At 35.1% G+C, this 72,089-nt stretch overlaps 2 protein-coding genes and 2 long non-coding RNA genes across 8 annotated transcripts; all 4 read left to right on the top strand.

Moving 5' to 3' along the window:
• The first annotated feature begins 12,614 nt into the window (after positions 1–12,614).
• Positions 12,615–13,349, top strand: LOC128290336 (uncharacterized). Its single transcript, XR_008280083.1, has 2 exons — positions 12,615–12,716; positions 13,181–13,349. It is a non-coding gene; the product is annotated as an uncharacterized LOC128290336 (long non-coding RNA).
• A 14,307-nt stretch (positions 13,350–27,656) lies between these two features.
• Positions 27,657–30,058, top strand: LOC128290320 (uncharacterized). 2 transcript variants are annotated; one of them, XR_008280062.1, is made up of 3 exons: positions 27,657–27,758; positions 28,222–28,305; positions 29,712–30,058. It is a non-coding gene; the product is annotated as an uncharacterized LOC128290320 (long non-coding RNA). The 2 variants fall into 2 exon arrangements; XR_008280063.1 differs by having other exon boundaries at positions 29,703–30,058.
• A 16,243-nt stretch (positions 30,059–46,301) lies between these two features.
• Positions 46,302–50,009, top strand: LOC108476733 (D-aminoacyl-tRNA deacylase). The gene is made up of 9 exons (XM_017779022.2): positions 46,302–46,578; positions 46,660–46,840; positions 46,917–47,059; positions 47,143–47,206; positions 47,890–47,942; positions 48,207–48,262; positions 48,501–48,575; positions 48,756–48,944; positions 49,648–50,009. Exons 1-9 carry the CDS (start codon positions 46,465–46,467, stop codon positions 49,733–49,735), a joined length of 963 nt encoding a protein of 320 aa, XP_017634511.1. The 5' UTR covers positions 46,302–46,464; the 3' UTR covers positions 49,736–50,009.
• A 1,859-nt stretch (positions 50,010–51,868) lies between these two features.
• LOC108476949 (uncharacterized) lies at positions 51,869–56,312 on the top strand. Of its 4 annotated transcripts, none has more exons than XM_053025687.1 (6): positions 51,869–52,253; positions 52,735–52,791; positions 53,745–53,819; positions 54,049–54,977; positions 55,354–55,856; positions 55,938–56,312. In XM_053025687.1, exons 3-6 carry the CDS (start codon positions 53,810–53,812, stop codon positions 56,044–56,046), a joined length of 1,551 nt encoding a protein of 516 aa, XP_052881647.1. In that variant the 5' UTR covers positions 51,869–52,253; positions 52,735–52,791; positions 53,745–53,809; the 3' UTR covers positions 56,047–56,312. The 4 variants fall into 4 exon arrangements, with proteins under 4 accessions (XP_052881647.1, XP_017634823.1, XP_017634825.1 ...); XM_017779334.2 differs by having other exon boundaries at positions 53,740–53,819; XM_017779336.2 differs by lacking the exon at positions 53,745–53,819.
• The last annotated feature ends 15,777 nt before the right edge of the window (positions 56,313–72,089 follow it).

Here is a 72,089-nt window from a genome sequence, read left to right as displayed (position 1 = left end):
CAAAATCATCAAAAACTCCAATACAAAACATGTTAATCTAAAACATATCTTTTATTTTTCATTATCAAACAACAAAAATCACAAACTCTCATCAATGGCATAACTCAAAATATTCATCAAAATCAAAAATTAAAGCATGGGTCTTGAAGATTACTAAGCAACGATCTCAAAAACGTAAAAATTATCAAAAACTGAGTCAAAACCATACATTAATCAAAAGAAACAATAGCCGAACCCCAAGCTTGTATTTTTTCTTTCTTTTGTTCTTTTATTTCGGAAAAAAGATGATAAAATGGCTTTATTTTCATGCCATTTGTTTTATTTATTTAACATTAATAATATATTTACCTAACCATCCATTAAAATATTTATAATTACCAAAATGTCAAACCATAAATTCCATTAAACTTTTAATGGTCAAATTACAACATAAAAACCTTCCCTTTAATAAGCCTTAACAATTAAGCACTTCTAATAAATAGCCAGTCACTTTTATATTTTACGCGATTGAGTCCTTTTATTTAATCGGCACTCAAACGACAAAATTAAATCACGAAAATTTCACACACACAAATTCACACATAATAAACACAAAAAATAATTTTTAAATATTTTTCTAACTCAGATTCGTTGTAACACCCCAAACCCGGTGCAGACGTTATGGCCGGATCCGACATGCCACATCGAAGCGTTCAAAACATTTTATATTGTTGATCCAGAAAAACCTACTTAGTGTTTTAAAAGATAATTTCATTATAGGTTAAAGTGAATGGAAGCTGTGCACCAGATAGGAAACCGGAAAAGAGGAGGTGAGTCTATCGGACTACTTAAGTACCAAGCTCCCTTCGGATCAAATCCTAGACATGCACACCGCCATTGCCACACCTTAACGTCATGTATATTTCTAGGAAACTGATTTGATTAAGTCATTTTTAGGAAAAGTGATTAATTTTGGAAAATACTTTCATTTCGGAAGCTTTGCTTGTTGTCGTGCTATTTTGAAATCAATTATTGTTTTTTTTTAAAACGCGCCCTAAAGCTATCCAATTTCAACAGTTAAAATAAGTAATACCTATCTTAGTAATACATATTAAAACCATCAAAAACAATTAAGCGGCCTTATTACATTTAAAAACCCAAACCTCAATGTAAATAATAGGATGTCCAGTTCACGAAGAAAACCAAACTTTCGAGCGGGTGGCCACTCAATTCCCTCACGACTCCAAGCCCACTATGGTTGGGGATTTCTGCGTGGATGAAAATAAAAGGGTGAGTTTGGGGAAACTCGGTGTGTAAGGAAAACCCATTCAAAGCCCAAGTCAGCTCAAGCCTATTGGGCCTAAGCCCATTCAGTAATAAATGGTCTGGACGAGCCCTTTTCAGATTATAATAACCTGGGCCTTAGCCCTTATTCAGATAATAAAGATGGCCCATAGGCCAATTTCAAAATACATGCAACATCAATAACATATGCAAGCCCATTTGGGGACCCACCAACCACTACACTCTACCCGTACCAGCCCTACACTCCATGTGGGAATAGCTCAACCCACCCACCCAACACTCACGATTTTGACCTTTTTGCTCGATTATCGATAGAATTGAGGCAAAGCCTCCAAGACGTGGACAAGCCACTTTCAAGACTTCCTCGTCAATATCCCAATCGCATGCATCGATAATAACAACATGGCATGCAATAAATAACAACAATCAAACATGCATGTAGGTCAATTTAACCCTAGGGGTATTTGGTAATTTATCTACTAGGGTAAAGCTGTAAATTTTTCACTTTTAAAGGTATTTCAGTAATTTATCTATTTTAGGGTTTTTCATGCATATTCCTACTTTTTACGTACTAACAGAATCACTACCGAGGGTTCTTAACGAATTGGGCCCGTTGGCCCATCATTCCAATTTTGGCCCATTAAGCCCAAAAATATCGAGGCACGTAAATCATGCACTTTGGTCAAACATTGCAGCTTACCAAAAACATTAATCGATTTACCTCACGAGCATTCGCACACTCACAAATCTACAAAATATCGGTTTTCGGCATTTCAGCTTTTCGACTTTTGCCGATCCAGACTAAGAAAGAGGGTGTTAATTACACACCTGTTTGCGACGATATGTTGGTGAGATCCACACACGAACCGCCTACAATTGGATTACTAACACGTTAATCTAACTATTCAAACACAAACTACGTATTAACCCCTTACAATATTTGGCCAACCACACCTACAGATCATAGTAAGCTTATAAGAAATCAATAAGCAACTCATTAACAAATTTTTGTCAATGTTTACCACATAATCATAATCTCACTGCAAGCTGTCTTCCTGAACAATAGTCACTAAATCAATTATAACTGGAGCTACTAAACTCCAAATCAAGTTCCGTTAATTTTACCTGAAAATAGACTCATATATCTTCTATCCATAAAATTTTCAGAATTTTTGGTTTAGCCAATCAATACCAGATTTTTCTTACAGTTTCCCATGTTTCACTGTTTGACTAATCTGACCACTCTTCATTACGTATCAAATTTCTCATTGTACAGAATTCAAAATATGTTCTAGTTTATTCCATTTGAAACTAGACTCATTAAGCTTTAATTACATAATTTATTCAGCTTCTAACTCATCTCCCACAATTTATGGTGATTTTCCAAAGTCATGTTACTGCTGCTGTCCCAAGCAGATTTATTACCAAATCACTCTTTCACACCTAACTTGCATTCTTGTTATTTAAACATGTATATCACCAATCAATCATCACATATCTATGATTTTACTTAAGTATAATCTCCATTTCATCATTTTAAAGCACAACATGTTAGCCGATTTTTCCCTTTAGCATCTAAGGGACATGCATGTTCATTTGTTTGGCTCAACTTCACCTATCTTCCATTTTTCATCAAAAGAACATGAAACAACAACCATTTCCTTCATTTTAATTCATGACCAAATGCTCACAGCACAACTAAAAACCAAAATATGCTTCAAGAGTTAAGGTAGAATCAAGAAGAACTCATGAACCTCAAAATAAAAGCAAACTACCATGAACTTACCTTCAATTTTCTTCCCCAAGTGACCGAACATTCAAGAGCTTTCTCCTCTCCTTTCTCTTCTCTAACTTTAGGCTATGATGAACAAAGGTGGACAAAACTTTGTTCTTTTCACCCCCTTTTTTTTAATAAAATTTCATATTTCATCCATTTAATTCTTTAATACAAAAGACATGAAATTCCCATCTTGGAACATTTACCTAAACCATTATCATGGAACAGTTACCTAACCCATTATCATGGAATATTTACCTAATCCATTATCATGGATCATTTACCTAACCCATTATCAATTTGTACCGTGAATTATGGATATCAAGTGCTCATATTGTCCACAACAACATGATGGCTGGCCACTTCATGTAAAATGGGAGGTTTGTCATGCAAATCCTCCTATTTTGCACTCCTATTTATTTGGCCACTTCAATTTAGCCTATAGCATTTTCAAACATTTTCACATAAGTTCTATTTCATAATTTCACCCCCTTTTTCTTATGGAACAAAAATTAACTAAAATTGCCGGGTTCTATCTTAAGCTTGGGCCTTCTAGAGGCCCACTAACATAATTAAACCTATGCCAACATTCACAGAATTCCCGAAAATTGGGGCGTTACATTCGTGGTCCCGAAATTACCGTTCTGAATAGGGTCTAAATCGAGCTGTTGCAATACCTTGTACGAAATGTTGTCTTCGGTACATCACTTTTTTTCACCTTTAACTGGTAGTAACCCGATCTCAAATCAATCTTTGAAAACATAAAAGCTCCTTTTAACTGATCAAACAGATCATCAACATGAGGTAACGGATATTTATTCTAAATTATCACCTTATTCCATTGCCGATAATCAATACACAATCGCATCAAACCATCTTTCTTTTTAACAAAAAACACTAGAGCTCTCCAAAGCAAAGTACTTGGACGAATAAATCCTCGATCCAATAAGTCTTGCAACTGCACTTTCAATTCTTTTAATTCATTAGGTGACATACGATATAAGGGTATTGATATTGGAGATGTACCAGGATACACTTCAATTCCAAATTCAACCTCCCGATCTGGTGGTAATCCCTGTAATTCTTCAAGAAAAACATCAGGAAATTCACAAACAGTTCGGATCTTACTACATTGACTTTCAACAAAATCTAAATTAATAAAATATGCCTGAAAAGCTGCGCAACCCTGATGAAGAAGTTTATTAGCCTGAATTGCTGAAATAATATGAGTCGACCCACTGGTTCGAATAACATTTACGTCAATCTTATTCTCATTTTCACTTTGAACAATAAACTTCTTTTTACAACAATCTAAAATCACCCATATATTTCTTTTGAAATTCTCTTTAAAAGAAGTCCCAGTTTACCTGTTCTGTCGGTACATGTAGAGTTACCGATTCCCACCAAACATAGGCTTTCCCCTTGAAGTAAAGAAACATCACCCAATAAAATATCTCAGGGAGTACATTCAAGTTGTTGCAAAATTATATTTGTAGCTTCAATCTAATTCTGAGCTATAAACAGACCAACCCCTTTTTAAGTCCAGAAATCCAGTAGCACCATACTTACGTAATTGTTTAATTGGGGCTCGTTGAATAGTAGGAGCAGATGTTGTTGCAGTTGCAGTTTCAACTATAACCCTAAGTAATTGAGAATCATCTCTTTCTCTAGTTTTACCCCGTTCAACATTAGGTTGTTGATTACCTACTAGGTTTACACTCGGTGTTACTGACTCGGTTTCATCTACATCATATGATTCATCGTCTCCAATATACATTTCTTGATCAGTATCATCTATGTATTTATCCGACATTTTCACTATAAAACAGAAACAAATAAATATATCAGCATCCAAATCTCAACTCAAATTCAACTCAATTATGGCATGTACCTCTAGACTCAATTCCAAGCTCGATTGAGCCTGAGAATTGGCTAAACTTGAATAGCTCTGAACTAAATGTAACACGCCCTAACCTTTATCCGTCGCCAGAACAAGATTACGGAGCATTACCGGACATTTCAGAACAAACACAAACATTATGCAATTCAATAAGCTTACATTACATAAATTAATCATATAGTCCTTTTTTATGAGTCCTCGAGACCCAAAATATGTGTTAAAATCAAATCAGGACTCAATCGAAAAATCAAAGAATTTTTTTTATAAAATTTCAAATTTTTTCCTAAGTATAGGGCTTACACGCTTAGGTGGTCAAGGGACACGCCCGTGTGACCCTATGTCATGCCCGTGCAAATCTTGAACAACAAGAAATTCATTTACCAATTTTTCGACCAATCCAAAACACATACATATACATCTAAAACATGTTAAATTAATCATTCTAAGTACTTAATTCATATGTTCTCATAAGTAATTCACATATACTAATCAAATTAATTCAATTAGAACTCAATCAAACCAATTTCAATTTCATATAAATTTACTACTAAAACTTGTCATTTAATAATTTTAACATATATATATTTTTCCAACCATTACCATATTATAACATCATTTACAAATATTTCCAAAATGACAAATACAACAACCTAGGTACATGCCATATACCAAAAGAAAAATACTTCACCATAATGAGTTCGGGATCGGCCTTGGATGCTAATTCGACAATTTGACTTTTACCTAACCTGCGCACGGAAACAACCCATATGCTGAGTATAAAACTCAGTGGTATTTGTATAATCTGAATGCTTATTAAACAAGAATTTATGATATTAACATATATTTAAGCACACATAACCAAAGATCATTTAATCAAATAATCAATTTCATAAACCATCATTTCATAAGACTTTCAATTTCTCATTAATTGCTATTCAAATAGCTTTTCTCAATTGAATACATATATCACCTCACTATATCAATATCTATTTCATGAACCCATTGGTTCATACATTTCAATTTCATAACTCAATTCAATATTTCAATCCATTTCATGTTCAAATCATCCAATATCATTCATTTTGTTAATTCCTTTATTTATCCCTATTAACAAGACTCAGACTTTAACGGATACACGGATGCAACCAAAACACACCAGTATGGCACCCAGTGCCTCATCGGATAATTTGAAGTATTAGATTGACACTCAATGTCTCATTGGTCGTGCCGAAGTAAGTTGGTACCCAGTACCTCATCGAATTTATCCGAAGTAATAATATAACACCCAGTGTCTCATCGACTCGTGGTCGGAGTAATCCCTGAATACTTCCAATACTATGGCATGCCAACTATATCCGACTCAGTCTGACACAGTTAATAGGGTTTCACATCACTTTTCAATTTCCAATCGATACACATTTCAAATAATCACATATATTCACAATTCAATTCATTTTTCAAATATAAAAATAAATATCAAATGTTCAAATTCCACAATAATCACATATTCACATTAATTTCATCACATTCCAAATCAATCCATTTCATTAGTATAACACAATACAAATAATTCTCATCTTATTCACTTACCATAATATTTAATCAAAATTCAACAACTAATAACTAAATTCGGATTATAGAAATACAAACCGTAATTTTTCCCAGGTCACTCTTCGTTAACTTTCTCTTTTCCTTTTCTTAGCCTAGGTCCCCGGCCCAACGTTTGCTACGAAATTAAAATAATTGAAAACCATCAATACAACACAATTTAACATTGAATGTTTCAATTTATACATAACTTTTACCTAAATTTCAATTTAATCCTTAAATCAAAACTAATTTTTTTCTTACAAAACTAATTCCATATCTCATTCAATTCCCACATAAACTAATTTCAACTCTCTAATTTCATCATAAAACTCTAATTTTAAAATTCTTTCAATTTAGTCCCTAGTACTCAAAACTTATAATTAAATTTACAATTCAATCTCTTTTCTACTTCTAACTTGAAATTCTATCAATTTAACCCCTAACACTTACATTTGTTCAACATAAACAACATCTAAAATTTTACTAACTTTCAAAATTTCAACATAAATCAAGTAGTATTTTGTTCTAGGATTCCAAGAACATCAAAATCATAAGAAAATGGACTAAATTGACTTACCAAATTAAGCTTGAAACCTTAAACCCTAATTTCTCCTCCTTTTTCTTTATTTCTTGCATTCCTCTGTTTCGTTTCTTGCTATTCTCTTTCTTTAGTCTCTTTTTCTTTTCTTTTATTCTTTTTATTTTATTATTAACTATTATAATATAATATAATATAATTTATTATTTATTTATTCTTAAATACTAAGTAAATGTATATGTATACTACAAATGTATGTATGTATTTATTACACTTGTACATTTTATTACCATACAATTGTCATGTTTTGGTTTAATTGCTAGTTTAGTCCTTTGACTTTTCTCTATTCTTTAATTCAAGTTTTACCCTATATTCAATCTAATCTTTATACCTAATTAACCTTAATTCAAGCTAATTCACCTAGCCAAAACCTAATTAACCACACAATTAACTTCATAAATATTTTTAATAAGTATTTACAAATTCGTTTTTCAAAAACAAATACCCAAAAATACACTTTCTGATAACCGTAAATTTTGGGTCGTTACACCATGTAACCTCACAATCTCTGATATATACAATTCCGCTAACTTCTCAAGTGTAAAGTCTGTTCTGACTGGGATAAAATGTACCAACTTAGTCAATCTGTTAACAATCACCCAGATCAAATCTTTCTTTCCCGGAGTCACAGGTAAACCGGATACAAAGTCCACCATGACTTGCTCCCACTTCAATTCATGTATCATGACAGATTGTAATAATCCCATTGGTACTTGATGTTCTACTTTCACATGTTAACAAATCAAACATTTTGCTACAAATTCACAAATTTCTGGTTTCATACCCGGCCACTAATACATCTGTTTCAAATCACAATACATCTTCGTACTACACGAATGAGTGGAATACATGCTAATATGAGCTTCAGAAAGAATATCACTTTTCAAATCCGGACTATTCGGAACACAAATTCTATTGTGATAATGTAACATACCATTATCATCAATGCTATACTCCAAACTCAAATTGTCCTAAACCATCTATTGTTTCAGCACCAATTTTGTATCCTCATCTTGCAATTCCCTAATCCGTTGAAGAAATAGAGGTTTTGTTCTCAATTCTGCAAATACTGAACCATATTCATTAAGAAATAAATGAGTGTTCAATGCTCGGAGTGCAAACAATGACGACTTTCGACTGAGTGCATCCACAACCACATTAGCCTTTCTCGAATAGTAGTCAACCACCAGATCTTTCAGTAATTCTAGCCACCGTCTTTGTCTCAAATTTAGCTATTTCTGAGACATCAAATACTTCAAACTTTCATGATCCGTTTACACATAATATTCCTCACCATATAAATAGTGTTTCCAAATCTTCAAAGCGAATACAATTGTAGCCAACTCAAGATCATGTGTAGGATAATTCTTCTCATACGGCTTTAACTATCGAGAAGAATAGGCCACTACTTTTCCTGACTACATCAGTATACAACCCAATCTATTTAAAGCAGCATCACTATAAACAACATACAGTATACCCGATTTTGGTTAAGTTAAGATCGGAGCTTCTGTCAACATTTTCTTCAACTGATCAAAGCTCTGCTGACACTCATCAGACCAAACAAATTCAACATTTTTCTGTAATAATCAGGTTAATGGTGAAGCAATCATTGAAAATTTTTTGACAAAATGTCGATAGTAACCTGCTAGGCTTAGAAAACTTTGCACTTCTGTAACATTCCTCAGAGTTTTCCAATTTACTACAGTAAAAACTTGACTCAGATCAAATTGAATCCCATTAGCTGATACAATGTGACCCAAAAATCCAACCTCACGGAGCTAGAATTCACATTTACTAAACTTTGCGTACAATTGATTTTCTCTCAAATTCTGTAACACAATCCTTAAATGTTGCGCATCCTCGGATTCTTTCATAGAATAGATTAGTATATCATCGATAAACACAACTACAAATCTATCCAAATAAGATTGAAAAATCTGATTCATTAAATCCATGAAAGTAGCAGGGGCATTAGTCAAGCCAAACGGCATTACCAGAAACTCATAGTGACCATATCGAGTTCTCAAATTAGCCTTTGGCACATCACACTCTTTAACCTTCAACAGATAATACCCAGATCTAAAGTCTATCTTCGAACACATTGCGGTACCTTTCAGTTGATCAAATAGATCGTCGATATGTGGCAAAGGGTATTTAATTTTAATTGTGACCTTGTTCAACTGTCTGTAATCTATACATAGTCTCAAAGAATTGTCTTTCTTTTTCACAAATAATATAGGTACACCCCAGGGAGACATGCTCGGTCTGATAAACCCTCAGTCTAGTAACTCTTGCAACTATGCCTTTAATTCGTTTAATTCAGCTGGTGCCATACGATATAGTGTTACTAATATCGGAGTCATTCCAGGAACCACATCATTCATAAACTCAAATTCAGGATTAGGTGGTAAACCCAGCAATTCCTTAAGAAATACATCAATAAACTCATTAACAATCGGTAACTATTCTAGCTTCTATTCAAAATCCCGAGTATTAAGATGTAGGCTAGAAATGCCTCATTACCTTTTCGCATCAATCTCTAAGCTGAAAAAGTTGAAATGATTCTAACAATATCTTTCAGATTCTTAGACTCAACTAAAATTACCTCTCCTGTTTGACATTTCAAATCAATATGTTTCTGTCTACAATTTACTACGGCATCATGCATTGATAACCAATCCATTCCTAGAATAACATCAAATTCCTGAAAGGGTAACAACATCAAATCAGCAGGGAATTCACAGCCTTTCACTTTCAGTGGACAATTACGACACATTAAATTAACCATTACACTTTGGCCTAATGGATTAGTAACTTGAATGTCATAATCGGTAGATTCAATAGGCAATTTCTTTTCTGTCACTAATGCAGTGCAAATATAAAAATGCGTAGACCCTGGGTCAATCAATACATATACAGTAACATTAAAGAGATAGAATGTACCTGCAATCAAATCTGGGGCTGTAGCTTCCTCTCTAGCTCGAATATCATAACTACGTACAAGTGTTCTAGTTTTTGACTGAGCAACAGTATCTTTCATACCCAAACGAGCAATTCCAGTAGTACTATTTTGTCCCGAGCGTCTACTTCTTTGAGAAATGGCAACTTGCTTTTCTTTTTTGTCCTTATGCTCTTTTTAAAGTTGGGGACAATTTCAGATGAAATGATCAGTTGTTCCGTACTTATAACAAGCCCCTACTTTATTCCTACACTCACCAATATGATATTCCCGCAATATTTACATTTAGGCTTAGGAGCATTTGGAACACTAGCCACACTAGCAGCGGGTCTAGTAGATAACCCATAATCAGGTTAAATCACCTTGTTTTTATTTAATTCGTTCAGGCATTGAGGTAGCTCAACTAAAATCATCTCTAGACTTTTTTTCCGGCAATGCTGAAAATTATTTGGAGGAACTTCTTTTATAAGACTTTTTATTCCGTTTATCTCGCTGCATTTTTCTATTATATACCTCTTCCATCTTCTAAGCACGATCTGACAGAACAACAAATTCTCATATTTCAGTGTCATCAATCACTATTCTAATCTTGTCATTCAACCCTTCCTCAAATCGAATACATATCTCTTCTTTAGTTGGTACAATTTTCCAGGCATATTTATTGAGGTATACAAATTCTCTCTCACACTCGGCTACCAATTTGTTTCCTTGTCACAAGTCAAGAAATTCCCTCTTTTTCTTGTCTAGATACCTCTTTCCTACATATTTCTTTTTAAATTCACTCTAAAAGAATTCCCAAGAGATTTTTTTCCTTTGGCACTACAGCCACTATTGTTAACCACCAATTATAAGCTTCCTCTTTCAGTAAGGAAACAACACATCTCAGATAATCATTGGGAGAACAAGTCATTTCTTTAGAAACTCTTATTATATTCTGAAGCCAATATTTAGCTTTGACTGTATCATCATTTAACCTACCCCAAAATTCTTTGCCTCTACACTTTCTAAGTTTCTCTATTGGAGTACGTTTACTGAATTCAGTCACTGGAGGAGGTGGAGGTGTAACCGGTGGCTCGACAGGTGGTACAGTAGGGGGAGGAGGTTGTTGAGCCATATTTCTTTCTTGCATGAATTCACTAAACCATTGGTTCATATATCCAAAGAACATGTTTTTAAGTTCTTGTTCTTAAGCCAAAGGGATCGGGACATTACTACTCGTCCCGTGTTCAGAAGTTAGTGCTCTACTATTGACTTCATCATTATTAGCACATTTAGATCTATCTGAGATCTTTATGATCTATAAGAAAATAAAGGTTAGATCGGATCATACACATCACACTATCACAGATTTATATGGCATATATTTGTAAACATTTTACACACTATGTTCATTCCAAGAATCGACTAAACCAAAGCTCTAATACCACTAAATGTAACAACCCTAACACTTATCCATCACCGAAACAGGGTTACGAAGCATTATCAGACTTTTCAGATCAAATGCGAACATTTCATAAATTTAATATACATATCAAAAACCAATCATAAATCACTCATACTACCCCTTGTATGAGCCCTCGAAGCCCGAAATACACATTAGAAATAAATCAGGACTAAACTAGAAATTCAGAGAACTTTTTGTAAAATTTTAAAATTTTCCTTAGGTGTAGGGGATGCATGCCCATGTGGCCAGGCCATGTGAGCAAGAGACATGCTCGTGTCTCAGGCAGTGTGGGCATCTGAAATAGAGGCACACGGTTGTGTCCCAGCCCCTGTCCAATTTAGCCCTAACCCCTATCCAACTTAGGGTGCTTACTGGCTTGGGTCACACAGCCAAGCCACACACCTATGTGCTAGGTTGTGTGCAAAAACATGGTATTCCATTTCTTAATTTTAAAGATGTAGAGGAGACATGGCAGAAACATACACCCTTGTGTTAGGTCGTGTGTCACAAACGGCTAAGATAAATACCCGTGTCTCTGCCCGTATGGACGAAAATAGGCCATTTTAAGGCCACTTTTCTAACCCATTTTGATATCAACCTATACACAGCATTTTAATACATCAATAAATCCCAAACCAGCAATCAACATAAGCCAAAATCATGTTTTAAGCATGACATAATATCACAAATTGTAATAGCCCGATTTTGGGTCTAGTCGGAACAGTGGTTTCGGGACCACAAACCTGACGAAAAAAAAATTATTTTTATTATATTTTTATAGTCTATAAATTTATGAAAATATTTTGTAAAAATTTCATTCGAAAATTTTGACGTTTGAGCACTCAATTTAGTCAAAAGGACTAAATTGTAAAAAGTGCAAAAGTTGAGTTCTTTATATATGAGGTGCATAATTGTTATGAGTTTTAAATTGAAAGTCCTTATGTGACAATTATTCCTTTAATAAGTTAGTGAATGGATATTTGTTTGGTATTTTTGAAATTTGGTTGAAATAAAAGGGTAATTTTGTAAATTAATTAAAATATATTAGACAAATGATAAAGCTATCATTTTTTTCATTCTTTCTTCTTCAACCGTGGGAAAGAACTGAAAATGGCAGCCATGGATGAGCTCCATTCAGCCAAGCTTCTATGGCTTATATAGGTACGGTTTTTGTCCCGTTTTTAATGATTTTCGTATTTTTGAGATCCCCAAAGCTTAAATTTTCTATTTCTACAAATTGATTGAAGAGAAATTAGAGTTTAAAAATTTACCCATTCATGATATGGTTGTGTTTTGATAATTTATAGTGGATAATGAATGTTTGATGTGTTAAATATGAGTTTTATTCAATGAATTTCGGTAAAAATGTCAAAAAGGGGTTAAATTGTGAAAGTTACAAATTGGTCATAAGTGTGTGAATTAGTGAAAATTTAGAGTTTCCATAGAAGAGAAAAATGTTCAGCATGTCTTAAACCTTATAGAAATTGAATAAAATTAATTTACGAGCATTGGGGCAAAAGTGCAAATATGCAAAAGTTTAGGGTCAAAATGAAAATTTGTAAAAATATGATTTTAGACCCATATGAATATTGTGACTGATTGGTAGGCTAAATGTGATGTTATAGATGATGAAAATTGAGACTTGGACCTAGAACGGAAAGAAATCGATTTATGGACGAGTATGTCCTTTTCACCTTTGTGGTATCGAGGTAAGTTCATGTGTAAATAATGTAGCATAATTGTTATTTTTAAGTTATTGATGTTAAATATATGATATGCTGATTTTTATCATGAAATATATGCTTTGTGGTTATTTTGAATAAAATGCAAGATATGCGTATTATCATTAAATATAAAGTGCTACCGAGTATTGGTTTCGATATTTTACGGAAGATGGCAAGGATATGTGTTCGAGGAAAATCCCGTTTGAACCTTAGGAATAGATTAGGATACAAGTGACATGTCACTAGGATGGTTGAGCATCCGAACTCGTCGAGTTGAGTCCGAGTTCACTTATGGATGCGAATGTTCGAACTCGTTGAGTTGAGTCCGAGTTCGTGAGATGTAACTAGGCATCCGAGCTCGTTGAGTTGAGTCCGAGTTCACTTATGGATGCGAACGCCCGAGCTCGTTGAGTTGAGTCCGAGTTCACTTATGGGCGGGTTACATGGTAGCTTGGCTACATATGTGGCACTTATGTGCAAACTTTCCATGTATCCGAATTATATTCCAATGTGTTCAACGGGTAAAATTCTACTCAAATGGAGGAATACTCGAGATGAAAGGGACGTATTGGTAAATGTTGTAAAATGAATACTTTGAACAGGTATGTACTTAACCCTCGGGTTGAAAACTCGACATAACAACAATATGGTAAGATGGTAAATGAAAATGTGATATGAATGTCTCGGTGATGATTATACAAACGATGTTGTATTAATTTTGTGAACAATGATCATGGATGAGTAATTTAGCCTTGACAGATTTGAGTTCCTGCAGTAGTGTAACTCTAAAAATACACTAAAAATAGTGGAAAATGAGTTAGAGGCAGAATAAAATATGGGATTAAAGCTTAATGAGTCTATTTTCACATGAAAGAAACAGAGGAAGAAAAAGAATTCCATATTGTGTGATATTTGAATTCTTGTGAAATAGGGTCTGAATGAATTCGAGATCCCCTGTTCTGACTTTAGAAATTCACCAAAAATTGTACAAAAATTATTAAGAGTCATACCTTATATGAATGGATTCCTTATTGAGTCTATTTTTAGGGGAAATAAACGACATGGTCGTTGGAATTTTGTACAGGAGAAATTCTGTTTGTAGTGCACAGGGGTCAGAGTGGTCATACCCTGAAACAGGGATACTTTAACTAATAAACTGTACTATTTGGCTTAACCAAAAATTCTGGAAATTTTATGAAAGAAAGGAAAATAAGTCTAGTTTCAGGGAAAATTAACAGAACTTAATTCGGAGTTTCGTAGCTCCAGATATAAATAATTTAGTGACCGTTGCTCAGAAAGACAGCTTGTAGTGAACTTGAACATATGTTGTAAACATTGATAAAACAAGTTAATGAGTTGCTAATTGTTTTCATATGAACTTACTAAGCGAAAGCTTACCCCCCCTTCTTTCCCATGTTTTCTAGAGTTTCCAGGTTAGCTCGGGTTGGAGGTCGTCGGAGATATTATCACCCTATCGAGTTAACGTTATCGGATAAGTAAACTCAAGTGATTCGAGTCTATGGCATGTATAGGGTTTTAATGTGAGTATGTAATATTATGATTTAGCCAAAGGCATTGGCTTGTTATTAAGGTAGTATTAGTCATGTAAATTGGCCTATGTCGGCTAATGACATTATGGGCCCATATGATTATTCTTATGCATGTTTGTTATTATCTCTTGTGATGTGGCTTACAACATGTATGCCTAGAGATTGAATTGAGATTCATTGATGAGCTAGTAACTAATGCAGGATTAAGTGATTGGTAAATAGTTAATAATGCTTCATGAATGGTTTGTGATGTAATGATAGTTATGTCTAGTATGTGGTAATGATATGGGCAAATTCTATAATATTTATTACATAAGAAAATAACTCGAGCATAACATGTTTGTAGATGTTTAAGAGCTCATTTATGCCACGTTGTATGTTATTGGATAAGTATGTATCTATGCATGTGGTGTGAGAGTGACAAAAGGCTTGATAATTAGACTATTTCTGGCCACACGGCCTGAGCACATGGGCGTGTGAAGCCTTAACGCAAGAGATTTTTCTAAGTTTTTCATGAGTTCTCGATTGGGTTCCGAACCGCCCCGAATGCATGTATTGGGCCTCGTAAGCTCGCATAAGGGACAAATTGCATGTGAAAAGAAAAGTTTTTAATTATTTGAGATTTCATGGCCCTGTTTAGTATGGAAGTGTTAGTAAAAGTCAGGTAGCACCTCGAACCCCGTCCCAGCGTCGGATGCGGGCGAGGGGTGTTACATTTAGTGGTATCAGAGCATGGTTTAGTCGGTTATCGGACTAACCTAGCGTAAGAGAGTCTAGTTATACATGCCATAGTATTACTCGTGATAGTGTGATATCTCTACCCTAACAAAACTGTTGATTAAGACAGAATGAGTTCCAACCGAGCAAATCTTGATAGAGATAAGAGTAAAGTTGAGATTATTGAATAATGCTTATGATATGCTGAAAATTTGGAAAGGTATGAAAAGAAATCCATGATTTTTTTTATATGAACTAGTTTTCATTATGTGATACTCTTGAGATAAAGAATGTGAAATAGTGGAGTAAAACACAGTTAAGTTGTGAAAAGCGCTTTTATGCATGTTAGTATTCATACGATGTTAAATGTCCAACTTGATTTGGCCAAGTGTTTAGGAAAAGAAAGAAATTTGCTTGAAATGACAGAATGCATGTATGAATACTTTTATTGCATAATTAATAATCAGTATATACATGAGGTTGACATTTATGTCTAGATTGATGAAGTCAATATGCAATAATGTTATGCTTTATAATCTCAGTTACAGAATCATAAATGTCACAATAGCATGAAAGTTGTAATGAAAGATCAAATTGGGTGGAACGCAGGGAATGAGTACGATCATTCACTAATGAATTGACGGAAAAGACCATGGTTGGACCATGGCAATACATGAGATTTGTGTGCCAGTGTAAGACCATGTATGGGACATGGCATCGGCATTGAGACGAGGGCTAGTGTAAGTCATGTCAGGACATGCATCACCCTGATATGAGAGCCCTTTGTAAGACATGTCCGGGACATGCATCGGCCTCGAGATGTTAGCGATGTCGACATGTGCAGGACATGCATCGGCTACGAGATGTGCTAGTGTAAGACATGTGCAGGACATGCATCAAGACGGTTACATGTGTCGATGTAAGACACATGCAGGACACGGCATCAACACAGATGGATGAGAGCTAGTACAAGACCATAGTTGAACTATGGCATCAAGTAGCGATGTACTCAAAACCATAAGACGTTCTCCAATTTGATAAATATTGGCAAGTGATTAAGACTAAATATGGGAATTTGATAAAACATTAAGGGTAATTTGAGAAAAAGAAATGAAAGTTTGAGTTATGATAAATTCACTTATGTTTAGCTAATATTCACATGAAATAAAGTTACATGTATTACTGAGATATGTGAAAATGTGTTTATAACAAGTTGGAAATTTGAAATGTTTGAATCAATATGCGTAAAGCTATACTGTTGTTGAATATGTATTTGCTTGAAAGTCAAAAGTTTAGAGGCTTTACAATCTTCGCCCCCTTACCAGAATAGATTTATACGATTGGATTCTCGAGAAATATGTTGCATAAGCTTGCAAAAGTGAAACTGAAGAGTACAAAAATGAAATAGTATGAGATTAGTGAAGACAGAATTAGTTAGAGAAATAATGTCGGACTTGCACAGATGTCTGAGTATGACGAATTCAATTAAACAAAAGTGATGGCTATCTTTCTCTTCTGAGTATTCTATGTTTTCCTCTATTCGGGAATACGTATGGTGATCCCTTCGAGTGGGAATTCTATTGTGTGAGGATCTTTGGAGACTGTGATATTAGATGAAAAGTTCTATTGGTCCGATTAGTTATGATCTACATTTCCCCATCTCTTTAGATTTCTATTCGATATATTGGAATGAAGTTGTGGTAAAAATCTATGTAAGATTATTCGATGTTCTATTGATTATGGTTTATATATGCGAGAATTATATTATCTCTATTATGAGAAATTCTAAAGCATACTGACATGTAGTTTCCTACGGTTTTCTCGAGGGATTTTTGGATCATCTTTATTATTTTCTTCGGATTATATTATCGATTTCGGTATAATCTTTATATCTTGGAATTTCTTATATTGGCTTTTCTATCGTTCTTGTTTGAGAATTATCAAGCTTGGTTTATCTTTACGAGTAATCTTTGACTTGCGATATTAGAATCTGTTATGATTAAGCTTCGGCTCGATCATAGAAGTGTGGGGATTTCGGTTGTAGATTTCTTTAAAATTTCGGGGTAAAGAATGGTTATTCGCAAAAGTAAATCTGAGTTATGTGCATTTAAGTTTATTCTCGGTTCGAGAATACCGTTACGTGTTCCTTGGTAAGTAGTCGACGATCGAAATGATGGGGTTTTATTCTTGAAAGTATGTTATGGAAACATATTAGTTGGATTTCTCTTGTTCGAGAGATGTTATAAGTATAGTTATCCCGATTAATAAAAGACCACATCTATGAAGTTGGAATCATTTGATTCATGTTAGTAAAGTTTCTAAACAGTTGATGATCGAGTATAGAAATGTGGCTATAAGTGGTAAATTAAACAAGTACAACATGATTCGACTTTTAATTTGGAATTGCAGGAGGATTTGATTTCGGTTTCTATTACTATTAATTGAGTAAGATTTGATCTTGAGAAACTCGGGTATCAGAGAATTGAGTCTGAGTTCACAAAGAGATCTTGTTTATTCGTTCAAAGGATGTCGAATTGTCAGTAGGGTAAAGCCGAATATCAAATGTATTCGAGATTATTATTGTCGATGATGACGATGGGAAGAAAATGAGAAAGGATGTTATGAATTTCAGATCGGGATGTCTCTCATTTCCGGAAAAAGGAGAGATGCAAGTTGAATTGTGAAAGATTGATGATGGAAGTCTGCATGATTATTTTAGTATGTACAGATATATTATTCAACAGATATGACTGAGTTGTATGTTTCTAAGTTTATAGTTCCAAGAATGTCAGTCTCCAGTGTTTCAAATTGAGCTCCGAGGTTTATACCTCAACTATGGAAAAGCTATAGGAAATCTTGTGTGACAACCCGAATTAGGGCCTAATCAGAATAGTGGTTTTGTGACCACAAATCCGAGATAGAAATAATTGTTTTATAATTATTTTGGGGTTTATGATATGATTGCATGATTGTGTGAAAATTTCGTGATGAAATTCTATGCCTAAAGTGCTTAAATTGAAAGTAGGGACTAAATCGAATAAGTTGCAAAATTTGCATCCCGAAGTTTTAGTATGAAATTGTTTTGGAATATTAATTAGGAGGTCTTAAATAGCAATTTGACCAATTTTAAGTTCATGGACAAAATTAGGACATGGAAGGAATTTTTGAAAGTTTAGTAAGGAGGGCATTTTGGTCATTTGGATATTAAATGAAATAAAATGGGAAAAATAACACAAAATTGGTCATCATCCTCCTTAGTTGCTGCGAATTCTCCTCTCTCCATAGCTAGGGTTTCTTCAACTTTCAAGCTCCATAGTAAGTGATTCCAAGCCCGCTTTTAATGTTCTTTACGTTTTTGGAATCCGTAAGCTCGATTAAGCTTATGCTAGTAATAATTTAACCTAGGGTTCACATTTGGAAAAATACCCATAGGTGAAATTTGTGTATTTTGATGTTTTATGATAGAATATGAGGTTTTAAATTATGTTAAATAACTTGTGCTTCTCGGTTTTAAGTGAAAACGAGTAAAACGGCATAATCGGTAAAAATACCTATTGTTCATAACTATATGATAGAGTGAGAATTTGATTTTGTTGTAGAAGAGAAAAATGTTCAGCATATGATGCAGTAGAGACAGCTAAATCAAAGTGGAATGAATAGTGAAGTTAAAGTAGATAAACTTGAATTGTTGTGTAAACATGTTAGATTCTTTAATTAGTATTTACATACTTACTTACTAAGCTATAAGCTTACTTTGTTTCTCTCTTTTGTCTTATAGTGTTCTTGACTTGCTCGGGAGTTAAGGATCGTGAAGATCTATCCGCACTATCATACTTTAGGGTATTTGAACTAAACGTTTTGAATTATGGCATGTATAGTAGGCTTAATTATTTTGTTACGTGTCATATTTGTCTAGGTTGAAATATTAGTTCTGATTTCGACCGGATACTTTGTACAAGCCATTAAAGTGGGCTAATATTGTTCAAGACATATGTTATACGATGCACTATCAAATTGGATGACATATTTACATCTCGATTATGTTTAATGGTATGTGTTATGTTCGGTAATACCTTATATCTGTTCCTATGATTTAGCGGGTAAGGGTGTTACATTTAGTGGTATCGAGCTATGGTTTAGTCGGTTCTCGGACTAATAAAGTGTGTGTAAAGGTCTAGCTATACATGCCATAAAAATATTGTGATAGTGTGGTGACTCGATTATTCTAAAGCGTGTCTTGTTTTAATATAGTAATGGATCCCGAAGGAACTACGGTGATGATTTGCTAGTAATGCGCGGCTCCCGCACAAGGGACCGCTACTGTGGAAAGTAGACTGAGACATTGAGACAAGGAGATGAGGCTCGGGATGCCTTTCTCCAAATGATGAACAATTGGTATCTTGAATTTATTCGAGCAAATCCAAATGCTCAACCTCCTCCACCCCCTCCTATACCTCGGACGATTTCTCAGAGTGCTCAAGGTATAGATTTGGTAAGAATGAACAAGCCTCCGGTTGACAAGATTCGAAAACAAGGGCCAAGAGTTTAGAGCAAAGGTCGATGATGATCCCGAGAAAGCGGAATTCGGCTTGAAAATTCTACCCGTGTATTTGATGAGCTCTCATGTACACCCGAGGAATGCTTAAAGTGTGTCAGTATCACTTTTGAGAGATTGACTTACCACTGGTGGAAGACTTTGGTTGCAGTGGTGCCAAAAGAAAAAGTTACTTGGGATTTCTTCCGGAAGAATTTAGAAAGAAATACATAAGTCACGATTTATTGATCAAAACGGAAGGAGTTCCTTGAATTGAAGCAGGGAAAATGTCGTAGCAGTATGAACGCGAATTTGTAAGACTCAACAAGTATGCCTGAGGAATGTGTGTCCACCGAGGCCATTATGTGTAGAAGATTTGAAGATGGGCTGAATGAGGACATTAAAGTGCTTGTAGGAATTTTGGAGTTGAAAGAATTTGTAGTATTGGTTGATCGAGCTCTTAAAGTCAAGAATTGAACAAAGAAAGAAGAAAAGGCTGCTATTGAGGCCGAGATGTCGAAAAAGACAGATAAGCAAGCCATTTCAATCTCAACCAAAGAGGTCCAAAGAGACAAACCCTCGAATGACAGTTTCAATTGGGGATTCACACAGAGATCGTGGTAGAGCATATTCGGGGTCTAAAGCTCAAGCTACTTGATGGCAAGTGTGGGTAATGTGCGACCTAGAAAGCCCGAGTGTCGACAATGTGGCGAGCAACATTATGGTGAGTGTTGGGGACCGAGCGAGCTTGTTTCATTGCGATTCTCGCGAGCATTTTATTAGAGATTGTCCGGAGAAAGTTAAAGAAGAAAGATTTGAGTGCTGAGATGAATACCACCGCTAGTAGAGGTAGACCACCGAGAAATCTTGGAGGTGGGACTAGTAGTAAACTGTGATGAAAGATTTAACGGCAAGATCGAAGCTAGAGCACTGCTAGAGCTTATGCTATACGCGTGCGAGAAGATGCATCATCTCCGATGTTATTATCGGTACATTTCTCTCTATGATACTATTGTTATTGCATTGATTGATCCCGGGTCCACTCATTCCTATATTTGCATGAATTTAGTATCCAATTAAAAGTTGCTGTTGAATTTCTTGAGTTTACGATTAAAGTGTCGAACCCTTAGGCCAATATGTGCTAGTTGACAAGGTTTGCAAGAATTGCCCATTAATGATTCAAGGTCACTGCTTTTCCGCCAACTTGATCTTTGTTACCATTTGGTGAGTTTGACGTTATCTTGGGAATGGACTGGTTAACATTGTATGATGCTAAGGTAGATTGTAAACAAAAGACACTAGAGTTGAAATGTGAAAATGGAGAAATTCTGTGGGTTGAAACAGATGAATCAAATAAATTACCTATGGTGATTTCGCACATGTCCGCACGAAATACATGAGAAAAGGGTGTGAAGCTTATCGCTTATGTAATGAATATTGAGTTGCCTCAACTGAAATTTGAATCGATCGATAGTTTGTGAGTTTCGGATGTATTTCGAGGAATTGCCAGGTTGCCTCCGAACAGAGAGATAGATTTTGCCATTGATTTGTTGCAGGCCTTTGCACCGATCTCGATTGCTCCATATAGAATGGCTCGATTGAATTAAAAGAATTGAAGGCTCGATTGCAGGAGTTAATGACAAGGGATTTGTGAGACCGAGTTTCTCTCCCTGGGTGCTCTGTATTATTCAGTAAAGAAGAAGGATGGTTCAATGAGACTTTGCATTGATTACCGTCGACTTAATAAGGTGACTATAAAGAACAAGTACCCGTTCGAGGATTGATAATTTATTCGATCGGTTAAAGGGGCCACAGTGTTTTCAAAGATTGATTTGAGGTCCGGTTACTACCGGTGAGAGTTAAGGAGTCGATGTTGAAAACCGCCTTTAGGACAAGGTATGGACATTATGAGTTTCTTGTGATGCCTTTCGGCTTAACAAATGCTCCAGCTATATTTATGGACTTAATGAATTGGATCTTCCGGCCATATTTGGATAAGTTTGTAGTAGTGTTTATAGATGACATTTTAATTTATTCTCGAGATGAGTCTGAACATGCCGAACACTTGAGAACTATATTGCAAATCTTGAGAGAAAAGAAACTGTTTGCCAAGTTTAGTAAAAGTGAGTTCTGGCTTCGTGAAGTCGGATTTTTGGGGCATATAGTCTCAGGTGATGGTATTCGGGTGGATCCAAGCAAGATTTCTGCGATCGTTGATTGGAAACCGCCCAAGAATGTATCCGAGGTTAGAAGCTTTTTAGGCTTAGCCGGGTATTATAGACATTTTGTCGAAGGATTTTCGATGATTGCCTTTCCTATGACTAAGTTGTTGCAAAAGAATGTTAAGTTTGAATGGACTGATAAATGTCAACAAAGTTTTGAAAAATTGAAAGCACGATTGACTGAAGCACCAATTTTAGTACAGCCCGAGTCAGGAAAGGAGTTCGTAATTTATAGTGATGCATCATTGACAGGCCTTGGATGTGTGTTGATGCAAGAGGGTAAAGTGGTAGCTTATGCTTCGAGACAGTTAAAACCGCATGAGAAGAACTATCCTACACATGATTTGGAACTGGCCGCTGTTGTTTTTGCCTTGAAGATTTGGCGACATTATTTGTACAGTGAAAAATGCCGAATTTTTACTGATCACAAAAGTTTGAAGTACTTGATGAATCAAAAGGATCTGAATCTGCGACAGCGAAGATGGCTTGAATTATTAAAGGATTATGATCTAGTGATTGATTATCATCCAGGAAAAGCAAATGTAGTTGCTGACGCCTTGAGCAGAAAATTTCTTTTTACTTTGAGAGCCATGAACACGGGGTTAGCATTGTCTGATGATGGGTCAATCTTAGCAGAAATGAGAGCTAAACCGTTATTTCTCCAATTAATTTGTGATGCTCAAAAGAATGATAGTGAGTTGCGGATCAAGAGAACTCAATGCGAATCGAGTTACGACTCGATTTTCGAGTTGGACCGGATGATTGTTTGATGTTTCGAGACAGGATATGTGTGCCGAAAAACGATAAATTGATTCGAAAATATTACATGAGGCGCACAATGGGCATTTATCGGTTCATCTGGTAGCACAAAATGTATAATGATTTAAAGAAGTCAGTATTGGTGGCGGTATGAAAAGGACATTTCGAATTTGTAACCAAGTGTTTGATCATCAACAAGTAAAAGTGAACATCAAGTGCCTTGAGGATTACTTCAACCAAGAATGGTGCCGAGTGGAAATGGGACAAGATTACCATGGATTTTGTAACCGGTTTGCCTTTAACTCCTAAAAGAAGGATCTTTGTTTGGGTAGTGGTTGATAGATTAACAAAGTCACCCACTTTATACCAAGACGCACCGATTACTCACTTGATAAATTAGCGAATTATATGTTGCTGAAATTGTGAAGTTGCACGAGTACCTATGTCTATAATATCAGATAGAGATCCAAGATTTACCTCGAGATTTTGGAAAAAGTTACAAGAAGCTTTGGGTACAAAATTGAACTTTAGTACCGCATTTCATCCACAAACAGATGGTCAAACAGAAAGAGTAATCCGGTACTCGAAGATATGCTTAGATCTTGTGTTTTAGAATTTGGAGGTAGTTGGGAGAAATATCTATCTTTGATTGAGTTTGCCTACAATAACAGTTATCAATCAAGTATACAAATGGCACCGTACGAAGCCTTGTATGGTCGTAAGTGTCGGACTCCTTTATATTGGACCGAGCTTAGTGAGAAAGCAGATTCATGGAGTTGATCTAGTTAAAGAAACCGAAGAGAAAATAAAAGTAATTGGGATTGCTTAAAAGTCGCTTCAGATCGACAAAAGTCATATGCAGATTTAAAAGAAAAGAGATTGAATTTCGGTGGGTGATAAAGTGTTCTTGAAGGTGTCACCATGGAAAAGATTCGAGATTTAGTCGGAAGGCAAGTTGAGTCCGCGTTTTATTGGGCCGTCTGAGATTCTTGAGAGAATTGGACCGATGGCGATCGGTTGGCCTTACCGGCAGAGTTAGAAAGAATTCATAACGGGTTTCATGTATCAATGTTGCGACGTTATCGTTCGATCCTTCACATGTGATTTCTCCAACGAAATTGAGATTCGATCGGATATGACCTATGAGGAGGAACCAATAAAGATTTTGGCTCGAGAGGTTAAGCAGTTAAGAAATAAAAGTATAGCTTTAGTGAAAGTATTGTGGCACAGACATGGGATAGAAGAGGCTACGTGGGAACCTGAGGAAGCTATGAGGAAGCAGTACCCAAACCTCTTTACCGGTAAGATTTTCGGGGACGAAAATCTCAAAAGGGGGGGAGAATTGTGACAACCCGAATTAGGGCCTAATCGGAATAGTGGTTTCGTGACCACAAATCCGAGATAGAAATAATTGTTTTATAATTATTTTGGGGTTTATGATATGATTGCATGATTGTGTGAAAATTTCGTGATGAAATTCTATGCCTAAAGTGCTTAAATTGAAAGTAGGGACTAAATCGAATAAGTTGCAAAATTTGCATCCCGAAGTTTTAGTATGAAATTGTTTTGGAATATTAATTAGGAGGTCTTAAATAGCAATTTGACCAATTTTAAGTTCATGGACAAAATTAGGACATGGAAGGAATTTTGAAAGTTTAGTAAGGAGGGCATTTTGGTCATTTGGATATTAAATGAAATAAAATGGGAAAAATAACACAAAATTGGTCATCATCCTCCTTAGTTGCTGCCGAATTCTCCCTCTCTCCATAGCTAGGGTTTCTTCAACTTTCAAGCTCCATAGTAAGTGATTCCAAGCCCGCTTTTTAATGTTCTTTACGTTTTGGAATCCGGAAGCTCGATTAAGCTTATGCTAGTAATAATTTAACCTAGGGTTCACATTTGGAAAAATACCCATAGGTGAAATTTGTGTATTTTGATGTTTTATGATAGAATATGAGGTTTTAAATTATGTTAAATAACTTGTGCTTCTCGGTTTTAAGTGAAAACGAGTAAAAGCAGCATAATCGGTAAAAATACCTATTGTTCATAACTATATGATAGAGTGAGAATTTGATGTTGTTGTAGAAGAGAAAATGTTCAGCATATCATAAAATATAAGAATAAGGGCTGAAATTAAATTCCGAGCCTAGGGGCAAAATTGTAATTTTGAAAAGTTAGGGGCCAAAATGTAATTTTTCCATGATGTGATTTTTGGATTGAAATAAATAGTATGAGTATTAAATGAGCTAAATGTGTTATTATAGATCAAGAAAGACGCGAATTGATCTCGAGCAGGGGAAGGAAAAAGTTTTGGACTAAATTGCAAAATTTCCACATTTTGCACCAAGGTAAGTTTGTATGTAAATATTACAATAATTTCATGTACATTCTTATATTTCAGCCTATTATATAAATATACTAGCTGATGTTAAAATATAAATCGACTATTGGAAGAATGGAAATAAATATAGAGAGAGATCCGGTTGAACATTTGAGAGATCGAATGAAATAGAGGGCGTAGCTAGGTCACATGTATGATGCTGAGTGCACATCATGTGTACAAGAAAGCTACTGAGACACCTGTAGTAGCTAGGTCACATGTGTGATACGAGATGTATCCCATGTAGACAAGAGAGCTACGTGAAAGATAAATGTAGCTAGGTGCATGCGTGATTCCAAGTGAAGGACACCATGTAGACAAGAGAGCTACGTGAAAGATAAATGTAGCTAGGTCGCATGCGTGATTCCAAGTGAAGGACACCATGTAGACAAGAGAGCTACGAGACAAATCGGTTGGGTCGCATGAGTGGTACTAAGTGTTCACCATGTGTACAAGAGAGCCGAACTAAGCGAAGTATGATGGTGGAGTGTGTCTTGAAACCATTAAATATCGAGGATTGATCCGAATTGTTCAACGGGATGGTTTTGTGGTGATATTGTGGTTTGGACCTACACTTATGGTGAATGAAATGTGGTGAAAATGATTTGTGGTATATACATATATAAGATAAAATGAGGTTAGCATAAAGAATGTGTGAAAGAGTGAAATTAGCATTAAAACTGTTTTTAGATGGTAGCAGTGACGTGATTTTGAAAAATCACCAAAAATAGGAGGAATATAATTAGAGGTTGAATGAGATGTGAAATTAAATTTTAATGAGTCTACTTTCATATAAAAGAAACAGAGCAAGCAAAGGAGTTCTATATTTTGAGATATTTACAATTGTATGTGACTTGCTCAGGATGAATACGTGATCCCCTGTTCCAACTTTGAAAAATCATTAAAAATTGTACAAGGAAAATTAAGAAATATAGTTTACATGCCTAAATTCCTTATTGAGACTAGTTTTAAATGAAACAGACCTCAGGGTTGTTTGAATTGTGTACTGAAAGATATTCAATTCGTAGTGAACAGAGGTCAGATCAGTCGAGCTGTGTAACAGGGGAAACTTTAACTAATAAACTGTACTAATCGGCTGAACCAAAAATTATAGAAAAAATTTAGCAAAAAGCTTTATGAGTCTAGATTCAGGGAAATTTTACGGATTTGAATTTCGAGTTTTGTAACCCGAGTTATGATTTATTTAGTGAATATGATGCAGTAGAGACAGCTAAATCAAAGTGGAATGAATAGTGAAGTTAAAGTAGATAAACTTGAATTGTTGTGTAAACATGTTAGATTCTTTAATTAGTATTTACATACTTACTTACTAAGCTATAAGCTTACTTTGTTTCTCTCTTTTGTCTTATAGTGTTCTTCGGCTTGCTCAGGAGTTAAGGATCGTGAAGATCTATCCGCACTATCATACTTTAGGGTATTTGAACTAAACGTTTTGAATTATGGCATGTATAGTAGGCTTAATTATTTTGTTACGTGTCATATTTGTCTAGGTTGAAATATTAGTTACAGTACTCGACCAGATACTTTGTACAAGCCATTAAAGTGGGCTAATATTGTTCAAGACATATGTTATACGATGCACTATCAAATTGGATGACATATTTACATCTCGATTATGTTTAATGGTATGTGTTATGTTCTGGTAATACCTTATATCCTGTTCCGGCGACGGTAACGGGTAAGGGGTGTTACATCTTGAGTATGAGCTTGTGTGGAGTTGTTTTGTAAGTTGTGAGAAAAAGATATAAGTGACTCGTGAAAGTAGAGAACAACTTTTTCTGGTAAGATTTTCGGGGACGAAAATCTCTAAAGGGGGGAAGAAATGTAATAGCCCGATTTTGGGTCTAGTCGGAACAGTGGTTTCGGGACCACAAACCTGACGAAAAAAAAATTATTTTTATTATATTTTTATAGTCTATAAATTTATGAAAATATTTTGTAAAAATTTCATTCGAAAATTTTGACGTTTGAGCACTCAATTTAGTCAAAAGGACTAAATTGTAAAAAGTGCAAAAGTTGAGTTCTTTATATATGAGGTGCCTAATTGTTATGATTTTTAAATTGAAAGTCCTTATGTGACAATTATTCCTTTAATAAGTTAGTGAATGGATATTTGTTTGGTATTTTTGAAATTTGGTTGAAATAAAAAGGGTAATTTTGTAAATTACTTAAAATATATTAGACAAATGATAAAAGCTATCATTTTTTTCATTCTTTCTTCTTCAACCGTGGGAAAGAACTGAAAATGGCAGCCATGGATGAGCTCCATTCAGCCAAGCTTCTATGGCTTATATAGGTACGGTTTTGTCCGTTTTTAATGATTTTCGTATTTTGAGATCCCCAAAGCTTAAATTTTCTATTTCTACAAATTGATTGAAGAGAAATTAGAGTTTAAAAATTTACCCATTCATGATATGGTTGTGTTTTGATGATTTATAGTGGATAATGAATGTTTGATGTGTTAAATATGAGTTTTATTCAATGAATTTCGGTAAAAATGTCAAAAAGGGGTTAAATTGTGAAAGTTACAAATTGGTCATAAGTGTGTGAATTAGTGAAAATTTAGAGTTTCCATAGAAGAGAAAAATGTTCAGCATGTCTTAAACCTTATAGAAATTGAATAAAATTAATTTACGAGCATTGGGGCAAAAGTGCAAATATGCAAAAGTTTAGGGGTCAAAATGAAAATTTGTAAAAATATGATTTTTAGACCCATATGAATATTGTGACTGATTGGTAGGCTAAATGTGATGTTATAGATGATGAAAATTGAGACTTGGACCTAGAACGGAAAGAAATCGATTTATGGACGAGTATGTCCTTTTCACCTTTGTGGTATCGAGGTAAGTTCATGTGTAAATAATGTAGCATAATTGTTATTTTTAAGTTATTGATGTTAAATATATGATATGCTGATTTTTATCATGAAATATATGCTTTGTGGTTATTTTCGAATAAAATGCAAGATATGTGTATTATCTGTTAAATATAAAGTGCTACCGAGTATTGGTTTCGGTATTTTACGGAAGATGGCAAGGATATGTGTTCGAGGAAAATCCCGTTTGAACCTTAGGAATAGATTAGGATACAAGTGACATGTCACTAGGATGGTTGAGCATCCGAACTCGTCGAGTTGAGTCCGAGTTCACTTATGGATGCGAATGTTCGAACTCGTTGAGTTGAGTCCGAGTTCGTGAGATGTAACTAGGCATCCGAGCTCGTTGAGTTGAGTCCGAGTTCACTTATGGGCGGGTTACATGGTAGCTTGGCTACATATGTGGCACTTATGTGCAAACTTTCCATGTATCCGAATTATATTCCAATGTGTTCAACGGGTAAAATTCTACTCAAATGGAGGAATACTCGAGATGAAAGGGACGTATTGGTAAATGTTGTAAAATGAATACTTTGAACAGGTATGTACTTAACCCTCGGGTTGAAAACTCGACATAACAACAATATGGTAAGATGGTAAATGAAGATGTGATATGAATGTCTCGGTGATGATTATACAAACGATGTTGTATTAATTTTGTGAACAATGATCATGGATGAGTAATTTAGCCTTGACAGATTTGAGTTACTGCAGTAGTGTAACTTTAAAAATACACTAAAAATAGTGGAAAATGAGTTAGAGGCAGAATAAAATATGGGATTAAAGCTTAATGAGTCTATTTTCACATGAAAGAAACAGGGGAAGAAAAAGAATTCCATATTGTGTGATATTTGAATTCTTGTGAAATAGGGTCTGAATGAATTCGAGATCCCCTGTTCTGACTTTAGAAATTCACCAAAAATTGTACAAAAATTATTAAGATTCATACCTTATATGAATGGATTCCTTATTGAGTCTATTTTTAAGGGAAATAAACGACATGGTCGTTGGAATTTTGTACAGGGAGAAATTCTGTTTGTAGTGCACAGGGGTCAGAGTGGTCATACCCTGAAATAGGGGATACTTTAACTAATAAACTGTACTATTTGGCTTAACCAAAAATTCTGGAAATTTTATGGAAGAAATGAAAATAAGTCTAGTTTCAGGGAAAATTAACGGAACTTAATTCGGAGTTTCGTAGCTCCAGATATAAATAATTTAGTGACCATTGCTCAGAAAGACAGCTTGTAGTGAACTTGAACATATGTTGTAAACATTGATAAAACAAGTTAATGAGTTGCTAATTGTTTTCATATGAACTTACTAAGCGAAAGCTTACCCCCCCTTCTTTCCCATGTTTTCTAGAGTTTCTAGGTTAGCTCGGGTTGGAGGCCGTCAGAGATATTATCACCCTATCGAGTTAACGTTATCGGAGTAAGTAAACTCAAGTGATTCGAGTCTATGGCATGTATAGGGTTTTAATGTGAGTATGTAATATTATGATTTAGCCAAAGGCATTGGCTTGTTATTAAGGTAGTATTAGTCATGTAAATTGGCCTATGTCGGCTAATGACATTATGGGCCCATATGATTATTCTTATGCATGTATGTTATTATCTCTTGTGATGTGGCTTACAACATGTATGCCTAGAGATTGAATTGAGATTCATTGATGAGCTAGTAACTAATGCAGGATTAAGTGATTGGTAAATAGTTAATAATGCTTCATGAATGGTTTGTGATGTAATGATAGTTATGTCTAGTATGTGGTAATGATATGGGCAAATTCTATAATATTTATTACATAAGAAAATAACTCAAGCATAACATGTTTGTAGATGTTTAAGAGCTCATTTATGCCACGTTGTATGTTATTGGATAAGTATGTATCTATGCATGTGGTGTGAGAGTGACAAAAGGCTTGATAATTAGACTATTTCTGGCCACACGGCCTGAGCACATGGGCGTGTGAAGCTTTAACGCAAGAGATTTTTCTAAGTTTTTCATGAGTTCTCGATTGGGTTCCGAACCGCCCCGAATGCATGTATTGGGCCTCGTAAGCTCGCATAAGGGACAAATTGCATGTGAAAAGAAAAGTTTTTAATTATTTGAGATTTCATGGCCTTGTTTAGTATGGAAGTGTTAGTAAAAGTCAGGTAGCACCTCGAACCCCGTCCCAGCGTCGGATGCAGGCGAGGGGTGTTACACAAATACTCAAATACTTAAACTTACCTATTTAATCCATCTAATTGATTTATCAAAATCTACTACTAATTACATACATACAAGCATATATCATTCACAACCATATTTCATTTTATTTAATTTCCAAACTAACCCTATACATGCCATATAAACCATAATATACATTGCAAAAACTACCGAAGTGAGTTAGATAGTGTGGCTTGATGTGTTGATCTGATTTCCCGACCTCAAGTTAATCTACAAGAATATTAAACAACACAAGTAAGCTTAATGAAGCTTAGTAAGTTCGATAGGTTAAACATAAAACTTACCAAACTTAATATAAAAATTTAAGTAGTAAATTATTCATGCACTCTCCCTGTCAATCACAACATAAATTGATGAGCACACTTCTTTTAGATCAATATCAATAATCAACAATAAATATTTCAATTTCAATCGCATAAGTCATTTATCAAATCTTACCAAATGGGAGAAGGGCTTACAGATATGAGTACATCATTTTCAAAAGCTCGAAGGCTAAACAGAAGCATATAAGTGCTAAACAAAAACCCGTAAGGGTTGAACGGAAGCTCATAAGAGCTGAACGAAAACCCATAAGGGTTAAGCAGAAGCTCAAAAGAGCTGAACGGAAACCAATTAGGGGTGAACAGAAATTCATATGAGTTAAATAGAAGCTCGTGAGAGCTAAACAAAAATTAAACATGAAAGTTCGCAAAAAAATGCTGAACTTAAGTTTACTTGAGTAATTTACCGTCAATTCTTCCTTTGTTGTCCTTCACCACAGAACGATTGTACTCAATCCCACGTTCCATTCGTTTTGAGCATTCAATTCAAAATTTATAATTTTAACAATATTTTACTTTCATCAATATATATATATATAAATAAATACATAATACCATACGAACTTACCTAGGTTAAATTATAAATTTTGTAGAAGTTCAAGGGCTATTCTGGTAATTTCTCTTTTCCATGATTGTCTACGGGCTCTTGATATAAAATATAAAATTATCCATTAATAAGCATATATTTCAGTTTCAATTCACTTCACAATTAATACCCCTCAGTTTTTGAAATTACACAATTACCCTAACTTTTACAAGTTTTACAATTTCGTCCCTTACTAATTAATCTATCAAATGAGCTAATTTTTCTCAATTGGCAATTAATCTAAGTATTCTAAGGCTATCTTATAGCCCTTGATACATAAAAATTTAATAGAAAATCCTAATTCTTTAGTTCTTTACAATTTAGTCTTAAAATCAATATCGATCAAATTCTCTTTATAAAATTATCATAAAACAAAATTAAAGTTCTAAATCCATGTTATTTCATAAAAAACATCTAGCATTCATCAATGTTAACTTTCAAAATTTCCAATAAAATAAAAAACTAATGAAATAGATAGTTGGACCTAATAGTAAAAGTCTTAAAAACACAAGAATTACAAGAAAAAGGCAAGAATTAAACTTACATGAAGCTAATACATGAAAAACCAGCTTAATAAACTCTTCTATGTCTGTTTTTGGCTGAATATTGATGAAGAAATGTCTAGAAAATCTTTTAATTGCTATTTTATTTGTTTAATTTTACAAAATTTACCATTTTGCCCTTAGTTCACACTAATTTTGCTATTTCTTCTACACTTATGCCACCCCAGCCAATTTACTTAGGCTAAATTACCCCTTAAGTCTTCCTTATTTACCATTTAAGCATTTTAATCACTATTTATTTTAATTAGCAAGTTTTGCACCTTTTTCAATTTAGTCTTTTTTAATTAATTAACTATCAAAACATTAAAATTTTCTAATGAAATTTTGATACTAACTTAATGACACTCCGTAAATATTTATAAAAATATTTACGACTCACTTTATATAATCGAGATCTCGATACCTCTTTTTCTAAACCACTTAACCTAATAAATCCTTATTAAACACAAATTACTAAATAAAAAATCTTCCTAAAATCACATTTGACTCATAAATACTAAATAATAAAATTGACGAGCTCACTCATCAGATTTGGTGGTCTCAAACTACTATTTCCGACACCACTGAAAATCATGCTGTTACATGATGCACTAACATATGTTGTGGATAATGCTTAGGCTTGTGCAAAGCTTATGATTGGATTATATCATGCTTAATCTTAATGATATATATTAAAATGGTAAGTGTTCAAATGGAAATATGCTTATCTTCATGAAAAGGTAGTATAAATCAAAAGATGTAATTTCTTATTAAATGATTTATCATGTAGTTGATCCCAAAAGAATTTATGTGTAAATGTACTAACTTGTGTATTGATGATGATGATTAGGCTTGTATCAAGCTTGTGGTTATAGTTGATGTTTATGCTTATGTCTTGTGTTTGAAAAGGTAATGAAATGATAAGTTCACAATTAATATGTAATGTGATAAGGTAAAAAGATTGATGAATTAAAGGACTTACCTATATGTGAGAAATTTACTTATGTTAAAGGTGAATTTACCTATGTCATGAATAATCACACTAATTCGTGAATTGATAATGTAATTAAGCTTATGCTAAGTAAATGGAATGGAATGTAAAGTAAGTAAATGAAATGGTTCATCATTTTAAGAAAAGGTTGATGATTATGTAATGCAACTCATAAGATCTTATTATGTTATGAATAGAAAGTATATGTGAGTTGATGGTTATATAGTTTGATAAATCTTTTAGCATTCGTAAAGCTTAACATTTTTCATATAAAGTTCATATTTACGATGAAATGTTATGTTTAATATTTATACGATTTTACTAAACATTCATTGCTTACGTAGTTATTTTCCTTTACTTAATAGATTATCGAAAGCTCGATCAGTTTGGAAGCTTATCGGAGACCTATCACACTATCTAGCAATTATATCTGTAGATTTTGATATTTAGGTCAAGGTTATAATGGCATGTATAGGTGAACTTATGTATAAGATTTAGTTGATGTATATTGCATGTAAAGGTTACCTTAAATTTGTGGTACTTTTGGTATTTTGATGCCTTGATGGTTGGTGTTATTATAGCTAAGTTGATGCATGATAGAATGGCCAATTTTGTATATGATGATATGTTTATATTGTGGCCATGTTAGTCTATGCTTTAAAATGGTTATAAGCTATGTGTATAGGTATGAATATGGTCAATTATGCTTATGGTTAGGTATATTCGATTATTTATGTTTGAGGTGCCTATATGGCATATTGGTTGGATGGTTAAATAGTTTATTGAATTGGTATTATTATTCATGATTTTGTATGTCTTAAGGTCTTCATTAAATATGCAAGTTGTTTGTAGGTTCATGCTTGAATGGATGAAAGAAATGGCTTGATTTTGGCCACTTTCTTGTCTACACGGCCTTAGACACATACATGTGTCATAGCCATGTGCCCTTGTAGGTTTTAAGGGTTGCATTTCGAATTACACGGCCTGGCACACGGGCGTGTGATGCCATTTCGAAGGTTCCACGGACACATGGGCGTGTGGCTTGGCCGTGTGGCTTGGCCGTGTGACTTAAGTCAAAGAGTTACACAGGTACGGACACGGGCTGGGACACAGCAGTGTGTCCCTATTTCGATTGTTACACAGCCTGAGACATAGGCATGTGTCTCAGCCATGTGAGTCACACGGTCGTGTAACCGCTGCAGTTTAAATTTTTCTAACCGCTACAGTTTAAATTTTTCTAACTTTTTCCTCAATGTTTCAATTTTTTTTATTTAGTCCCGAATCATTTTTAAAGTGTTTTTAAGGCCTTGATGGATTGATTAAGGGACGATAAGCATGTGAATGAATGATTTATGCTATGATTATATTAATGTTAGGAAAAGTATGTTCTTATGTTACGGTTTGATGGTAATGCTCCATAACCCTATTCCGGTGACGGATACAGGTTAGGGTGTTATAAAAAACTTTATTTTTCTTGAGAAAAAGCTCCTTAAATTCGTCAAAAAAGCCTAATTTGCCACATTGATTTGTGGAAAATCAACTTTATCTAACCTAAATCCTAGATTTTACCCCAAAATTTAGGGGTAGGTAAAGAAAAGTCGATGAAGATCTTTGCTATAGTTTGACCATTCATGAAGAGGGTCAATTCAATCCAATTGACTCTTTTTGAATGATGGTTAAACATGCTACTGTGATGATTTATTTAGTTGGCTTGCTTTAACGTATAAACAATGTTTCATGCATCTCACTACTCTTTTCTACTCTCTGCTTGTGTCGCTACAGAGCCCCAACAACTCCTAAGTAAACTTGTTGCAAGAATTAACTTAAGCATTATTCAAGCAAACCAAACGTATTACACTTTGGCAGTAACTCACGTATGGTGTGGTCTTAAAGACAATTAAGTCTCATACCACTCTCTCATAAACTTGGTAGGTCTTTTGGCTTAACCAAAACTTTGGGGTGAACTTTTTTTTCACTTAAAGTTACTCTGGAATTAAATCCTTAGATACTACCATTAGATGGATCATGCTATCACAGTGCACCAAAACTCTATCTCGCCAACCAACCAGCCGAGTGGCGGATCATGCTATCATTGTGCGCTAAAATAGAATTAACATGCATTACTCACTCTCAATTGGATTTTCCAATTTTGGGGTGTGACATGAAATGTGGCACTTCAGTGCAATTGAAATGTGGCACTTCAGTGCAAATGAAAATGGCACTTTGGTGCAATACTGTGACTATTTCATATATCATGTATGTTCTTTTTAGTCTACAATGGGATATTCAAGTAAAACGTAGTAAGAGAAAATTGTCAATAAATCCAGTAAGTTATTAAGCTTTGTGAATTGATCCTTATTTATTAGTATTGGCTTTATGAAATTATTCATATTCTAACATTAATTTTACTTTTTAAATAGAAACTTTAATTTTTGAAGTACTTACTAAGTTGTCATAAGCTTAACACGTTATTTTCTAAAGCATAGATAAAGGTTAGACTTGAAGTGCCAGAGTGGAGAATCGACGTCAACTCATCTCATCACTTCCCAACCTTGGAAGAAAGTATGGTTTGAAAATATTGGTGCTAGTTATGACATGTACATAGGTAAAGTCTCATTGTGAATATAAGTCTTTTAATGGATCTTTTTGTAGAACTTGAAACTCTTGCTAATCTTATAAACTTAGTCATAATTGAATGAATTTTTGATGAATTATGTGTTTAATGATATTGGAATTGAGCTTATATGAATGATATATTGGTTAAATTGGTTGGAATTCGATATTTGATCAGGGTTTTAGGTGATGAAAATTGAAGTAATGGAAAATTTGTAAAAACAGAGTGCACGTTGCGATGTCGAAATTACCACATCGTGACGACATAAGATAGTAAGTGACATCGCAACATGGAACCCCCAACGTTGCGACGTCAGCCTGAAACTTTAGAAATTTCACAACTTATTCCCTGATCAATCGTAGACTATTAATGGAGTTGTCAGAAGCTCGTATAAAATTTAGATATTATTTTGAATTGTGTTAGAAATGTATGATGATCCTAATAACTCGAATGGAATGATAAAATTAATTGAATTTAAATTTTCGTTGCTTCGGTAACAAAAGTAGTATTCCAATATCTTGACTCGGTGATTGGGTCGGGTATGAGGGTGTTACAAAATTATCACTTTGGTACCTGTACTGTTTTATTGTCAGTTTGACCTTTGTACTTTATTTTTTTTTAGTTTGACCTTTATATTTTCATTCCGTTCATCTTGTTACCAACCCAAAGTTTTGTTAAAAAATTAAACCAACCAATAACACGTTGCTACATGTCAAAAAAATCACTTAAAAATGTTAAAAGATACAAAAATGAAAAAAATTTAAAATTAAAAAATCCAAAAAAGGCCCCAAAATATTTGAACTAAAAATTTATAAAGAAAAACTAAAAAAATCATAAACTATTTTTGAAAATTATAAAAAAATTAAGATTATAAGTATGCAAAACATAAAAAGAATAAATAAATTTTGAATTTTGAATTTTAGGTTTTTGAAATATTAAGATTACTATGAATTCTTTTTAGAATTCTTAAAGGAATTTTAAGATTTTTCAAGGAAAAATACCATAAAATTCTAAAAAGTTCATAATATTCTAAAAATTCTTAAAAATCTAAAATTTCCAATATATATTTAAAATTTTATGAATTTTTTATTTTTTATGTTTTACATGCTTATAATTTTAAATTTTTATAATTTTCAAAAATAGAGAATGAATTTTTATTTTAAATTTTCTAAAATTTAAGATTATTTTAGGACTTTTTGATTTTTTATGGTTTTGGGATTTTTATATTTTAAAACATTTTCAAGTATTTTTTTCCTTTTCTTAACTCATGGCAGTGTGTCATTGGTTACTTTAATTTTTTTAATGGAAATTTGGGCTAGCGTAACGGGGATTAAGGAGATGAAAGTATAAGGGTAAAGTTGATAATAAAAATAAAGTATAAGGATCAAACTAAAAAAAATAAAAAGAGATAATTTAGCTCAAACGTGGTATTAAGAAAGAAAAAAAAAAGCTATTTTACTCATCTAACTCAAAAAATTTAATATTTACAAAAATAACTTTGGTTCAAAAACATTTATCAAAATGACCTGAAATGAACAGTAGATTTGGATTTTGGGAACCCAATGGCCGGCACCACCTTGTGTTTTGGCCCCATCATTACTTGATAATTTTGTCAGGCTTTAAAAAAATGATTTTTTTTGAGTTTGGGAACCCAATGGCCGGCACCAAGGTTTTTTTTAAATCGTATCATACTGGTATACAAATATATCGGTATTTGAAAAAAAATTTTGGTTCTGGCCATGTAATGGTCAGCACCAGAGTCATTTAAAAAAAAAATTTTGGGTGCTGACTAGTAGATGGCCGGCACTAGGTATATTTTTCAGGTCCCAAGGCAATTTTTTTTTTTTACTTTTGGACTTTGATGGCCGACACTAGTGTCAATTAAAAAAAATTTTTGGTGTTGGCCAATAGATGGCCGGCACTAGGTACATTTTTCGGGTCCCAAGGCAATTTTTTTTACTTTGGGACAATGATGGTTGACACTAGTGTCCCAAAGTAAAAAAAAAAATTGAGTGTTAGCCAGTAAATGACCGGCACCAAGTACATTTTTTGGGTCCCAAGGTTTACTTTGGGACACCAATGGCTGGCATCAAACCTTATATATAGTGGGTGGTTTGGGTTCTGATAGTGTAAATGAATGAGAAAATTTTGTTTTGAGAGGGCCATCAAAATGAGATTGTTTTGTAGTATATCATCAAATGAGTTTTTTGTAGTGGATTGTAGATGAGAGTTTTTCGTAGTGTACAACCAAATTTCGGGGTTGAATTATATACTGTCATGTTTTAACAAAGTTGAATTATATACTGTCATGAACCTTAAAGGTTATGCCATTAAGGGTTGGATGACTTTCTACGCCATAAATGGCTAACCGAGATGTCCAACGCAGATGGATATTATCTATGGTGCAAAAGCGTCTATTCTGCAACTTATAAGTGGGGTACTAATGCAACGTAGACCTGATTCAAGTAGAAGGCGACTAATTGTGAAGAAACTACTATTTAAAATAATTGTATTATTTCTTTAAAATGTTTGTATTTTTTATATCTGTAAATTTAATGTAGTTGTTTAGGATTTAAGGTTTCATTTTATATTTTCGTGTATTAATTTCTTAAAATGTTTGTATTTTTGTATCTGTAAATTTAATTTAGTCTGTATTATATGTAGCTTGAATTTAAAATTTTCGTATTAATTTTACCCATCTGTTGTAGTTTGTTGGATGTTTAAATTTAATTTAATCTATATTATATATAGTTTGAATTTAAAAATTTCGTGCACTAATTTTATCCATCTGTTTGTAGTTTGTTGGGTGTTTAAATTTAATTTAGTCTGTATTATATGTAGTTTGAATTTAAAATTTTCATATATTAATTTTACCCATCTGTTTGTAGTTTGTTGATTGTTTAAATTTAATTTAGTGAATATTATTTTTGTTTGAATTTTATATTTTTGTGTATTAATATTGTAGAATGTTTGTATTTTATTGTATTTGTAAATTTAATTTGTTGTGTACTATTACTTATTCGAATTGTATATTTTTTATTAAATATTTCAAAGTCATTTATTCAAACAAATAATTATTTTAGAGAAATCAAATTAATATTAAAAACATAATAATTAAAAAATAAAGTAAATATTTACAGATAAAAATCAAAATTGTCGTGATCTCGACGACGTCCCCGGCGCTAGCGTGTAATGATCCAGCTGCCTCGGTTGGTGATGTCGTTCACCTTGCTGAGGCGTTTGATAGTTACTCTATCTGGCTTCTGGTATACTTAGAAAAGTAATATAATCATATACACCATAATCGGGAGTTAAGGGGTATTGCGTGACCGGAGGTGCCAATGAAAAAATATCCTCAGTAATAGGTGTACGTGCTTCCGATCGAGCTCCGAGTGGTATAAGAATGATCCGGACCGTGTCGAATGTTGAGGCTCGAGGTCGCCACCAAAAATATCCTCGAACGATGAAGAAAATTAGGGCTCGAGCTCGAGCTCCAGGTGGTATGATGATGAGCCGGATACTTTATATTGGGACTCGGGATCGAGGATCGAGGTAGAATCAATTTCGGTGTTCTCCAATGGTGGAAATAAATTTAATTTTTTTCTCATTTCATTTAAATTATCTTTCTTTCTATTTTAATTTATTTTTTCATATTAATTTTCTCTCATTGTAATTTATTTCATTTAATGTGTTTTAAATTAAATATTTATGTATATTCTATTATAATTTAATGTGTTTTAAAATAAATATGTATGTATATTGTATTATAATTTAATGTGCTTTAAATTAGGAATAAGAAAAATATGTGTTAATAATTATAATTAATCAATTGTATAATTTGAATAAAGTATATCATTTGTATAATTTTTTTTTATATTTTTACAATGTTTTTAGCTGAACATGGGCCTAATAATATATCATTCGTCATCTTCGAGTCCGACGTTACGAGACAATTTAACGGAAACATAGACACGATATGGGCAAGTTGATCGGTTGTATCCGGATATTCGACACACAGTGCACAGTTTGGGTTCGCCTGTCTCTCTGACGTCCATGTCATTTTGAATTCTCGTCGATTGTGGTCGACCTTTAAGATGCCTACGGAGACTACAGTCAGGCACCATCTCGAAAGCAAGTGGTGGAACTTTCCAGTTTGAAACAGCAGAGATTATAGGAAATTCGTTCCCCCTATAATCAATGTGCGTTGCAACGTGTAGATCTCGTCTATGAATTGTTCAACATTTAAGTTTGCTCTCGCACACGCCGCATAAACATGCACACACGGATATCGAAGAGTATGAAATATCCCACACTCGCATCGCCTGTTTCGCAGATCAATTGCGTACGACCTAGGTGGAAAACCCGAACGACCACCGATATACTCTTGAACTCAGAAAGTCTCCAAGTTGCGCAAATACAATTATGTTTTCATTATTTGTGCTTCGACTATTTACCACTTTGGCCTTTTGGATTGCCTCAACGTACACATGCCCAGCCTCGATCTGCTTAGCTTATCTCAACCCCATCCTAGGCATCAATGTAGCCAACTTATAGAATGTTGCCGAGAAAATAATAGAAATCAGCAAATGACGTATGCGTCTCAATACAGAGTTGACTGCCTTTACCAGGTTGGTCGTCATGTGCCCATATCGAAAACCCTCATCTTAACTTTGAGTCTATTGCTGGTTTTCCATGCTACCCAACCATGTCCGGAGATCTGTTAGTAAAGATGACATCTGAGATTCAAGCCTCCTAAACCTGTTCTTGAATCTTCGCGGTTCTAACTCATGAACTGCATATACAATTTGGAATCAATATTTTTAAAATTTACAAGCTGAAAAAAATTTGAAAAGGAATTTTTGAAATAAATAAAAACAATATTTTTTCAAAAAACTTATAAGCGATTCTAACTTACGAGTTCTTTTTTCCAATCTTTATTATTATAATCTCTGTGGAAGTTTGCCGCGATGTGCCAGATGCAATAAACAGACCTTCACGGAACCTCCGATCGCCTTATCGCAGCAAGTAATCCTCTTGATTTATCTAATATAAGGAAAATGTTATCTTCTCTGACAATGTGCCTTCGCAGATTTCTGAAGAAAAATTCCGAAGACTCAAAGCATTCACGCTCCATAATGGTAAAAGCGATTAGAAGTACATTTCAATTATCGTCTTATGCAAAAGCAATCAGGAGGATTTGTGTACATTTTCCATACAACCAGGTCCTGTCCACCTGCACTATCGGCTTGTAGTGAGGAAAGGCCCTAACACACGGCTCGAACATCCTAAAAAATCAGTGAAAAACTTGTTTCCCCTATTGTATCTCCCCGTCCAGGCCTTTATACGACAGTGTTTACAAATCAGTCACTGTCTCGAGCACATACTCCAGAATCCCGACTATCCATCCTTGAACCTCGTTGTATGATGCATCCCAGTCATCATACAACTCTCGCATCACCATTTGCTTTGTCCATCATGACTCTTGGTAGACACATTATACTTGAATCGAGCTTGCATGTCTGCAATAAGGACTGACACCTGAATGGTGGACGACTCTTTCACCAAAGGGATGATGTAGTTGCATATAGTTTTTGCATCTAACTTTCAAAGGTCTTGCGACATACGAGTAGACCTGTATGTGTGTGGACCTTTTAGTTTCCTTATCATCTACATTTGTGTCCGCTATATTAACACGGCTCGAACACGCTAGTTACAACCAATTGAGGCTTTCCAACATTCTCATACGTACAAAAAATGCGTCGACTTCGTTACTTTATAATCCACACCTAACTTCAAGCTAAGTTTTTTTATAGCATGTAAACAGTCTTTTTTGTTATCGAATTGTTGTCCTACGAACAACTCTTCATCGTCGAATTCATCATCAAGTAGGTAAGTAGGTACAATGTTTGTATATTTCAGGAACTCGTGTGCAAGAGTCGCATTAGGATCCATGTCGGTCATGAAGGACCTTGAATTATTTCTTATAACTATACCAGGTCCTGTGTTCTCAGCCGAATGGGGGTTTGCATTTTCACCCTCCATCGAGCCTTCCTCGCCTATGTCTTCAGGGATGTCATCCAAATTGGGGTCACTAAAATCATTGTTGGGATCATGGTGGGACTGAAAATCATTTTCGGACCCTTCATCATCATCTTCTATTGTAATACACTCTAACCCTTATCTGTCACCAGAATAGGGTTATGAAGTATTACCGGACCTTTTCGAAATCAAACACAATCATCTCATAACATTTAGTATACATATAAAAACTATTCATATAATACTCATATTGTCCCTTATATGGGCCTTCAAGGCCCAAAATACACTTTAGAAGTGAGTTGAGACTAAACCGAACACTTAGGAAATATTTAGCGAAATGTCAAAATTTTCCTTAGAAACAGGGGACACACGCCCGTGTGGCTCACACGGCCTAAAGACATGCCCATGTCTTAGACAGTGTGGGCATTCGATGTGAGGCATACGGTCGTGTACTAACTCATGCCCAATTTAGGGTAGCTACTGACTTGGGTCACACGGCCAACCACACGCCCATGTGCTAGGCCGTGTGCAAAAACCTGGGCATTCTATTTTGAAATTTTAAGGTGCATGGAACACGTACACAGTCAAACTATACGCCCATGTGCCAGGCTGTGTGTCACACACGGCTGAGACAAACGCCCGTGTGGACGAAAATAGGTCATTTTAAGGCCACTTTTCTCACCCGATTATTATTCACCTGCAAACAACATTGAAACACACTAATATATTTCAACCAAGCAACCAATTCAAGTCAAAACATGTATATTAACATAATATGTTAACACAAAGATCAATTGTCTAAATTTGCCAAACTAATTTCATTCATTGATTTACCAAAACCTAATCTTAATAATATACTCACAAACACACACATATATATAATTGTCATTCATAATTATACTTCAAGTTTAGCACTTTTCAATCCATCCTTATACATGTCATATAAACCATAAAATGTAAAACAAAATCTACTAGATTAATCTGGATAGTGTGACCTGATGCGTTGACCCAATCCTCTGAACTTTTTAAAAATCTGCAAAGAACATTGAACAACACAAGTAAGCTTAATGAAGCTTAGTAAGTTCGTTGGCTTTAAACATAAATCTTACCATACATATTAAAACAACTCATTTAAATAAAGCATTCAATATAAATTTCTTGTCAATCACTACTTCAATTGATGAATTCACTTATTTCATATCAGAATCAACAATATAATTGAGTCTTCAACCATTAGTATCAAATATCACTTACTGAATTATCAACCTTTGTCAGACTAATGAACATCTTACAGATATGAGTACACTGTAAACAGAAGCCTGATAGCTGAATAGAAGCACATAAGTGCTAACGGAAGCCCATAGGGTTGAACAGAAGCTTATAGGAGCTGAACGGAAACCCACAGGGTTGAACATAAACTCATATGAGTTGAACGGAAACTCATAAGGGTTAAACTAAAGCTCAAAAAAGCTAAACGAGAACCCATAAGGGTTAAACTGAAGCTTAAAAGAGCTAAACGGAAAGCAAACATGAGTGTTCGCAACAAAGGCTGAACCTCAGTTTACTTGGGTAATTTTGCCGTCAATTCCCCTTTTTACACTGAACAATTGTACTCAATCCTGCGTTCCGTTTACTTCGAACATTCCATTCAATTTCATAACTTTTAAAATAATTTTATTTTAAACAAAAAAAATATGAATAAATACATAATACCATTCATTAATTTAATATTTAATATTAAATTTTAACCATACGAACTTACCTGGGCTGAATTGTGGAATTTGTAGTAGTTTGAGGACTATTCAGCTAATTTTCCTTTTTCTCATTTATCATCAGACTCTTGATCTAAAATATATAGAATTAGCACATATAATTCAATTCTAATTCGCTTCACAATTTTATACCCTTCAATTTTTGAAATTATACAATTACCCCAAATTTTATAGTTTTTCCAATTTAGTCCCCCATTAATTAGCCTATCAAATAAGCTAATTTTTCTAAATTGGAAATTTATCTAATTATTCTAGGATATTTTACAGCCTTTGATATATAAAACTTTAGATAAAATCCCTAATTCTTAAATTCTTCACAATTTAGTCCTAAAATCAATATCTATCAAATTCACTTAAAAAATCATCATATAATAAAATTAAAGCTTCAAATTCATGTTAATTCATCATAAATATTTAGCACTCATCAATGGTAACTTTAAAAAGTACTCATAAAATTAAAAACTAATAAAATAGATAGTTGGACCTAATTGTAAAAGTCTTAAAAACATAAAAAATACAAGAAAAAGGCAAAATTGAACTCACTTGTAGAAAAAAAATATGAAAAACCAGCTTATAGGAACTCTTCTATGGTGTATTTCTAAAGTTTTAGAAGAAAAATATCTAGAATTCTCATGAAAATTCAATTTCTAAGCTTAATTTTACAAAATTTCCAATTTTACCCTATTGTTCACCCTAATTTTTGTTATTTCTTGGACACACATGCCGTCCAGCCTTATAATAAGTGCATAATTGCCTATTTGGTCCTCTCTTAATTACCTCTTAAGCTATTTAATCATTTTAACAAGTTTTGCACCCCTTTTTCAATTTAGTCCTTTTTAATTAATTGACTATCGAAACGTTAAAATTTCCTAACGAAACTTTAATACCAACTCAATGACACTCCGTAAATATTTATAAAAATATTTAGGACTAGGTTTATGAAATCAAGGTCTCGATACCTCATTTTCGAGACTAATTGACATAATAATTCTTTTAACTCACAAAATTCACTAATTCAAGAATATTTTTAAAATCACAATTGACTCATAATTATTAAATAATAATAAAATTTTCAAACTCACTTGCCGGATTTAGTGATCTTGAATCACTGTTTTCGACACCACTGAAAATTGGGTTGTTACATCTATGGTGGCTAACACCTCTAGATGGATCTCTAGACGAGTATACAAGTTTGAGATGTTATACAAACATCTACCGGTGTTTGGATTTTCAAGAGTTGGCTTTGATCGTCCACAACCTGACTGATCTTCCCAGGAGACGTTAAGATCAAAATCAATTCTAGAACGCTGACTTGTTGGAATTACAACTTGAATGAGATCCAATTCAGCTATCTTCAGATTTTCTATCTCAAGGGGCAATAAATGGCTATCATTGTCACTGGATCATCATCATCATCATCTTCAAGCTCAATTCTGAGAACTTGAGCGGATCTGTTGAAACTGGAAATTTGTAAAACAGTGTCAACATTTTCTTTCCGTAGCAGGTTGCTATCTTTGTACTGATTTTTTATTTTAAATTTGCCAGCGAAACACGCTTGTTGAATCTCATTCATATTTTTTTTGACTTTGAAATACACGGCCTTCTTCAGTTGTATTTATCATTTCTCCATCGAAATGAACATAAACAAACAAAATTTGGGAACTCACCTTAAAAAATTTTTGCTTCCTTTTCAACAAAGAAAATATTAATATTTTTAATCTCGATTTTCAACTAATAAAGCAAATAAAAAAGCAAACAAAAACTCAAATGGAAGACAAAACACTTCTATATATATCTGATAAATTTGGTGCCGGCCATCTGATTCCCAAAATTAAGAAAACTAATTTTTTAATACTTGGTGCTGGCTATCAATGTTCAAAAATAAGAAAAAATAATTTTTTTAATGTGATAAATTGGTGCCAACTATCAGTGTCCCAAAACAAAAAAAAAATATTTTTGGGACCTGAAAAAGGTAGTGCTGGCCATTAGTGTCCCAAAGTAAAAAAAATTACATTGGGACCAAAAAAATATACTTGGTGCCAACTATTTACTGGCCAGCATTCAAAATTTTTTTCTTACTTTGGGATACTGGTGTCGGCTATTAGTGTCCCAAAGTAAAAAAAAAAAAAATTATATTGGGACCCAAAAAATGTACTTGGTGTCAACCATTTACTGGCTAGCAATCAAATTTTTTTTTCTTACTTTGGGACACTAGTATCGACTATGAGTGTCCCAAAGTAAAAAAAAATTACATTAGGACCCAAAAAATGTACTTGGTGTGCTGACCATCAGTATCCCAAAGTAAAAAAGAAAAGACCTTGGGACCCGAAAAATGTACCTGGTGTCGGCCATCTACTGGTCAGCACCTAAATTTTTTTTAAATTGACACTGGTGCCAGCCATCAGTGTCTCAAAGTAAAAAAAAAAAAATTGCCTTAAGACTCAAAGAATGTACTTGGTGCCGGTCATCTACTGGCTAACACTAATTTTTTTTTTTAAATATCTTTGGAGCAGGTCATTACATGGCCAGAATCAAAATTTTTTTCAAATAGTGGTATACTTGTATACCAGTATGATACGATTTAAAAGAAATATCCTAGTGCCGGCTATTTGGTTCTAGAATCAAAAAAAATTATTTTTTTAAAATCTGACACAATTATTAGGTGATGATGGGGCCAAAACACATGGTAGTGCTGACTATTAAATTCCTAAAATTCAAATCAACTGTTAATTTTATGTTATTTTGGTGAATATTTTTAAATTAAAATTATTTTTATAAACATTTAAATTTTTTTTAGGTTAAACGGGTAAAAAAAAAAAAAACCGGCAACTGGATGCTTGAAAGCTTGAATCATCGTATGATGGGTTCAGTCCCGCTAACAAATACATTCACGCGTGCCTGTCTCGTCAAAACCCGTAGGCTTGGCGAAACCTGTGGGCTAGCCAGAAAATAGAACACGGAATTTCAGTACTTTAAATACCATAAAATTTTTTTTAATCAGACATAATTTCGACGCAAAAGGAAAGCTGAAATGGTGACGATAGTAGTAGCTACAACGAGCGATCCGGCCTCAATCAATCCAGCCTACGCCCTCTTGGCCATGCCCGGTTGGCTCCCCGTGCCTGCTCCCTCTTTATTGCAACAGGTCCTTAATTAATTTACTGCCATCGACATTACACATCTTAATTCTACAATTCTTTTAATTTTTATTCATTTCTTTCTTTAGGGAATCAAAAGTTTTGCTAATAAAAATGTGCGATTTCTTCAACACGACAAAGGCATTGTCGAAGAGGACGATTTGGATCGCCGTTGGGAGGAAGCTACCGGCGAGGCTGTCGATGAGGTTATTTTCTTCAGCAAACACACCGCTGTTTCCAACCGCCCTGCTCTCACCGTTCACCCAATTGGTATCCTTTATTTTTCTAAAACAAATTCTTCAGATTAAATCAAATATTTGTTACTTTCTGATTATTTGAAATGTAGGGGTGCCTCATTTGCGCGAAGGAGATGTTCCGCCACAGGGTGGAAGGCCTGGCTGGGCTGCGCCACCTGACCCTAGGATAGGGCCCTGGCTTAGGCTTTTGAAGAAACTTGCCCAGTCTCATAATTTGGTTCCTGAATTTGAGGTCATTTTAATTAATGATTATTACTAGTACAATTTCTTTTTCCCTTTCTCTCTTACTAATACTATTTTTAAATTTGGCTGTAGATAACTTTGGAGGGTACACATCATGGACCTATAACAACCAAACCAACTCTGTTCCTTGAGATTGGTAATCCACTGCTGTTAAATAATTTCTTGTAGGAAATTTAATTTGGAAACAAAAATCAATAGTGAATAAATAAATGGAAAAGCTACTATCTTGGTTGACATGGGATGGGATGGATTTTGCATTTCGTTTTACAAAGTTGGGATAAAAATCTTTATGTGATTAGCAATTTGAGGTTTCCTTAAGGCGGTTAATATGGTGAATCTTTGACAATTCAGTTTGGATTGTTGTTTAGAGATAAATTATGTGGCTAGTATACCTATACATTTACACAAATTGAGCTGTTAAATTGATATATGGATATGGATTTTATTCATTTTTCCTTTATGTACTACTTCATTGAGGTGAACATTCCCCTCAACTGATATTATCAATCATGCATTTCATTTTTATTCATAGTCAGTGATCGAGTTTTAGGTCATCATTTGCGTTATGCTTATCATGTGACTATTTTGCTTTTAAATAAATTGCTACCAGAATGAAGAACACAGTAGTTTCCATGGTTACTTGATTGCATCTGGAAGAGTTTTTATGCCGTTTAATTCTGTGACACAATTTTTTGTCTGCTTGGTGCTGATAGCAATTAGTACTTAGCTTTGTGTCATATGGATTTCTGCTGGTGTTCCTAGAATTTAATTATTTTCCTTTTTCTCTGTGCTTAATATGCTTTCTTTTTGTTGTTTTAGGCAGCACAGATGAGTACTGGAAGAGGCAAGATGCTGCCAAAGTCATTGCTCTAGTTGAGTATACGTTTATCATATTTTTTCTTCCAAGAAATTTTCATTAGCACAGCCCATTTGTTATCTTTCCTCTATTGTTGTTGTTATTCGTGTTCAGTTTTATTTTTAACATCCCAACTTAGATGATACAAAAAACTTGATGGTTGAACATGGATAAACTTTTGCTACTTTAAACGTGAACCTAATTTGTGGCACTAGGGAGATTAGATAGATTATTGGAAGTGAAGGCTTCATTCCCTAACTTTTTCTGTTTGTGCTTAAAGTTAGTTTGGGAAGGACTTGGGCTCGGAGGTGGTGCTGCAGTCGGAAACTGGGGCAGGTACTGACCTAATAACTGACATAAAAGTCATTAAGCTTTTCTTGCTGTTCCTTTACTGTATATGTTTTTATTAAACTCAATTATCTTTGGAGATTTCTATCCTGGTACTCTAATTGGTAATCAAGCACTTAATTTTGATTTATTTTCTGTTATTCCTTCTTTTGTTTGGTTTTTGGAAACAAAGAGTTTCTCATTCATGAAATATAACCTGGTGTTTTATAAATTCATGACACTCAAGGGAGAATGAAAGAAACAAAGTGCTTTTCGGAATTGGTGGTGGACACTACGCACCTCGGCATATGGATATAGTCATGTAAGTAATTGTTACCGTTAGCTTTTTCTACATTGGCCATGCACCTCTAGATCTTGAATTTTCTTCCTGTTATCTCCTGTGATTCCAAACTTATTGACATGCCTTTTTAAGTTTTTTGTGTTCTCCTGTTTCTAGGAAAAGAATTATAAACTTTCTTTTTTTGTAAACTACTAACTGCAGGAAAGAAGGTGTTTGGGTGGGCCACCTGCTTTCAGGATATTCTTTGCCAATGGAAGATCCAAGTCAGTCAAAAGAGAACGGAAATACTGATGGTATTGGTGGGACATGGAGACAATCGATTAAAGTTGCATTTGAGGCTACAAAATCAGCTTTCCCTGGTGGGGAAGTTTTGGCACATCTTGACCACAAGTAAGTTAACCGATAATTTTTTTACATGAACTCATGGTTCTATCATCTACGATTTTAGTTATATGTTGCAGTATTTGTCTAGAAATATGTCCCGAGTATTTGGCTACAGCTGGAACCAGTTGACCGAGTGTCCAGGAGTTGCTTGTTTTCAGTCATAAGTGGTTTTAGCTGGGTAAATTTGTGCAACAGATACTGACTTGTGTCCCGGAGCCATTGAAGTTTGGATTGGGAAACTAAAAAGGCAGAATAAAGTAAATAAAATTAGGTATGTAAAGTGATAAAAATGAATTTGAGTGCCCTTCCCTATCTAGCTTTCAAGTTTTACAGCATGTCTCTTATAGGCAAACTTGCATATACCGTGTTGGTTCTTAATTGTTTCCAGGACTCAGTGCTCCGTTTCACAATGGATTGTGAAAGTAAAAAAATGCAAATAGTGACTCCTAGATTTTTCATTTTTCTTTGGTCACTTGGAACAATTATCAGTGGCTGTTTGAGATAGTGGAGTCTAAGTGAGATTGTTGAAAGAAATTAGAAAGGGGATAAAATAAAACAAGAGGTAAACAATCTGGAGTCTAGACTTTAAATTTGTTCCAATTGATATCATCAATCGGTTTGGCCGCGACTTATTATCCGCTATAATTTCTCCTGCTGACATCTTAGATACTGTTTCAGTATTTGTCTTGATGCTTATTCCCGATTTCAGGAGTTTCAAGGGCTGGCAGAAAAATGCAATAACTGCATATTTAGGTGAGCTGAGCATTAAAATCGGAAAACCGAATGATTTCATTTGATTGATGTCGGTTTTTGGATCGACCACTTTTCCGTAGCAAAAGCGTCAATGCAGAAGATTGATTTAAAATCTATACCATAGTTAATCAGCTGCTTCTAGACAAATTTCGGTTGTTAAATTGAAGAGCAGTATAGGCAGAGATGGTTGACAAAAAAGGCGGCGTCTATACATAATTGCTTCATGCTTTGTATGGGTTTATCCAGGCTTGTTTTACTTCGATCCATTTGTAGTAAGCTAGATGATAGATGAATGAAATTATACGAGTAATTAAAGAAGTTCAATATTTATACTTTGCTACTTCGATTTTATCTCTTTAATTCTAGTCTCCATGTGGGGCTACTTGGCCAGAAATGATTTAGCCATTAAGAAACTTGCACAATTTGCTGACATTCCTCTGGCTGTCAGGAGCCAACCCCAAGTGCTGAAAACCCTCCATTATCGGCATCATTGGATCATATGATTTGGAAGCATATATGGACTTTTCTTCCCATTTTAATACACTTATGGATTATTTTTGGACTTGAATTTACATGAAAATAAAATATTTCCGAACGAAATATTTCCGAACGAACTGTTGGTGCTGAATATATGACTTGGAATAGAATTGCTGATCTCAATATACTTATTCACGATTCAGATTATTTTCTTCCTTGAACAAATAAAAAACCTGGAGCCATGTAGGAAGTATAATAGCTGCCAAAAACCGACAGCATTGGCCGACCAAGTCCCCATCAGAAAATAAGGCAGAAATCAGCAAAAATTGTCGCCCACTTGTCCATTTCACGAAAGGGAATTCAGTCATCTTGCTTGGGGATTAGTTTTTTGAGAGGAAGAATTACTTGCTGTCAAAAGAAATGAAAATGAAACCTAAATTAGTATTAGTTGCTTACATATTAAATCACATCGGTAGATTCAAATGATCCAATGCATTTTCTAGACTATTTTACTAATCAAATCCCAATCACTTAGAATTACGTGCAAATGCATATGATAAACAGAAAACTATTGATATCACCACCGTTACCTATAGAATATAGAAATGGTAGTGGTACATGTGAAACTGTTAATTCAGTACCATATTTTATGGTATTTTTAAACCCTCCATGTTTTGAGATCCCCAATCCCCATGCATTTGCAATGTAAACAACCCTTCTTTTTTTGTCTTTTTTCTACTCAAAATAAATACTACTACTACTAATAATTCTTGGTTTTTTTCTCTTTAATAATTTTTAGCCGAAAAAGATATTTGGTTTTCTTGGCTGCCTAAGGATATGGTGAACCAATGAGGTAATGACACGTAATAGTAACAAAAATAAGTTGGGGGATCCAAAATGTACCTAATTGTACCTCCACATCCTGAAATCCGTTGCCACCTAGTTTTAGCCTTTTCCACCATCTTACAAACGTCACCATTCATCGGCTTCGTCACCCAAATAAATATCACTTCAAAATAAAGGTTGGACGTTCATCACAAGATGGATACACGTGTCTCTTATAAAATCCTCACACAAGAAAGGAAAAGTCTTAACGGTGGGCTATAAATCCCGAACACATTAAATTTTTTTATCAAACGGAACTTGATTGTAATTTAAAATTAGAACTAAAATCACACATTTTCAACATAGTTTGTCCAGAGTTAGTAGCTTGCCCCGCCTAACAACCATTTTTCATTAAAACTTTTCTTTCTAAATAATTAATTACGGTATAATAAATTTAGTTTTTAAAATTTTTACATTTTAAAATTTTATTTTAATTTAATCTGTAATATTTATGTAAATGTGTAAATATTAAGATTAAATTTTTTATTTCTTTTAGAAGAAAGATCAAATTAATAAAATATATAAACATTGATATTAACTTTATTATTATACCAATCAAAATTATATACAATTAACATAAGACATTAATATAAACTAATTGTTCTTAATTATTTACTTTTAAAAAATTATAAATTAAATTATTTTAATTTTATTAAAAAATTAATTTACTCAATTTTAAAATCTACATAGATTAAACAAGTTTTTTATGAAAGCTTTTTACTTTTAAGATGGTTAGAAATATTTTGAATTTAAATTTAATTATTCAAATATAATATTAATATATTTTATTCTATTCACAAGTCAAGATGTTATTTTTAAAGAAACTTAACACGTGTGAACGAAATCATCGTCATCTTCATCATATCTTCACTGGTTTCGCATACACGTTAAAACTTCCCCTTCTTTTTGTTTTACTTTCTCTGCCGGCTTTTTATTTTACAACTGATTACGGAAGATTTCATTTCTCCGGCGAAAAACAAGACAAACAAAATTGTTGACTTAAAAGAACAGAGCTGAGATTTCCGACACCTTTGTCGGCTTCGAAAAATTTTAAAAAAATTCAAAAGGAAAGGGAAAAAGGAGAGAAAAATTGTTTTGGGGGGCTTTCTTTTTCTTGTTTACTTCTTCTTGATGTTGTTGCTGTTTGGTTGGAAGGAAAATGTTAATTTCCTTTTTTTAAATTTCTGAGAAACTGATCAGGTAAAGTGGCGTTCTCTGTGTGGTTAAACATAGTTCTAAAATAGGTTGGGGATAATTAATGCTAAAACTGAGTCAATAAATAAAAGGCTTGTCGTGGGTGGTTCTCTCTCAAAAACCCAAAAATAAATAATCAGGGAAAACAAATAGAGCCGTTTGTTTGGTTTGCTATGGCCATTAATAGCACATAGAAGTAGAGATTTTTGACTTTTGACCCTTTTAATTACGATGTTTTTTTTTGGATAATTACAAGAACTCTCTCATTTCCTTAATAATCTCTGTTTTCTTTCTTTCATCTGTTGTGAAAATCCCTCTTAAAACACCCAAAGCTGGGGTTTAGAGCTTTGTTTTTTAAGCTTCTTTATTCCTATTATTTACTTTGTTTCCTTTCGAGCTATCCCAAACTCCAAAGACTCTTCCTCACCCTTAAGGTCCCCTTTGTTTCATGTACAACCTTGTTTATGTTTTCACTTGGCTTTTACAGTGAAGATTGTTGGAAGTTCCAGCACTGAATCAACAGAGAAGAACCAAAAAAAAAGAGGTACTGTAAAACTATAATTTAGCTTAGTAATTTTAATAACTCTGTTATCTTTTTGTATGAATGTGTTTCTCTTTTCATGGTTTCTTGTATTTGTTGGGATCTGCTTCACATCTTTGATATTCTCTCCTTTTGGTTTTTACGTCTTTGTTTTCTTGAGCTTGAGAGTTATATAAAATATGGGATTTTTGTTATAAAAAATATTATAACATGTTAGATCTGGTTAGAGCTAGAAAACAGAACATATTGCGGCATTGTTGTAAAAAAAGGTTTCATTTTTTAGGGTTTTAAAATCAGTTAAAAGCTTTTGAGTTATAATTTAGTGGTTGTAAGTTCATATAAGCTTTTCAAAAAGTTTTTTTTTTTCTAACCCTCTCTTGTCTTTTTGTATATTGAGGACTGACTAAGAAAAGATTCCTCATGGTGAACAGAAATATATTTTTTGGTTATGAATCAGTTTCTTCAGATTGTTGCGGTTTACTCTGTTATTGCTGTATATATTTGAATAAATTATTAGCTAGAAGTAACCGACTGTGGATTGGAATTTTTTAGGGCTTCAAATTTTGGTGGAAATTGTTGGTTTTCTAAGATGATAAATAAGCTTTGCTTACAAAGTTCTTCTCATCTGTTTTTGTTACTTTCATCACTGGTCATTTTAGCTTTGGGTTTCTTTGCTTTTGAATTTTATTCTTTGGAGATCAGTTAGCTTTTTGTGTTAAAGCTGCTCGGTTTGTATATTTCTATGCTTGGAAAAATGTTTGTGGAAGCCATCGTTTATGACATGGCAGTTTCAATTGATCATATGAGCTGCTTCATCTTTACACCCTTTTTTTATCAACTCTGTATTTTTATATGTCAGCCACTGCCAATAGCTGTTTTCTATTCAATCATTTTTCGATGATTTTGAGTTGGTTGATGATGATCTAACTTTGTCCTGCATTTCATGGCCAGAATAGTTCACAAATGCCATGTGGTTTAAGATATCAACTCGTAGCAACCACGAGGCCTATTGATGTAAAACATGAAACTTGGTAATAATATATTTTCTAATTTTCCTTCTCATCATCTCGATCGCTCTGTTTGTATATGTTATCTTTGCTTTCTGTTTTCTTTGTCTGCTGGAAGTCAGTTCTGCTTTAGTTTATCACTGCACTTCTTTTTCAAAATTTGACTGCATATGATGTTTAACCTGGTTTCGAATGTGTTAGTCTACATTTTCATCTTTCAGATGTTACTAACTCGTGAATGTTTTGGTTGCAGATAGTGAACAAGTGCTTTGCCATTCAACTGTAGGCCTCAAGAGTGACTCAAAGCCGTATTCCTTTATAGACTCTAAACCTTTCAAAAACAAAGAGAAGCCTCTGGATTCTGTTGGACTGAATGCAGAAGGATTTGTGAAGAATGATATGAACAGGGTAATGCATGATATAAAAGGAAATGATGGAGATACGGACCCCATGCTATATCTAGAGAAGACAGGAGATGGATGGCCAGCATCAAAACTTAATTGTTCTATGAGTGTAAATGACTTTTCCAATGGTAATGAAATGGAGGCCCGAGATTTCGTGCCACCAAATTCTCATTCTTTGAAGAATATGGGTTCATTTCAGGACTCGGTTTTTTATTTGGACAAAAGTGTAATGGAATGTGCATTGCCCGAATTGGTAGTTTGCTATAAAGAGAGTGCATATCATGTCGTCAAAGACATCTGTATTGATGAGGGAGTTCCAACTCAGGACAAGTTCTTGTTTGACAGTGGTGTGGACAAGAAGAGTGATTGCAACTTTCTGCCTTCTGAAGAGGATCAAGACAGTAAGCTGCTGAAAGAAAAACGGGAGAGTGATATATCTATGCAAGCTGGTTCCATGTATCCAGAAGAAAATCAAATGGACAAGGATAATGAACGTGATTCTAATAAAAAAACCATTTCTGATAAATATACCCAAGATATTTCCTTATCTCTAGAAGAAAATGAGCCTAAAAACAGAATTCCAAGTCAATGTGATACGGAGGATTTGATACTGTCTAGGAAAATGATTGACGACACAATGAAAATGGCCAGAGATGATGTCTCCAAAGAGTTGTTTACCCTTGGAGAGTTGCTTTCCATGCCAGAATTCAGCACAGTGAAACCCGAAGCTATGTCATCCAATTGCAAAAGTGATGGAATCAAACAACAGTGTTTTCAGGTAAACTCATCTTGGTCAAAGTTACTAAATTCCAATGTACTATGCTGAAATTCCTTGGAATAACAATATGGATTCACCAATGTATGCAGGGAAACATGCATGGTTATATTTTATCATCCCCTAATTTTTGCATTCATGTTTGTGTTTAGCATCGAAGGCACCTCGTTTTCTAGTAATTATATGTGTTTCCCATAATGAACAGACCCTCTGTATGAAAAGTTGAAACAAGAAGAAAAACCATTGTAATTTTGTTTTCCACCTAAGTTAGGAATCTATGAATATCTGAAAGTGATAAGTATCCAGATTGTTGAAGTTACTTTTCTGTTAGGGGTTCACATCTTAGGAAGTAACATGATGTATTTTGACTTCTACGCAGAACTCAAAGGAGAAGGAAGTCATGGTGATGCCTCCTTTGGTTTCTGCAGATAAAGAATCAAACAATAGCTGCAAGGAGACAATTCTATCTGCTTCTGCCCCGGTCTCTGTAGCTGAAGAAATGGACAGTGTGAAAGGGGAAGCTACCATGTTCAGCCCTGCTACCAGCAGCAGCCTTGTCAATGAGGTATCAGATGATAGCAAACTGGCAGCTCGAAGTATCGCATTTGGCTTTGATTCTTCTGCATTGACGAGCAGCAAAGATGAGGGTTGCCACAATCTTGATCGTGAAGCTCTTGAGACTGGCCATACACCCAAGCTTGAAGACATAGCTGATCAGCCTTCTTCAAACAATCTTCAATGTGGAAACGGAGAGTCTAGTTTCTCTGCTACTGGCCTTGTAACAGGTCTAATAAGTTACTCTGGGCCGATAGCATATTCAGGCAGTCTCTCTCATAGATCAGATAGCAGCACAACGAGCACGCGATCCTTTGCCTTTCCAATGTAATTTACCTACATCTATTTTGTTTCTTGCTTCTAACTTGTTTGTTAATAACCAACTAATCCTTGTTTCCTTTGATTCAGATTGCAGTCTGAATGGAATAGCAGTCCAGTAAGAATGGCAAAAGCAGATCGGAGACATTACCGGAAGCATAGGGGTTGGAGGCAGGGACTCCTTTGCTGTAGATTCTGAAAATCCATAGGTTATACAAATTTTTATTAATTTTGTTTATCAAGGTATATACATCATCTACTTATCTCTGGCTTGGCTTGTAATGTGCAGTAGGTTTTAGAGTTTGGATCTCATGCATGCAAATTGAGCTGCAAACAATATCCTAATCCTATAATATTCATATATCATTGTAGTATTTATTTATTTACTTTTGGTTTTTGGTTTTTGGCTTTCGTGTTCATAATCTCAACATATATCAGATAAAGAGAGTTCATCATTAGTCATAATTGTTTTGCCTCCACATTTCTGGTTCATAATATCAGACCCACAAATCGATTGGCGGCTCAAATGGAATGATAACTAAAAATTTAGTTTCAACTTTTATAATTAAAATATCCAGTGGTCAACTCCTGTTTATTTTTTTTTTTCTAAAACCGGAATATAACTATGCTTAATGCCTGCTGGGTTAAACGGGAAATTTTCTCTTTAGCCCTCAAAATATAAGCATTTTAATGAAACAATTATAACCTCCTGATCCTTAAATACAGCGGCCCATTTAGGTTTCATGGATGCCTGCCTGCCTTGCTCAATTATTATTTGAACTTGGTCCTGTAAATGCTAAATAGTATCAGTGGACCAGAATCTTTCCTTGGAAGATTTTAGCCCACTTCTTATCTCTAGACGCAGTAGGTTATTATAATAGAAGGCGAAGCAACGTCAATTTTCCTTGAATTTTGGATGCCAGTTCTAATTGATGTTCCCAAGCTGTCCCCCTGTTATTGCAATAGCAGCTCCGTATGTCCTATCAATAATATTTAGTACCACTGAGAACACAAGTGATACTGTTATTTGATAACTATTGTAAGTCACCTCTGAATTCCAGGCAGGTTGGACGCTGATTCAGTGCATTATTACACCACTCCATATTCAACTTTAAATGCCTTCTCAATTGTTGAGCAATAATCCGATTGGATTTGTTAATCTGTCTTATGACTACATAGGAGCTAAGAGAAGGAAGTCGCATTTTTGTGATTTTAAAGGTGTCATATTACTAAAACACAATTATTACAAAAGGATTTTTTTATTCAAATAACACCTATTGGAACATCTTACACCCAATCTGAATGAAGATTGGAGCAACCTAAACATACATTTCATACGTTTGTCAATTTTAGATTCAAATATAATGTTTTCATAGATTATGTCGGACTTTTATAGATTATCTTGGATGAAATATAAACTTAAACGAGCTTTGGAACAATATTCGGGGACCCAAAATACACAAACAGAGAATTAGGTGTGGATACATGAGTCTATGGTATCAATATAAGTACAAAAATTTAAATAGTTTAGCTCTAGAGATCAATGTACCGATACATTCGAGGGGTTGTACAAATACATTAGGAGATGTACTGATACTATAAGGCCATGTATTGATACGTGCATCTCTTGTTTCAAAAATTTGATCACTAACTTCAATGCATTGCAACATTTGAGTCAAGTATTGATACTCTTCAAAAGGTACTTATACTTGAGTCTGAGGTTTCAATATCTCATCCCAGAAACCCCCCAAAATTGACCAATTTGGTCACTCAAACATGCTTCAACATGCACTTAAGTAAATCGACATGCAATAAAAGTTATACTAATAAATTTAACATGCCAAAACAAGATTGTAACACAATAATTCATGCCTACAAACATACTAAATCAAAATTGGATCACCTAAGTAGAATTTGTATACAAATAACCAAGCTTGCATAATACTAAATTAATTCCTAAGATCAAAGTATGGTATAACCAAAATACCAACATGTCAAATAAGTGTCAAATAACCATAAGCAATATTGACCAAACATATAACATCCAATTACCAAGTTTAATAGTCTAGGTCCTAGTTTCATGGCTAGGGGATCAAAGCCTGTGAGGATTGTGCAAAAAGTGTCCCATAAAGTTCAATTGATGAAATGTGGCTCATTTAACCCGATTGAACTAGCCCGACTAGTGGAACCCTTGGAGAAGCCCATCTACTTGAAGCCTTGGTGGCCCACTAAAGCACTCCAGTAAAACTAGAGTTACTAGGGTAAATAGTGTAGATCCTAAAAGGATAAGATTGTACAGAGTTTAAATCCCTTAGGACTCTCAATTGTAGATAGGCTTTAATCTCGACCGTCAATGTAACTCAATTTGTACCATTGGTTTTGGGGGAGCTCGACTATAAATAGAGGCCATCCCCCTCATTTGTATTCACTTAGATGTATTCCATTCATAGATGTGAATATATTTGATAGCATAACACTTGGTGTGTGCTATTTTCCTTTGGCTTTTTTGTTATTCGCTATTCTTTTGTTTTGAGTTTGCTTTCGTTATATTTTTCTACCTTAGAGAATTTCTACAAGAACTCTCACTTTTGTAAGAGTTAGGTTGACTTAGACACATTCAGAGGAAAAAAATCGCCTAAGGCTGCACGGTTTGTGAGACTAAATTTCTAGCCTCGTAACAATTGGTATCAGAGTTAAGGTTTAAAAGTACCATTGAAATGTCAAAAAGAGCAGATGAGCAGAATGTCTCGATGAAAACCCGTGCTGAAGGGGGTAGGAAACATAGCAGATTGTAACGCTCGATTTGTGCTAGCGTACATAGTCGTTATCAAGTAATAAGTAAGTAAAAGAGTTATCGTCTCCACAAGGGCTGTGTATGTTAATCAATCTATTACAAAATTAAAGTTAACAATTTGATGATAAAAACACAATATCTTAAGTGATGGGTGATTAACTAAATTAAATTATCTAGATGCAAGATTGATCCCTAATGCAATTTAAACTAAATGCGAAGTATGAAATGAAATGTATGAATGAATTTAGCAAAAACACAAACTTCAACAATCAATAACATTAATAGGCTAGGATATTTACATTATTCAACTTAGCTTATTTTTATCATACTTAACAGTGTTCGGAAATTATTCCATGGCAACTCGGTCTTTCATGAGTTTGAAAACCAAATTAAGTCATTTCGGAATCTTTTACTTAGTAAAATATGCATTTTACTGATCATATTAAATTAAGGGTTTCTTAGGATTCATGTGAAGTAACATGGACGGGTTAGGTTTGAAACAGTTTAATCACATAAACCTAAAAACTATGCAAGATAATAGAGCTCATTAACGTTATTATGAACCTTTAATTTAGTCGGGTTAGGATCTAAATTAAGCATGCACATTTCAATTAGTGTGTCCACTAGCTATCATCTGGTTAGGATCACTCAGCTAATTCTAATGCATCCGGTCACATATAAATAAAATACATACTTGAGTTTAATTGAAAACATGATCGACTGAGGCACAAACACTATAGATATGATTTAAACAAACTTCATTAAATAAATGCAACCATCCTAGTTAAATATAATTAAGCTACCATTGTAGATGACAAGATAATAAAACCCATTGCAAACATGATTAAAATCAAAATAACAAAGTATAATAAGAATAAACTCTGTTGAATCAGCAGTCTCGTGAACTCTGATTGAAGATGTTTTCCTTCGGTCCTTGTGTTGTTCCTTTGTTAATGGCTCCTCAAGGTGGCTAGTCAAGAGATAATCTTATCAAGGTTTTGGCTAAGAAAGAAAATATGGGACGTTATGCGTGGAAATGAAGAGAGGAAATGAGAGAATGAGAGAATGGATGATGATTGAGAGATGTGAAGAATGAGGGATGTAGGGATAAAGGATGATTGAAATGGGGAATGAGTGAGAGTATTTATACTTGAAGTAGATGGTAAAGTTTACTAAAAATAGGGATTGGAATCCCTCCATTTTCTCCATTGCTTGGTCGACCATATTTTGTGGAAGAAGATGGGATGATGGTTCCTTTATTTGAGTATAAAATCATGATAAATTTAGGCATGGGTTGGATGGTTTCAAGGGTAATATTTGTGTGTTGATTTCCAATGATTCTCCAAATGTAGGGACCTCAAGTAATTAACCTAAAATAGATTTTTGGGTAGCCAACATGCTTGTGTCGAATTTGGGCTTGACTCCCTATTGTTGGATGGTTCTGTGACCCATTAAATAATCAGACTTGTTCACCATGTAGCATCATTTTAACTGGGTCAAAATAACACATTGTTGACCCATTGAGCATGCTTTTGTCATCTAATATAGGAAATAAATAGCTCATGTTCATGTAACTTTATAATAAGATCTTTATTAAATTAACTTCATGGTCCCATTGCACAAGTAAATATAACACATTAATGATAACATGAAATAATTTAATTTATGCACAAAATTCATGTAATAAAGCACATATTTGCATATTTTATAAATTCATGTCCATTATTGAGGTTTAAGCAAAATTTACTAAATTAATTAACAAATACTCAAGATTAGTATCATTTTGAAGTAAAAAATGTGGTAAAAGTAAAGCTACTAGAAAAAAAACCTATATAAATTAGAGTTTACACACCCTCAAACACAATGCATTGCTCATCCCAAGTAATGTTTCACGTAAAGCACAACTTTTGCTAAGGCAAATTTTGCAATAAGTTTAAGCAGCATCAATCTTTACACATAACCATGCATCAACAAAATCATGCTCACAAACTCTTTTATTGTTAAGTCATTCATTTTCAAACATTATTTCAAAATTTTATTCTAAGTGCAGAAAAATGCTAGCATTAGTCATAGAGTGCATGCTTTTCAAGGTCATACATAACATTCACCATTCGATCAAAGTTTTCTTATCAACCAAACAAAGCAATCACAAGGTCTAATTAATAGTCCTTATATGTTGAACTTAGTAATTCCTTTTCACTAATGTAGTCAGCATAATCATCCAAATCAATAAGTCTTTTATAAGGCTGTAATGGGGCTAGGCTTAAGGTAGGGATAAATAAAAGTGATATTTAGGTTCAGTAATCTTAATCCTAACTTTTCCTTGGATCTTTTTGAGGTACATTCTTCCTACTAATGGGTTCTTCACCCCCCAAACTTAATTTTGAAGCATATGCCCAATATTTATCAATACTTTGAGTATTTATTTTGCTCTTTTTTGCTTGACATTTGAATAGAGCTTTTTTTTTTTTTACATACGAAGAACATGTACATCTTTTCAAATTCTTCCTCTATTTTTGCTCACCAAGACAAGTATATTTAAGATAGGTGCAAGAATAAGATAAAATTTTAAAAAATGGTAACATAGATTATGATGAAGGTAAATAACAATAAAATAAGCTTTAAGGCTCAAATTAAGGTTTCAAGGGTCAAATACATATGGTAGGCTCGAAAGGCTCAAACGATCCAAAGAAAATATGCCTAAATCATGTTTAGATTCTTACGCCTTCTAGGATTTCACCTCAAGAAAATTACTAAGTCAATTCTAAGGACTTAAATCTTCATGCATATCTATTTCAAAAGACCAATTTTCATGGAAAAAGGCTACATAAGACCTAAGAACATACAAGCATTCCATTACTCAGATAACATAAAAAAACTCAAATAAAATCAGAAATCATACTTGTATTTGAGCTAACTTATGAACAATATTTTCTTTGAACTTTATTTTATTTCAGCATTTTCATGTGAAAGAATTGAAACATACTTAAGAAAAAATTTAAAATTCATGCTAAGATTGCCTTACCTCCTTTAAAAAGAAGTAATGTCCTCATTGTGAAAACAAAGTAATGAATGAAAACTGAACATTAGGTAGGGTTGTAAGAAAGAGAGGCAAGTCATGAAGACTACTTAAATCTCAACAATCCATCCTAGACATATTCATTCCTATTACCACATCACTTCACTTTTTTCTTTATTGAAGAGGCATTGAGCTTATTTTATTCATGCTTGTATTATCTTTTTTATTATGTGAAAGAAAAATATTAACTATGAAAGAAATATAAATGCCTAAAAATAAATAAATGCTAAGAAAAAGAAATTCCCCTCTTTTTATTCGTGTCATCCTCCATGTATTTTTTCCTTTCCCCTTTTTTGTCGCACTTGATCCCACAATCTCCTCTTGCTATGTCTTGAAGATATGATCTGAGAACTTAGGAACAAAAGTGTTATAGATATTCTTAAAAGTATTTTGTATGGTATCATCTCTAACTTTTGCATATATCCAGTAAGCTTGTTGTTGGTTATGGATGAATTTCCACATATCCATCATAGTTGAGAATTCTGATTTATTCATCGCATTTGACGAGGTGGGTATTGGAATAGTCAACTCAGGATTAACACTCGGCTCAATTGGTTCAGCAACATTTGATTCCACCCTTGGCTCAGGGTTGTTTGATTCTTTTTCAGTTTCTACTTCTTATGAGTTGATGACTCATCAAATTTTGGTTATTTTGGTTCATTTGGATCCACTTGGTTCATTAGTTGATGACACCCCTGAAGAGCCCAGCTCTATTGGACCGAAGTTATTCCGTAACTGACCATTGGCCCCCAGATCTAGTATTGGGCCTAGCGACCCTTCCCAATATCCTTAACATAGCCTGGGACTACATAAGACCCAGTCTCAGTAGCAGGCAACACTGGCGTCTCACTTGTATCTAGATTTGGCATACTTCCCAGTGAAAAGGACTTAGCTCCAGCCCCTCTACGGCCTCTACCTCGGCCTCTAGTACCTCATCCATAGATACCTCGTGCGTTCATGTCTAATCGGGTTTATCTGTATTTGCAAATTTTATGAATTAGTTACGGTTTCAATATTTATTAGCAGATGTTTTATGTAAACAGTTTCAGTAATTCAGAGTGTTTTTCGTAATTTGCAGTCTCTATCAATTTTTCTACAGTCTTAATATGCACTATCTAGAGTGTTTTCATAGTATACTACCTACAGTAGTTTCAGAATATCATAGCATTTTCAATTTGAACAAAAATCAGTTTCAGAGTACTTACAGGATCGACGCCGGCAACTCGATGTTCCACATATTCAGTCAAATCATAAATAATTTTGAGATTAATTTTTTAAAAACCATTTTTTTTGAAACCCAAAATCCACAGTCGAGTTTTACAACCTGGCTCTGATACCACTAAATGTAACACCCAAACCTAGCTTAGACGTTATGACCGAATTTGGGGATGTCACATGATAGAGTGTTTGAATACTAAGTTTCTACGATAAAACCATTTCTGTTTAATTACTTTTCTTATCTCTTATTAATTCCAAGATCCTTACTCTTTTAATCGATTGTTTTAAACATAATTCATTGCGGAAGCTTTTAAAACTGTTTTGAGTAAATCGTGTGTTTAGAGAAAACTTTGCCTTTTTGAAAACAGAGTTTTCCTACCTCTAGCAGTTATAAATCCATAAAAAATAAATAAAAACCAAATTTAAGCAAAAGTCCCCAAATTACATCCAAATAAACCACTTCAAATAAAGCCGTAAATTATAAATCGTAAAAGTCCAAAACTGTAGTCACCCTTGAGTCCTCTACCGCATCGATCCATCTAGGTTTGGGGATTACCTGTGCACATTAAACAAAAGGGTGAATTTACATAAACTCAGTGTGTAATCCCTCATAAAACAAACAATAGTAAAGCACAGTGCACAGCCAAACAGTCTTGGGCCTAAGCCCTTTCTAGTATCAGTAACAGTTTAGGCCTTAGCCCATCTCAGTACAGATTTAAGTATACAGTAGAGCCTTAGCCCATCATAGTTCAGTATCAGTCATAATATATTCAGTAGTAAAGTCCTACCCAACCAGCCTCTACACACCATCTCTGTCTAACCCTACACTCTATGTGGGGATTAAATCATCCACCCATCCCTACACTCCAAATAGTACCGAATGCGGCAATAAATAGTATTTTATAGCTGAGCTGCCAGATATTAGGCTTAAGAGCCTTTCAGTACACTTCTTCCAAATAATATCAACCCACCCCAATGTAATGCAACATATAATGAAATGTCATGCTATCACAGATCTATCAGATACACATACAGTTCATTGTACATGCTTATATATAACATGCTCAATACATAATTCACATAATCAACTTCACATAGATAAGGGTCTAAGTAGTGCTTACCGACCCTACGGAAGGTTCACAGTTGACTTCGACGAGCCGTGTAACCTTAACAAACATTTCAGTAAAAATGGGCTCAGACGCCCATATGGCCTGCCTGTGTAGGCCTACACGGCCCAAATTTACCTTAGCCGTATGGATCACACGGCCTGGCCTAAAATACCACACATTCGTGTGGACTCACACACTCGTCAGCCCCACATGGCCTAAATTAGTCTAGCCTGTGTGTCGCTGTAACACCCCGAACCCGAGACCATCGCCGGTGTCGGACACGAGGGGTTAACAAGCCAAATCCACATATTTCGCCTACCAATTGACATTTCCAGTCAGGCTGGAAAACTGCGTCACCGTCGCCTTAAAAATCATATCTCGAGTTTCAAAACCTGGAAACTGGTTTCGTAAATTTTCCCTGAATTTAGACTCATATATCCATCCATGGATTTATTTCTAGAATTTTTTGGTTGGGCCAATTGGTACAGTTTATTAGTTAAAGTCACCCATGTTACAGGAATCGACTGCTCTGACCTCCGCGTGTTACAACTTGAATATCCCTCTGTACAGGGCTTTAATACTGGTGCCGTTTGTTTCTAATGAAACTAGACTCAAAATGGAATCTGTAAATATAAGGCATGACTCCTAATTCTTTCTGGATAATTTATAGTAAATTTTTAAAGTTGCGACAGGGGACCCAGAAACTGTTCTGGCCCTGTCTCACAATAGCTTTAATATCTCTTAACATGTGACTCCTATGACCGTTTCGTTTCTTCCATATGAAAGTAGACTCATCAAGGTTCATTTACATAGCTTATTCACTATTTAATACCATTCCTACAAATTTTGGTGATTTTTCACATTCACATAATCATTCTTACTTCACACTTCATCATTATATACCTTCACAAGGTATCAACCAATTCAATAGCTGAAATTCGTTAGTCGATTGAGCGAATGTTGCTCAAGCATGTCGACTTTTCCAATGCACATATAATCATACCTTATTCTTTGGGCTTTTCGAGCGTACTAATGGAATTTATTACAGCAGCCAACACTCACCTCCAGCCCAAGCTTCTTGAATACAACCGGATATAACCACGTGCACGAATGCCTTGGTCTTAGTCCAGATAGAACGACTCGCACGAATGCCTTGGTCTTAGCCGGATGTAGCCACTAGCACAATTACCTTGAGTCTTAACCGGATATAATTTCCAGCATAAATGTCGCGGGACTTAGCCGGATATCATTCAATTGCTCATGCACACATACATCAATAATCATTAGACATTCATGTTTCATTTTCGTTACTAAGGCTCAAACACAAATGTAATCACTAGCATAATCGCCTCCGGGACTTAGCCCGGGTATCATTCAAATACTCATACACACATAAATCAATAATCATTACACATCCATATTTCATTTCACATAATTCAAGTAGGGTCACTTCTTGAGGACTTACATCGGATGTTGTCGAACGGCTTTTACGGCTATTCGATCACTTTTTCCTTCCCCTTGTCCAATTGTGGCCCTCTAAGCTCTTGAGCTAATTCAAACAAATTCAATTTATTAAAACCTCATTATGCTAGCTTATGGCCGAATATGACAAGGAGTTTAAATGGTCATATGGCCACCCTTTAGCTTGAATACACAATGGTCATGCACATTTTATACTACATCAAGCAATTCAATACAATTCATTCAAGCATCAAGGAAAAGCTAAGGCCATCAATAGGCTACCTAAGGCCGAATATACTTAGTCATACTTGCACCAATTCAACAATAAATTCCAAGATTTCCACATCATATGTGTACTAGGCCGAATGTACTTGCAATTTCACAAGCATTCTTCAACATTTTCTTCTTTAAACAAACATATTCATCACTTACTTCATAACCAAAACATCATGTGCAAACATATATATACATATATGTGCATGGCCGAATTTCAAGGTGTCCCTAGCCATCCAAAACACAAATTTTAACTAACATGCAAGAAGCATGAACCATGCTCATGAATGCATCATGGCCGAATACATCACAATCATGCCCCTTTCAACTTCAATCATGGTTAAACAAAAGAAAACTCAATGTCTTACTCAAGATGGCTACAAAGAAATTTCAAGAGTAGACAATCCATCATTGCATGCATCATCATCAAGCTTCACACTTAGCATGCAATGGCTTTATCACAAGATCAACTTTGACCAAATACCACTTCCATGGCATAACAAGGATTTGAACCATGGCTAACATGAACATCAAGTTGGCAACTAAAACATGCATGAATCTCATGACACAACCTCATACATACCTTAATCTTGGTGCAAGTTTAGCCAAATCTCCTTCTAGATCTCTTCTAAACAAATAAAATGAAGCAAAATCTCTTCTTCCCTTAGTATTTTCGGCCAAAAGGAGAGAACAAGGATGAACAAAAATTTTTGTTTTCCTTCTTAGTTGCACTGCAATGGGGGAATGCTACACTCTCACACACATTTTTTTTTTGTTTCTCTTCCCACATCTAATTATTAATCATTTCTTTCATGCTCTATTAACAAAACATGTTTCAACATGTTTTCTTTGCCCATAACCCATGTCATGGCCGGCCACCACCTATAAAAGGGGAAATTTGACATGCAAGTCCATTATTTTGCATGCATGCTTTAATTAGTCATCACACATTTCCCTATCGTACTTTCAAAGTTCACTACTAAGTCCTTTCTAGTGGAATTCACCTTTATAACACTAAATCAATCATCAAAAAATGTCATACATGAGCATACACATATTATAGGCATCAAAATAAATTTTAAATTATTTTTATGCCTCGGTTTTGTGGTCCCGAAACCACATTCGACTAGGGTCAATTTTGGGTCACAACTCTCCCCACTTAAGAAATTTTCGTCCCGAAAATCTTACCGTAAATAGGGTTGGGTATCGCTCTTTCATAGAGTTCTCGGTTTCCCAAGTAGCTTCTTCTATCCCGTGCTTGAGCCATAACACCTTCACTAGCGGAACCCGCTTGTTTCGCAACTCTTTCACTTTCCGTGATAGGATACGAATCGGTTCTTCCTCATAACTCATATTGGCTTGAATTTCAACTTCGATGGACTAATCACGTGCGATGGATCGATCTATAGCGTCGAAGCATCGAAACATGAAAGACATCGTGAACCTTTTCGAGTTCGGGGCAAAATCAAACGATATGCCACCGGACCGACTCGCCGGATATCTCATATGGCCCAATGAACCTCGGGCTCAACTTGCCCTTACGGCCAAATCGAGTATCTTTTTCCAAGGCGATACCTTGAGAAACACTTTATCTCCCACCGATACTCGATGTCCTTACGCTTCAGATCCGCGCACGACTTTTGACGATCGGAGGCTATCTTCGACTTTCATGATTACTTTCACTTTCGTTCAAAGATCTCTAATCAAATCCACCCGAAAATTTTACTTTCACCGAGCTCGGTCTAAAACAATGGTGTACGGCATTTACGATCGTACAAAGCCTCGTAGGGTGCCATCTTAATACTTGATTGAAAGTCGTTGTTGTAAGCGAATTCAATCATCGGCAAATACCGCTCCCATGAACCACTAAACTCGAGGACGCAACATCTCAACATATCCTCAAGTATCTCGAATTATCCGCTCGGATTGACCATCGGTTTGGGGGTGAAAGGCGGTGCTGAAATGCAACTTGGTACCCAAAGCTTCTTGCAACTTTTTCCAAAATCGCGAGGTAAACCTCGGATCTCTATCCGACACGATGGAAATAGGCACCCGTGCAATCTCACAACTGAGAACGTCATTCGGCTAGTTTGTCCATTGAAAAGTCCGACGACGGGGACAAAGTGAGCCGACTTAGTCAATCTATCTACAACGACCCAAACCGCATCCTTCTTACTCACGACAAGGCGTCCGGATACAAAGGCCATTGTGACTCGATCCCATTTCCACTCGGGTATCGTGATTGGTTGAAGTAATCCTCAAGGCACTTGATGTTCCGCTTTCACTTGTTGACATATTAAGCATCTCAAACAAAGTCGGAGATGTCTCGCTTCATACCATGCCACCAAAACCGACGTTTCAAATCGTTGTACATCTTCGTACTCCGGTGGATTGCCATTCGGCTACAATGGGCTTCGTTCAAAATTATCGAAATGAGTTCAATTCTTTGGAACACACAGACGACCTTTGAACCTCAAACAATCGTCATCATCGATTTGAAACTCCGAGTCCTTGTTCGAACACACTCAATTGTTTTGCGACCAACTCGTCGTCGACTTTCGAAATTCTCGAATTTGATGCATCAATAGTGGTTTGGCTTTCAATTCAGCTACTAACACACCGTCGGATCGAATGACAAGTGCACATTCATCGTCGTAAAGTGAATAATGATTTACGACTCAAGGCATCCGCAACCACATTCGCCTTTCCGGTGATAGTCAATGACCACTCATAATCCTTTAACACTCGAGCCAACGTCTTTGTCGCAGATTTAAGTCTCTTTGGGTCATCAAATATTTGAGACTTTTGTGATCCGAGTACACATGGCACTTCTCACCAAATAAGTAATGTCACCAAATCTTTAAGGCGAATACGATGGCGGCTAATTCGAGATCATGGGTCGGATAATTTTTCTCGTGTGGCTTTAATTGCCTCGACGCAGGCCACAACTCGACCTTCTTGCATCAATACGCAACCTAACCCGAGGAGGAGGCGTCACTATAGATGACAAACTCTTTGCCGATTCGGGTTGCACTAGAATTGGGGCTCCCGTCAAATAAGTTTTCGATTGATCGAAACTTTTCGACATTTCTCCGTCTATTCGAACTTAACATCCTTTTGGAGTAAGCCGTCATCGGCGTGGCTATCGTTGAGAAACCTTTACAAATCGTCGGTAATAACCAAGCAAGCCCTAAAAGCTCGAACCTCGTAATATTTCTCAAGGCTTTCAATTAAGTATGGCTGAAATTTTATTCGGTCGACTCGAATACCCGATGCAGATACCACATAACCCAAGAAGCTAACCTCTCTTAACCGTAACTCACACTTCTTGAACTTAGCATATAATTGCTTATCCCGTAAAATTTGCAAGACTAACCTCGGTGTTCAAGATGTTCGGTCTCATTTCTTGAATAGACCAAGATGTCATCAATGAACACGACTACGAATCGATCCAAATATGGTCTCAAGATCCAATTCATTAAATCCATAAATACCGCAAGGGCATTAGTAAGCCCAAACGGCATCACTAGGAACTCATAGTGACCATATCTCGCTCAAGGCGTCTTGGGCACGTCCAATCTCGGATTCGCAATTGATAATAGCCCGATCTCAAATCTATTTTCGAGAACACCGAGGCTCCTTCAGTTGATCGAACAAGTCATCGATACGTGGTAACGGATATTTGTTCTTTATCGTCGCTTTATTAAGTCGACGATAGTCGATGCACGACCACATGGTTCCATCCTTCTTTTCACAAACAACACCGGCGCACCCTAAGGCGAAAAACTCGGCGAGCAAAACCTCTATCCACCAATTCTTGCAACTGAGCTTTCAACTCCTTTAATTCCGTTGGCGCCATACGATACGGAGCTATCGAAATTGGAGTGGTACCAGGTACCAATTCGATGCCAAATTCTATTTCCCGAACAGGTGGTAAACCCGACAATTCTTCGGGGAAAACATCCGGGTATTCACAAACCACGGGCACAGATTCGGGTTTCTTTTCTGATTCCTTGTCATCGAGCACATACGCAAGGTACGCTTCGCACCCTTTTCTTACATATTTCCGGGCCAACATTGCTGATATTACAGCTGGCAACCCCTTTAAGTCCGTAGACTCAACCCGAATTATCTCGTTATTCGCGCACCTCAAATCGATAGTCTTGCTTTTGCAATTTACAACCGCATCGTGCATGGTCAACCAATCCAAACCAAGAATAACGTCGAATTCATCGAACGGCAAAAGCATCAAGTCCGCCGGAAAACAAGAACCTCGGAACACTAGGGGACTTTTCTTGCACACTTTGTTGACAAGCACGTAATGACCCAAGGGGTTTGACACCCGAATTACAAACTCAGTAGACTCAATAGGCAAAGTCTTACTGGATGCTAAGGTTTCACATATATAAGAATGAGTAGAACCAGGGTCAATCAAAGCAATCACATTAGTATTGAAAAGAGTGAAAGTACCGGTAATGACATCCGGAGAGGCAAGATCCTCGCGTGCTGGCGATGGCATAAGTCCTAGCAGAGCCCGAGCCTCGAGATCGATGGTAGCATCTCTAGATCCTCTCGACCGCCACTAACATTGCCCACATTTCTAGGTGGCCTACCTCGGCAAATGGTAGCACCGGGTTTCCACTCGACTTACATTTTGTTCAAGCAACCCGGGCAATCCTTCATAAGGTGGTCGGCCGATTCGTACTTATAGCAGGAGCGATCACGGAACCAACAGCTCCCCGAATGCCATTTGCCACAATGCAGACACTCCGTCCTCTCTCGGCGATCATTTCCACCACTGGGGATCGAAGTGACTCGTGTGGTCACAGGGGGTCGATCGCGTCCTCGTCTAGAAAAGCCCGTAGCGCCTCTAGACCGGCTCACATCATCTCGAAATCTCTTCGATACCTGTTGAAGAGACTTTCCGAGGACCTTTTCGAATTCTCTAGTTCCAACATCAACTTTTGTTTCTCTTTTCTAAGCTCTTCTGCTTTACAAGCTCGCTCAACAAGTACTACGAACTCTCGTATTTCGAGAATGCCAACGAGCATCCTTATATCATCATTCAGCCCATCCTCGAAGCGTTTACACATAATAGCTTCGGACGAAATGCATTCTCGCGCAGATCGGCTAAGCCTCACAAATTTTCGTTCATAGTCGATAATCGACATAGAACCTTGCTTAAGATCAAGAAATTCCTTCGCTTTTGGTCGATGAATCTCGACTAATATACTTTTTCAAACTCGGTTTGAAAGAATTCCCAAGTCACTTGCTCTCTAGGCACCACGAAGTCGAGTACTCCACCAATAGTAGGCGGAATCACGTAGCAAGGAGATGGTACACTTTAAGCACTCATCGGTGTACAAGATAGCTCATCGAGCACCGGATAGTGTTGTCCAACCAAAATTCAGCTCGCTTCGGCATCATCATCATCCGTAGCTTTAAATTCAGTGGCCCCATGTTTTGAATCCTGTCGATTGGGGGCTTACTTGACCTTATTTGGTCGGTTTCGGAGGTATTGTAGGTGCGGGGTTGCATTTGTCGGGAATGGAGGTTGTGGAACAATTGTGTTAGTTCGAATGTATTGGTTAAACCAATCATTCATCACACTATAAAAGGCTTGCCTAGCCTCATCATTCGGATTGCTGGCCATAGGTTGAGAGTCCCGGCACTGTCCCTTGCGCGGAGCAGCGCCACACTCTCCACATCATCGCTATCGCTTCGGTTGGGATCGGGATCCATTACTATAAACAAACACAAAGTCAAATTGTCGAAATCACCACACTATCGATTCATCATTTAATGGCATGTATAGCTAGACCCCAAACACATCACGGTAGTCCTAGAATCGACTAAATCGTGGCTCTGATACCAATAAAATTGTAACACCCCGAACCCGAGACCATCGTCGGTGTCGGACACGAGGGGTTAACAAGCCAAATCCACATATTTCGCCCACCAATTGACATTTCCAATCAGGCTGGAAAACTGCATCACCGTCACCTTAAAAATCATATCTCGAGTTTCAAAACCCGGAAACTGGTTTTGTAAATTTTCCCTGAATTTAGACTCATATATCCATCCATGGATTTATTTCTAGAATTTTTTGGTTGGGCCAATTGGTACAGTTTATTAGTTAAAGTCACCCATGTTACAGGGATCGACTGCTCTGACCTCCGCGCGTTACAACTTGAATATCCCTCTGTACAGGGCTTTAATACTGGTGCCGTTTTTTTCTAATGAAACTAGACTCAAAATGGAATCTGTACATATAAGGCATGACTCCTAATTCTTTCTGGATAATTTAT

The sequence above is a fragment of the Gossypium arboreum genome, chromosome 3, assembly GCF_025698485.1.
Source record: "Gossypium arboreum isolate Shixiya-1 chromosome 3, ASM2569848v2, whole genome shotgun sequence".
Classification (NCBI taxonomy): Eukaryota; Viridiplantae; Streptophyta; class Magnoliopsida; order Malvales; family Malvaceae; genus Gossypium; species Gossypium arboreum.
Note: the sequence above shows the minus strand (reverse complement) of the source record. Positions and strands in the feature narration are given on the sequence as shown.

Excerpts from the sequence above, each read along its gene's own strand:
- LOC108476733 (XM_017779022.2), top strand. The coding sequence starts at position 46,465 with ATGGTGACGATAGTAGTAGCTACAACGAGCGATCCGGCCTCAATCAAT. Across the intron at positions 46,841-46,916 it reads TCTCACCGTTCACCCAATTG|GGGTGCCTCATTTGCGCGAA; the intron begins GTATCCTTTATT and ends TTTGAAATGTAG. Across the intron at positions 47,060-47,142 it reads ATTTGGTTCCTGAATTTGAG|ATAACTTTGGAGGGTACACA; the intron begins GTCATTTTAATT and ends ATTTGGCTGTAG.
- LOC108476949 (XM_053025687.1), top strand. Across the intron at positions 54,978-55,353 it reads TCAAACAACAGTGTTTTCAG|AACTCAAAGGAGAAGGAAGT; the intron begins GTAAACTCATCT and ends ACTTCTACGCAG. Across the intron at positions 55,857-55,937 it reads CGATCCTTTGCCTTTCCAAT|ATTGCAGTCTGAATGGAATA; the intron begins GTAATTTACCTA and ends CCTTTGATTCAG.